The sequence below is a fragment of the Lithobates pipiens genome, unplaced genomic scaffold (genome assembly GCF_037356315.1).
Source record: "Lithobates pipiens isolate NorthernLeopardFrog02 unplaced genomic scaffold, aLitPip1_a1.2 Scaffold_3, whole genome shotgun sequence".
NCBI classification, from domain to species: Eukaryota; Metazoa; Chordata; class Amphibia; order Anura; family Ranidae; genus Lithobates; species Lithobates pipiens.
In genome coordinates this window covers 487,848-551,915 of record NW_027507790.1, presented here as the reverse complement: position 1 = coordinate 551,915, position 64,068 = coordinate 487,848, and the positions used below count along the sequence as shown (strand labels likewise).

The following is a 64,068-nucleotide window of genomic DNA, read 5'->3' as shown; positions in this document are numbered from 1 at the left end:
TAAATAGAAGCTGTCTGAAAATGTGAAGCACTCTAAAAAATCTCAAACAGCAATACATTGTGCTGCAATCTAAAGAAATGTAATAACAGACGAGAAACAAATTAATTGCCATGTATCAGTCTGGGAAGGGTTACAATGCCATTTCTAAGGCTTTGGCACTTCAGCAATCCAAGGTGAGAGCCTTTATCCACAAATGGACAAAACTTGGAACAGTTATGAATGTTCCCAGGAGTGGCCAGCCTACCAAAACTACTCCAAGAGTAAAATGACAACTCATCCAGGAGGTCATAAAATAACCCAGAATAACATCTAAAGAACTGCAGGCCTCATATGCCTCAGTTGAGGTCAGTTTTCATAATTAAGCATTACGAAAGAGACTAGGCAAAAATGGCCTCCATGGTAGAGTTCAAAGGGGAAAGCCACTGCTGACCAAAAAGAACACAAAGACTCATCTCACAATTGCCAAAAAACATCTTGATTATCCCCAAGTCTCTTGGGAAAATTTTCTGTGAACTGATGAGACAAAAGTTTTTGGACGGTGTGTGTCCCATTACATCTGGCATACAACTAACACAGCATTTCATAAAAAGAACATCATACCAACATTAAATGGTGGTGGTAGTGTGATGGTCTGGGGCTGCTTCAGGACCTGGACAACTTGCCATAATTGATGGCACCATGAATTCTGTGCTCTACCAGAAAATCCTGAAGGAGAATGTCCGGCTATCAGTTTGTGATCCCAAGCTCAAGCACACTTAGGTTATGCAGTAGCACAATGATCTGAAACACACCAACAAGTCCACCTCTGAATTGCTCAAAAAAATTAACTAATTAATGTTTCGAAGTGGTGTAGTCAAAGTCCGGACTTAAATTTGATTGAGATACTGTGGCATGACCTTAAACATGTCACTCATGCTTGAAAATCCTCCAATGGGGCTGAATTAAAAATAATTCTGCAAAGAATAGTGGCCCAAAATTCCTCCACAGTGATGTGAAAGACTCATTGCCAGTTATCACAAACGCTTGATTGCTGTTGTTGCTGCCAAGGGTGGTACAACCAGGTATTAGGTTTAGGAGCAATTACTTTTTTCACATAGGGCCAGGCAGGCCTGGACAGTTTTTTCCCTTAATAAATGAAATTGTCATTTAAAAACTGCATTTTCTTATTTACTCTGGTTTTCTTTGTGTAATATTAAAATTTATTTTATGATCTGAATCAAATAAGTGTGACAAATATGCAAAAAGGAAATATCAGGAAGGGGACAAATACTTTTTCACAGTACTGTGTATTGGATAGAGTTGGGAATTGTTAAATCTCAATTGAACCCTTTTTATTATAGTAAAGCAGTTAAAGTAGAACTAAGGGCAAAACATTTTCTATTCAAGATAGATTGGGGAGGGTTGTAACCCTTCTCAATTTTTTTTTGTCATCTGTGTCCCATTGGGGAGATTTACCTTCACTGTCTGTCCCATAATTGGAACAGGAAGTGAGAAGAAATCTTTCCAAAGTGAGGGAATCCCTGTTTGTCACCAGAACTAGTGTCTCGATTGGAAGATTTCTACTCTCTTTGTGTTATGGTGACGACCCTAAATTTGGGAGTTTCTTTCACTTTCACTTTTGGTGATAATGCTAACCAGGGCAAATAAAGAGAGTGAATCTCCCTAAAAGAGACACAGACAGCAATCAAAACCTGAAAGATGTGCTAATCCCTCCCCATTCCATCCAAAGCAACAAAAAAAAAGATCTGCTTTTAGTTGCACTTTAAAGCTTAAAGCGGGAGTCCGCCGGGAGTTCCGCCGTTTTTTTTTTTTAAAGCCAGCAGCTACAAATACAGCAGCTGCTGACTTATAAAATAAGGACACTTACCGACCCAGCGCGCCCGCGATGTCGGCACCCGAAGCCGATCTCTCGATCGTCTCTCGGGTGCTGCCGCCGCCATCTTGGGTATGAGAATCAGGCAGTGGAGCCTTTCGGCTTTATTTCCCGGTTCCCTACTGCGCATGCATAAGGATGGACCCGCTGCCTCTGGGATCTGTGTGTTTCCCAGCAGGCAGCGGGGGACTTTCGGAAAGGGGCGTAGATCTACGCCCCTTTCCGCAGAGAGCTATCCCGGAAGTGGGTGCAGATACCTGTACTGTACAGGTACCTGCACCCCCCTCCCCCCTGAAAGGTGCCAATTGTGGCGCCGGAGGGGGGGAGGATTCCAATGAGTGGAAGGTCCACTTTAGGGTGGACCTCCGCTTTAATTACTTGCTTACTGGGCACTTAAACCCCCCTCCTGCCCAGACCAATTTTCAGCTTTTCAGCGCTGATGCACTTTGAATGACAATTGCGCAGCCATACAACACTGTACCCAAATGAAATTTTTATCATTTTTTTCCCACAAATAGAGCTTTCTTTTGGTGGTATTTAATTACAGCTGGGAGTTTTATTTTTTTCTAAACAAACAAAAAAAAATGCAAAATAAAGAAAAATAAAAAATCGTGTTTAATAGTTTGTTATAAAATTTTGCAAATAGGTCATTTTTCTCCATCATTGAAATGCACTGATGAGGCAGCACTGGTGGCCACTGATAGGCTGCACTGGTGGGCACTGATAGGCACAGTTAAGGTGGCACTAATAGGCACAGATAAGGTGGCACCGATAGGCACAGATAAGGCAGTACTGATGGGCACAGATAAGGCAGCACTGATGGGCAAAGATGGGCACAGATAAGATGGCACGGATGGGTGGCATGGATGGGTGGCATGGATGGGCACTGATAGGTACCACTGATAAATGGGACTGATGGCACTGATAGGTGGCACTGATAGGTGGCACTGCTGGGCACTGATGGGCGGCACTGCTGGGCACTGATGGGCACTGGTAGATGACACTGATGGGCACGGATATGTGGCACTGAGGTGCAGCACTGTTTTTGCGGCAGATTGTGGGCACTGATAGGTGGCACTGTGGGCACTGATAGGTGGCACTGTGGGCACTGATGGGTGGCACTATGGGCACTAATGGGTGGCACTGATGAGTTTCACTTCCTGAATGCATTTTTTTGCTTTCCAAAAAATGCTTCTTAACTCCACTGACTAGAAAAGACTATAAACGACCCTGGGTACATGTATTGATAAGATAACATAGAGGAGAGTTTAGGGGAAGCTGAATAAAAACGTCCAACTGCTCACAAACGTCCATTTACCAGGAGCCATGTACATGAAGACTTAGCTGTATGATAAGCAGATGTTGGCCTTATTTATAATTTTTAAATGTATTATTGTGCTGCAGTTAGGGTTATAATGTCACATGCCTGTAGCCCTCTGGAGATCCAAAACGCTGCTTAACACAGAGCACAGAGGACCCTAGCTCCCTGAGCTGTGCTGTTGCCAAACCACTGGAGATCTGGACTTTTGCAATCTGTATTAAGCAGTGGTCTAGATCTCAAGCATTCTGGGCACTTTAACACATACTGAAGCACAATAGTCCATTAACTAAGAATACAATTTCCACATTTATTTTTTTCATGCAGCCTGACTGCAATACGTTAAAAAATTGAGGCTTCAAATAGGCTTTAAACATTTGTCTGCTTTATTCTGAAGTCTTTGTATCATTGGAGAATATTAACTTCACTTCTTGCTCCATAGACAAAAGATAAGGTAAAATGAAATTTCCATAGACTAGACAGGTTAACCACTTGCTTACTGGGCACTTAAACACCCTTCCTGCCCAGACCAATTTTCAGCTTTCGGTGCTCTCACACTTTGAATGACAATTACTCAGTCATGCAACACTGTACCCAAATGAATTTTTTGTCCTTTTTTTCCCACAAATAGAGCTTTCTTTTGGTGGTATTTGATCACCTCTGGGGTTTTTATTTTTTGCGTTATAAATGAAAAAAGACCGAAAATTTTGAAAAAAAATGCATATTTCTTTGTTTCTGTGACAAAATTATGCAAATGATAAATTTTTCGTCATAAATTTTGGCCATTATTTATACTGCTACATCTCTTTGGTAAAAATAACCCAAATTAGTGGATATTATTTGGTCTTTGAGAAAGTTAGAGAGTCTACAAGCTGTGGTGCGAATCGCACAAAATTGATTACATCTGATGTACTGGTGGACTATTTCACTTCTTGCAACCGAACAAGTCAGGAAAGTACAAATACCCCCCAAATGACCCCTTTTAGGAAAGTAGACATTCCAAGGTATTTAGTAAGAGGCATGGTGAGCTTTTTGATGTTGTAATTTTTTTCCCACAATTCTTTGCAAAATTAAGATTTTTAATTTTTTGTATTTTTTTCCACAAAATTGTCATTGTAATAGGTTATTTCTCTCACGTAGCATGTGTATACCACAAATTACACCCCCAAAAAAATTCTGCTACTCCTCCTGAGTATTACAATACCACATGTGTGGGACTTTTTCACAGCCTGGCCACATAGAGAGGCCCAACATGCAGGGAGCACGTCACATGTTCTAGGAGCATAAATTACACATCTAACTTGTTGACTACCTATTACACTTTTGAAGGCCCTGGAGCACCAGGATAATGACACATGGCACTGATGACAGATGGCACTGATACGTGGCACTGATGACACTTATACGTGGCACTGATGACACGTGGCACTGAGGACAGATGGCACTAATATGTGGCACTGATGACAGATGGCACTTATACGTGGCACTGATGACAGATGGCACATATACATGGCACTGATGACACATGGCACTAATACATGGCACTGATGACAGATGGCACTAATATGTGGCACTGATGACAGATGGCACTAATACGTGGCACTAATACGTGGCACTGATGACAGATGGCACTAATACGTTGCACAGATGACGCGTGACACTGATGACAGATGGCACTGATAAGTGGCATTGATGACACGTGACACTGACAACAGATGGCACGTGACACTGACAGGTGGCACTGATGACAAATGGCACTGATACGTGGCACTGATGACAGATGGCACTAATATGTGGCACTGATGACAGATGGCACTATGTGGCACTGATGACACGTGGCACTGATGACAGATGGCACTTATACGTGGCACTGATGACAGATGGCACTGGGGACAAATGGCACTGACAACAGGTGGCACTGGGGACAGATAGCACTAACAGGTGGCACTGGGAACAGATAGCACTAACAGGTGGCACTGGGGGCAGGTGGCTCTGGGGAGGATGGCACTGGGGAGGATGGCACTGGACGAGGATGTCACTGGGGCGAGGATGGCACTGGGGAGGATGACACTGGGGAGTATGGCACTGGGGCGGATGGCACTGAGGGAGGATGGCACTGGGGCGGATGGCACTGGGGGAGGATGGCACTGGGGCGGATGGCACTGGAGGAGGATGGCACTGGGGCGGATGGCACTTTTTTCCTTTTTTTTTTTTAACTTACTGCTGCTGCAGCCGTTAATCTCTCCCTTCTCACACGCTGTCTGTGTGAGGAGGGAGAGCGGCGCTGAGAGATGATCTTATATGTTTACATATGAGATAATCTCACATTCGACACACCGATCGCGCTGTAAACGGCCGCTGTAATTGGCCGTTTACAGCGATCTGTGACTGGCTGTATCCGAGGGACACGGCCAGCACAGAACTTCCCTGATGCACGCTCGAAGGGAGCGCGCATTGAGGAAGTAAACAGGACGCCGTTCCGGAACGGCCTCCCGGTAGTTAGCGTCCGCTCTGCAGCCGTATTTCGGCTATAGGGCGGGCGTGAAGCGGTTGAACTGCAGACACTGCAATTGACAAAATCACCAAGAAACATTGCAGAATGTTTACTCCCTAGCTAAGTAACAGCAACTGCATGATGCCTCAGTAGGCTGGCCAGTGATTTAGCAACTCAACAGGGAAAGATAAGTGGTCCCTTGGCAATGGTGGCATCTGGGTGGACAGCCTTGGGAAAGACCTAAGTTAGCTAGGCTCTGAAAATGGCATAGAATTTTCTGCATCCTTCCTTCATCATGGATGGGCTGCAAATCTGACCCATTTTGCATGTGCACTAGGGGTCTAGGAGAGTGGCAACCTAGTAGTCTTTAATATTTGTTGTAAAGACATCCATCCACATGGAGAGTAAAAGAAAAATTGGGAGGAAGGCCTCAAAGGAGAGCCCTCAATTGATGGACAGTATATTTAGGGTAACAACAAGGTCTGGGGAATGCCCAGGGAAAAACCAAAGCCTACTTACCACCAGCTCGCAGACAACCAAATTAACCTGTCTAACAGTATGCGTTAAAAACAGGGGTTTAGTCCGCACGCATTAGCAAATGCATGCGTGAGCCACAGAGCCACGTCAAGGCACCCTGGTATCTGTGGTCCTAACACTAACATGGTGTCCCCGCAGTGGAGGCACATGCATTCTGATGGTTAGATGAGGGCAGGTGGACTGAAGGGGAGCCACCCCTCCTTAAAGGTACAGGAACACACCAAACACCCAGCAAGAGCACAATGGCAGCAAAGGTGTTGGTGCACTGCTGGACCAATGCAAACACTACCGTGTTATCAAGAACTTGCCCACCGCCCTCATCTATAGCTGGCTATCGCAGTAAGTGGCTTTGGAAGGCTAAACAACAGGTAACAACAAGGTCTGGGGAATGCCCAGGGAAAAACCAAAGCCTACTTACCACCAGCTCGCAGACAACCAAATTAACCTGTCTAACAGTATGCGTTAAAAACAGGGGTTTAGTCCGCACGCATTTGCAAACGCATGCGTGAGCCACAGAGCCACGTCAAGGCACCCTGGTATCTGTGGTCCTAACACTAACATGGTGTCCCCGCAGTGGAGGCACATGCATTCTGATGGTTAGATGAGGGCAGGTGGACTGAAGGGGAGCCACCCCTCCTTAAAGGTACAGGAACAATGGTCCCTTGGCAATGGTGGCATCTGGGTGGACAGCCTTGGGAAAGACCTAAGTTAGCTAGGCTCTGAAAATGGCATAGAATTTTCTGCATCCTTCCTTCATCATGGATGGGCTGCAAATCTGACCCATTTTGCATGTGCACTAGGGGTCTAGGAGAGTGGCAACCTAGTAGTCTTTAATATTTGTTGTAAAGACATCCATCCACATGGAGAGTAAAAGAAAAATTGGGAGGAAGGCCTCAAAGGAGAGCCCTCAATTGATGGACAGTATATTTAGGGTACCTCATTCTGGAAAATAGACTACAAAATAACCCTAACATGCTAGATTGGAAGGATTTTAACGGTACCAAATGGTAAAAAAAAATAAAAAAATGTTTATTTATACAAGTTTAAAATATAGGACATAGAAATGTGCACATGTACCACAAACATGAAAAGAAACACAATGTAATGCTCCTCTTAGTGTTGATTCTCATCAACCCCACTGCCATAGGGTATAAGAAACTCGCTGTAGCTTCGATGTAGTTACACTTCACGGGTCATACCCCGCTTCTTCAGGAAAATATATTGTAGCCGAACATTAAAATAAGAAATGTTGTAAACATAAATTTTAGTCTCATTTACTAAAATGTACACACGATCACACATTCCGACAACAAAATCCATGGATTTTTAAGACAGATGTTGGCTCAAACTTGTCATACACACGGTCACACAATGTTGTCGGAAATTCCGAACGTCAATATGCGTACGACAGCACTATAAAAGGGAGCTTTCAAACCAAGTGCACCACCCTTTGGGCTCCTTCTTCTAATCTCGTGTTTATCTCTTGTTAGTAGAAGTTTGGCGAGAGGCGATTTGTGCTTTTCAGCCTCGTGCTTTTCAGATTGTTACTGCTCTTTAGTTTGTGCTTGTGGACTTGTATATGGTTTTCAGTGCATGTAGTCAGTTCGCATTTGTTTTTCAGTGCGTATTTTCTAGTACGTATTTGATTTTCAGTGCATTCTTGTCTGCTCGTTTCTGATTTTCAGCTCGCTCTTCTCAGGCCTTTCTGTTTTTCAGTACGTTCTGTTAGTTCGTTCTGACCTGCCGACCCTTTTGAAGCCATGTTGTGGTTACGTACTCATCGTAGAGTTCTGCTGTGCAGGGGCTTGGTGTTGGGGTTCTTACATTGACCTAAGCCCGGTCCATGAACAGGAAGGGGAGGAGTTCATGGATGAAGAATTGATTGCTCCAGCGTGACCAATTCTTGCACATGCCTTTGTAGCAGGAGATCCAGGAGAATAATCCTGATGATTTCAGGAATTATCTCTGGATGACAGATCCTGTTTTTCACTGTTTGTTGGCTTTGCTGTCCCCTTATATTAGCAGGCAGGACACCTGCATGTGGCAAGCCATCACTCCCGAACAGAGGCTAGTCGCCACGTTGTGGTACTTGGCAACAGGGAGAAGTCGGCAGGACATCAAGTACTTGACAGGCATCTCCCCCCAGGCTCTGGGGATCATTATTCCAGAGACCTGTTCTGTAATCATTCAGGTCCTGCAGAAGGACTATATTAAGGTAAGATTTCTCCTTTAACATCACATTATATGTATTTAATGTTTGCTAATGTATTGTATTTATTTCATTATTCCCTAATTATAATGATTGTGATATGCTGTGAATGTCCTCTTTATCCTCATGCATGCTGGAAGTTTTTAAACTTCCTTGTTTTTCCTTCATGCCTATTTGCCTTCACTAACCTCCCCAGCATACTATCCTGGGCCCATACACACCTAGCCTAGTCACATAACAATGTATTTTGTCAGCTCCATAGTAGTGCTTTACCCTAAACACCCCTAAGATGTGTTTAAATGTTATTTATGTCCTTGAATTCATGCAGGGTGCCAGAGGCTTATTTTTTGGGCTCCCAAACTCCCATTTGGAGGGCTGAGGTGAGGTTGGGAGAAGTGAATGAATTAGAACATGTCATGGGAGCATGAGCCAACAGCAGAGGAGGAGATCACATCCTTAAATCTCAGCCAAGGTTCATGCTGGGACTTGTAGGACTTTACTTTTTGGGATGTGACACCTCAAAAGTGAAGGACTAAAGGTCCCAGCATAAACCCCTCAGAGCTCAGTGAAGGACTACAGGGCACAGCATGAACCCATGGGATCTAAGGGGACACATCCTTAGATCTCAGGGGTTAATGCTGGGACTTGTAGTTTGTCTAGTTGCGGGGGGGGTCAGGTCTTCAGCTCTGAGGAATTCATACAGGTACTTGCTTGCGGTTTAGTTCCTGGAGGCCATGGTAGTACAAGTCCCCCAAAGGCCCTGGAGGGCCACATTGTCCTCCCTGCACCCCCCACCTTTGTGATCATGAAAAACCTTAGAGACTGTTTTTCCTATCCACCACTTTGCCACCACCAGTTCTATGGGCCACTTGACTGGACTCGCCCCCCAGGCCTAAGGCTGCCAGCTCCCCCCCCCCCCCCCCCCCCGAGCAGAAGTAACTGGTAAGCCCAAAAGTCAAGGCTGCCCTACCAAGGGTTATGGCCGCTACACACATATGTCTGTGATCGCACAAACCAATAATTATAAACTTAATAGGATTTTTTTTAACAAAGACATGTAGCATAATACATTTTGGCTTAAATTTATGACAAAATTCGATTTTATTGGGTTTCTTTTAAAACAGAAATTAGAAAATATTGTTTTTTTTGTTTTTTTAATTTCAGCTCTTTTTTCATTTATATTGCAAAAAATAAAAAAACTGATTTGTGAATAAATACCACCAAAAGAAAACTCTATTTGTGTGAACAAAATGCTAAAAATTTCATTTAGGTACAGTGTTGCATGATTGCGCAAGTCTTACTGAAAATGCAAGAGTGCTGAAAGCTGAAAATTGGTCTGTGAAGAAAAGGGGCGAAATTTCTCAGTATTGAAGTGGATATGGTGCTTAAAGGGATTGTAAAGTTAAAGTTTTTTTTTTAAATAACAAACATGTTATACTTACCTCCACTGTGCAGCTCGTTTTGCACAGAGTGGCCCCAAACCTGCTCTTCTGGGGTCCCTCGGCGGCTGTCTCTGCTTCCTCCCGCAGGTGCTTCTCATGTTCATGAGAGCTCCCTCGCATGGTGAGAAGCACCTGCGGGCGCGCACCCATGATACAGCCGGCGGCTATAGCCGCTCGCTGTATCACACAGCCCGCCGCCCGGTGCTCCGCGTCAGTGGATGTGATTGACAGCAGCGCAAGCCAATGGCTGCGTTGCTTTTCATCCATCCACTCCAGCCAATCAGCGGCCAGGCTAAGTGGTGAAGAGTAAGTCGGGGACGAGCGCGGGACTTTCGAGGGGTGAGGTAAGTAAAACGGGGGGGCTGGGGAAGCAGGCACTGTCAGATGTTTTTCACCTTAATGCATAAAATGCATTAAGGTGAAAAAACATTTACCTTTACAACCCCTTTAAGCCCACTTACTGCGACAAAGTACCCCTTTATTAGTGAGTCCTATGCTATTCATAGAATGGAAGATCCTGCTTCTCTGAACCATGGGAGAAATACACTAATATAGGACTCACTAATCATAGTGTACTTTGTTGCGGTAAGTGATCTTAAGCACCATATAACAATATGGTGTGACCAAATCCCCATATTTTTTGAAAATGTTCACGTGTTTTAAATAGCCTTGCAGGAGTTAAATGTCCTTTTTTGCATGTGTGCGCTGTAATAAATTATTCAAATTTATTTATTTTCACACAAGAATATGAATCAAAGGAATTGATAAAATATAAACAATACAACATTCACATATTAGCCTTAACAAAAGCAAGAAAGAAATATAACTAAAAATTAAAGCAAATACATATTTTTTACTTTACAGGTTTGCTGCCGCCCAGGTTTAGATTATATCAGAGAACAAATCTGTGATCTGCACTAAAAGGGCTGCATATTTGTAACAAAGTTAGGCCTCATTCACACTGGCATACTATAGAAGAACACCTGTGCATCCTTGTGCATGCAGTCCCATTCATGGCAATTTTGATGCAGCGGCTGCATAGATACAGCCAGTTCTCCCAATTTGACTGCTGTGCGGGCAAACACAGCTCTCCAAAGAGCATTCGCTAAAATACTAGCGTGTGAATAAGGCCTAACTCTAATGATCACTGCACAAGGCTTATGCAGGGACCACGGAGGCACCATCTGCTCTGACTGGATCCTTAAGGACTTGTTCACATGTGCGGTGACTTGTGTTTTTCCACACTGAATAAATGCAGGTCACCCCTAGAAAACATAGAAAACAATTGTCTTTTTTATGTGCCCCATTCAAGCCATGATGCTGATGTGATGTGCAGTGAGGTGCACTGTGTAGAAATGCAACATGTCACTGCATTGCAGCACAACACATATGACACTATGGGGGTTATTTACTAAAGGAAAATCCACTTTGCACTGCAAGTGCACGTTAAAGTAAATTCACTGTAGATCCGAGGGGGACATGCAAGGAAAATAAAAAAAACAGCATTTTAGCTTGCACATGATTAGATGATAAAATCAGCAGAGCTTCGCCTCATTTCAGATCTACCCCTCAGATTTACAGCGATTGCACATCCAAGTGTACTTGCAGTGCAAAGCAGATTTACCTTTCGTAAATAACCCTCTATGTGACGCTTCAAATAGTGAAGAGTAGACATGTGCAGAGTAAAATATTTCGTTTCGGAATTTCGTTTTCGTCCGAAAACTTAATTTATTTAGTTACTCCCGAAATTCGTTTTTATTTATTTCGTTTTTCGTTCAAAAATTGCATTCGTCCGAAAATCCACATGAATTACGGTCGAATCTGTCTTTGAAGGCTTATGGTGTCTGTCGAATGTATAAAGAAGATTCGACGGAGCTAGTATATAGCATACTTTAGAACCCTATTAAAGTCTATGGGACTCCAATGTTCAAAATCTAAAGTGCTAATTTTAAAGGCTAATTTGCAAGTTACTGTCCTAAAAAGTGTTTGGGGACCCGGGTCCTGCCCCAGGGGACATGTATCAATGCAAAAAAAAGTTTTAAAATTGGCCGTTTTTTCAAGAGCAGTGATTTTAATAATGATTAAAGTGAAACAATAAAAGTGTAATATTCCTTTAAATTTCGTAGGGGGGGGGGGGTTGTCTATAGTATGCCTGTGAAGGGGCTCATGTTTCTGGTGCTTAGAACTGTCCCTGCACAAAGTGTCATTTATGCAGGAAAAAAAGTCCTTTAAAATCACTCGCAGCTATTATGAATTGTCGGCTCCCGTAATACAGAGAACACTCATTGAAAGTCATTGATAAAAAAATAAATAAATAAATAAAAAAAAAGCATGGGGGTCCCCCAAATTCAATTACCAGGCCCTTCAGGTCTGGTATGGATATTAAGGGGAACCTTGCCTCAAATTTAAGAAAAAATTTGACGTGGGGTTCCCCCTAAATATCCATAACCAGACCCTTCAGGTCTGGTATGGATATTAAGGGGAACCCTGCGTCAAATTTAAAAAAAAATTGATGTGGGGTTCCCCTAAAAGTCCATACCAGACCTTTTATCCAAGCACGCAACCTGGCAGGCCGCAGGAAAAGAGGGGGGGCGAGAGAGCGGCCCCCCCTCCCTCCTGAACCGTACTAGGCCACATGCCCTCAACATTGGGAGGATGCTTTGGGGGTCTGTGACCCCTCAAAGCACCTTGTCCCCATGTTGATGAGGACAAGGGCCTCATCCCCACAACCGTGGCCGGTGGTTGTGGAGGTCTGCGGGCAGGGGGCTTATCAGAATCTGGAAGCCCCCTTTAACAAGGGGACCCCCAGATCCCGGCCCCCCCTGTTTGAAATGGTAAGAGGGTACAAAAGTACCCCTACCATTTCACAAAGAAAGTGTAAAAAATGGTTAAATAAAACAAACACACTTTTGAAAAATTCCTTTATTAAAAATAAAAAAATAAAAAAAAGATTCCAGCGGCGGTAATCCACTCTTGCTATCCAGCGACGGACGGTCATCTCTCCAGCGATGGCTCATCTTATCCAGCGCAGCGAATCCATCCTTCTTCTGTCTCCGTGGAGGAGACACTGCAAGGATTCCGGCGGCCTGACGTTTCTTATATACGGTGGGCGGGGCCACCCGTCACCTGACCCCGCCCTCTCTGACGCAAGGGGAAACCCGGGGTTCCCCGTGAAGTATGGGTGACCCCGCCCCCCTCTGATGTAACGGAAACCTGCCTGTGTTACATCAGAGGGGTGCGGGGTCACCCATACATCACAGGGAACCCCGGGTTTCCCCTTGCGTCAGAGGGGGGAGGGGTCAGGTGACGGGTGGCCCCGCCCTCCGTATATAAGAAACGTCAGGCCGCCGGAATGCCTGCAGTGTCTCCTCCACGGAGACAGAAGAAGGAGAGATGACCGTCCGTCGCTGGATAGCAAGAGTGGTTTACCGCCGCTGGAATCTTTTTTTTATTTTTTTATTTTTAATAAAGGAATTTTTCAAAAGTGTATTTGTTTTATTTAACCATTTTTTACACTTTCTTTGTGAAATGGTAGGGGTACTTTTGTACCCCCTTACCATTTCAAACAGGGGGGGCGGGATCTGGGGGTCCCCTTGTTAAAGAGGGCTTCCAGATTCTGATAAGCCCCCCGCCCGCAGACCTCCACAACCACCGGCCACGGTTGTGGGGATGAGGCCCTTGTCCTCATCAACATGGGGACAAGGTGCTTCGTCCCCCCTCTTTTCCTGCGGCCTGCCAGGTTGCGTGCTCGGATAAAGGGTCTGGTAGGGATTTTTAGGGGGAACCCCACGTCAATTTTTTTTTAAATTTGACGCGGGGTTCCCCTTAATATCCATACCAGACCTGAAGGGTCTGGTTATGGATATTTAGGGGCAACCCCACGTCAAAATTTTTCTTAAATTTGAGGCAGGGTTCCCCTTAATATCCATACCAGACCTGAAGGGCCTGGTAATTGAATTTGGGGGACCCCCACGCTTTTTTTTTTTTTTTTATTTATTTTTTTATCAATGACTTTCAATGAGTGTTCTCTGTATTACGGAGCCGACAATTCATAATAGCTGCGAGTGATTTTAAAGGACTTTTTTTCCTGCATAAATGACACTTTGTGCAGGGACAGTTCTAAGCACCAGAAACATGAGCCCCTTCACAGGCATACTATAGACAACCCCCCCCCCCTACGAAATTTAAAGGGATATTACACTTTTATTGTTTCACTTTAATCATTATTAAAATCACTGCTCCCGAAAAAACGGCCGTTTTTAAAACTTTTTTTTGCATTGATCCATGTCCCCTGGGGCAGGACCCGGGTCCCCAAACACTTTTTAGGACAGTAACTTGCAGAATCTTTTCTCTCTGTCAAATCTTTTTTCTCTGTCGAATATTTTCTCTATATAATCTTGGACTAATAAAGGTAAGGTTAGGCACATTCGACCACAGGTTCTATAGACAGATTGTTATTGTCAGAGTCATGTCGAATCTCCTATTCTATATCGAACTGTTGTAACAATGAAAACGAAAATAAAGCATTTATTTATGTCGGATCTTTCGTTTTTCGGATTTTGTGCTTTCGTTATCGTTTGTCAAAACGAAAACGAAAATAGCTGAAATTCGGACGAAAATGCATTCGGACGAAAACGAATGCACATGTCTAGTGAAGAGAAAGAAGTAAGTGATGTGTGGAAACGCCTACTGGAGTTCATATTGACAGCTGTCAGCATGGTAAAACATTGCATTTTCCTATGAGGGGTGTTGTGAACCAAGTGTTACAGATTAGGAATCCAGTTGTCATTTACAGATGTTCTGGAGTTTTAAGTGAAATTATCCAGGATCATTATATAACATGCAAGGTTTTTATGTGGTTACAATGTAATAAATGTACGGAATAAAATGCTTCAATATAAACCTGGGGAAAAAAAGTGTGCTATGTCCATATTTCAAAAGAAAGGCTCCCTTATTTACTGTATTAAATTAGGATATTGGACATTGACTTCTACCTGTCTTTCAAGTCTCGTAGACATAACGGGGGAGATTTACTAAAAGAGAACTCAGATTCTGGTGCAGCTGTGCATTGCAGCCAATCGGCTTCTAACGTCAGCTTGTTAAATTCAGCTTTGACAATAAAACCTGGAAGGTGATTGGTTTCTATGTAGAGCTGTACCAGATTTTGGACTCTCCAGCTTTAGTAAATCCCCCCCCCCCATGTATATTTTGAACGAGTATACTGTACATGCTAATTGATTGTTCACCATCAAAATAATCACAATAATACTTATATAAAAACATAAATATAAACAAGAACTATGTAAAACATTGCTATGAAACACAAATGTAAAATTATTTTTGCTTGAACAGCTTATACAGCTTATTTTATTTGCATGACTTGTCTATACAGTTTCCTTACCTGTCATGAATATTACTTGAAATGTTTTTAAGCAAAATAACAATGCATTTGAGAGTTTGCTTGTGTGAACAGTTAATAAGAAGGTAATTATCTAGTATTCTTCCTACTACACTGAAGTAATAAAAATGATATACCGTATGTAGAAATGATGAGATATAACTGTTTATTTAAAAACAGAATCAACTCATTTCTGGCTTATGTTATATAGCAGCTATAGACTCCCATTGTGGAGAACGTGTCATCTAGTTTATCTCCAACAATCCAGCCATGCAAGGTCTTATGGGGTACTTTTATAATCACACAAACCATCTCTTTCTGAAGTTATTGTGCTGACTTTTCCCAGTTGACCAAGTCTCAGCTGAATAACTTAGCCTTTTTAAACATTATTCTCATAATATATTAAAAATAAATATAAAACTTTAGTGTTCACAAATATGGCCATGTATTGACACAGGTATACTTTTTAGGACATTCTTAGAAAGTTTAACTTCACTACTTTAAGATTTGCATGCATCCAAAAACAGAATGGTGGCTTCAAATGAAAGCTTCTCAAACAGGTATTTTCTTCTTTAAGACAAGCTCCTTTATGGTGATTTTACCATTTTTTTTCCTTAGTATGATGTTCACTGTAGTTTAAGATATTATCTATAGCAATGCCTTTCCTATAAGGCTTTCTATATTTGTTGGTATTCCATTGCCTCAGCAATTTTAGGAAATTAGTAACATGCTGTACAATTCCTACTTAAGCCACTAAGTTCTGTAAATTTCCTCTAAATAGTGAATAAAATCTTTTTGCTGGAAAACTTTCTCCTAAAAGAAATGTGGTATTTCGATGTCACAAAAATATTATCATTTAAAAATCTATAGTCCAACAAGAATCTCAAACCAGCCTATCATTTAATGAACAGCCCCAGGTGCATGCCATTCCTAAATCATGAAAAATAAATAAGCTGGAGAACCCAATGCTCTTAATTTTGGGAAGACTAAAGTGTATGCATACCATGTAGCATTATGTCTAATACACCATGACACAGGCTGAAATCCACCATTAAATACCTAGAACAGGGTGATATACAATCCTTGTCAACGGACTTCCCTAAGAGCAGGTTCACACAGGGGCGACACGACTTCCAGGACAACTTTGTGAGGCAACTTACAGACGACTTGAACATGACTTAGACATGACCTGGGGCGACTTACATCACGACTTTAAGTCGCCCCAGGCCAGGCGACTTTTGCCGTGGCCAATCAGATAATGAGCTCTGAAGGGGGAACTCCACGCCAAATTTAAAAAAAAATGGCATGGGTTCCCCCTCCGAGAACATACCAGGCCCTTAGGTCTGGTATGGATTCTAAGGGGAACCCCTCACGCCGTTTTTTTCAGAAAATGTTCCTGTACTACTTCAATCCGACTTGTAGGCGACTGGTACCCATTGATTTCAATGGAGGTCGCTTCCAAGTCAGATCTCCGTCAGAATTATCAGCTCTCAAGAGGTAACTCCACGCCAAATTTATGAAAAAAAATTTGGCGTGGGTTCCCCCTCCGAGAGCATACCAGGCCCTTAGGTGGTGTGGGGGTCCCCCCAGATCCATACCAGACCCTTATCCGAGCACGCTAAACGGCCGGCCAGGAAAGGGGGTGGGGACGAGTGAGCGCCCCCCCCCTGAGCCGCACCAGGCCGCATGCCCATAACATGGGGGTGCCTTGGGAAAGGGGGGGCGCGTGGCCCCCCCCACCCCAAAGCACCTTGTCCCCATGTTGATGAGGACAGGGGCCTCTTCCCGACAACCCTGGCCGTTGGTTGTCGGGGTCTGCGGGTGGGGGGCCCCCCCACCCTATGTGAATGAGTATGGGGTACAATGTACCCCTACCCATTCACCTGTGAAAAAAAATTAAGTCGGAAGAAGAGGGCGGCGGCGAATAAGAAAGCCGGGCTCCTCCGCTAGTAAAAGAGCTAGCAGAAGATAGCAGAGGAGTCCGGCGAGGAGACCCCTGAAGATGGAAGACCCCCGGAGCTGTGCAATAAACTATTTTAACCCTTGTGTGTTGTGTTTTTTTGTACATTTTTTTTTCACAGGTGAATGGGTAGGGGTACATTGTAACCCATACTCATTCACATAGGGTGGGGGGCTGGGATCTGGGGCGCAGCCCCCCTTCCCCAAGGCACCCCCCATGTTGAGGGCTCGCAGCCTGGTACGGCTCAGGAGGGGGGGGGGGCGCTCGCTCGTCCCCACCCCCTTTCCTGGCCGGCCGGGTAGCATGCTCGGATAAGGGTCTGGTATGGATCTGGGGGGACCCCCACTCCATTTTTTTGGCATAGGGGGTTCCCCTTAGAATCCATACCAGACCTAAGGGCCTGGTATGCTCTCGGAGGGGGAACCCACGCCAATTTTTTTTCATAAATTTGGCGTGGAGTTACCTCTTGAGAGCTGATAATTCTGTCAGAGTCGCCTCCGTATAGACGGAGATCTGACTTGGAGGTGACCTCCATTGAAATCAATGGGTACCAGTCGCCTACAAGTCGGATTGAAGTAGTACAGGAACCTTTTCTGAAGTCGGAGCGACTTCAGTAGTGTGCATTAAGACGGCTCTCATTCACTTACATTGATTTCTACATGTTGTCCGACCTGAGGCGACTAGGGGCGACCTGAAGTCGGATCTGAGTCACCCCTGTGTGAACCGGCTCTAAGTTGAGATCTCTGAGGATGAGCTTCTCCGGGTGTCTTTTCCAATTCTGTCATGGAGGAATATGAGCAGGGCCGGCGCTACCACTAGGCGAAGTAGGCAGTCGCCTAGGGCGCACTACCACCTAGGGCGCAACTACGGCCTCTGCCCAGTGTGAGCTCCTCTTCTGCTCTCTCGCCCCCCCTGTGGTGTTCCACCAGCGCCACCAATCCCCCATGTTTCCCGCTGAGCGCCCCCACCGTAGTCATCTCACAGCGCCGCCCCGGGACTCCTTTGCTCCAGCCTGTCCCTCTGGAGCGGCGCTGTGTGTCTGTGTGAGTGCAGCGGAGGGGCGGGGCTCAGCTTCGAGAGGTCGGTCAGCTGACCTCCTGCATGGAGCTGGGTTGATGGCGCTGCCTGGCCTGGTCCCGGCGGGAATATGATGGAGGCGGAGCGGATGGATGGCGCTGGTGTGGCCCCGGCGGAGCGGGTGGACGGCGCTGGTGTGGCCCCGGCGGAGCGGATGGATGGCGGCGCTGGCGTGGCCCCGGCGGAGCGGATGGATGGCGGCGCTGGCGTGGCCCCGGCGGAGCGGATGGAGGCGCTGGCGTGGCCCCGGCGGAGCGGATGGATGGCGGCGCTGGTGTGGCCCCGGCGGAGCGGATGGATGGCGGCGCTGGTGTGGCCCCGGCGGAGCGGGTGGACGGCCCTGGCAGTGCGGAGGAGTCGGAGAGGCCCGGATGATGGTCGCTGAAGGAAGCATCAAAGAGCAGAGGTAAGGAGGAGAATGGATCCATTGAGCTGTATGGAGGGGGTTTGTGTGTGAGTAATGCAGGAAGTAGGAGTCAGGTAGGTCAGTGTGATGTGTGTCAGTGTCATGTCAGTGTGGTGTGTCTGTGTATGTGTCATGTCAGTGTGATGTGTCTGTGTATGTGTTATGTCAGTGTGATGTGTCTGTGTATGTGTCATGTCAGTGTGATGTGTCTGTGTATGTGTCATGTCAGTGTGATGTGTCTGTGTATGTGTCATGCCAGTGTAATGTGTCAGTGTATGTGTCATGCCAGTGTAATGTGTCAGTGTATGTGTCATGTCAGTGTGATGTGTCAGTGTATGCGTCATGTCAGTGTGATGTGTCTGTGTATGTGTCATGTCAGTGTGATGTGTCTGTGTATGTGTCATGTCAGTGTGATGTGTCTGTGTATGTGTCATGCCAGTGTAATGTGTCTGTGTATGTGTCATGTCAGTGTGATGTGTCTGTGTATGTGTCATGTCAGTGTCAGTATATGTGTCATGTCAGTGTGATGTGTCTGTGTCATGTCAGTGTGATGTGTCTGTGTATGTGTCATGTCAGTGTGATGTGTCTGTGTATGTGTCATGTCAGTGTGATGTGTCTGTGTATGTGTCATGCCAGTGTCAGTGTATGTGTCATGCCAGTGTATGTGTCATGTCAGTGTGATGTGTCTGTGTATGTGTCATGTCAGTGTGATGTCTGTGTATGTGTCATGTCAGTGTGATGTCTGTGTATGTGTCATGTCAGTGTGATGTGTCTGTGTATGTGTCATGCCAGTGTGATGTGTCTGTGTATGTGTCATGCCAGTGTGATGTGTCTGTGTATGTGGCATGCCAGTGTGATGTGTCTGTGTATGTGTCATGCCAGTGTGATGTGTCTGTGTATGTGTCATGCCAGTGTCAGTGTATGTGATGTGTCTGTGTCATGTCAGTGTGATGTCTGTGTATGTGTCATGCCAGTGTGATGTGTCTGTGTATGTGTCATGCCAGTGTCAGTGTATGTGTCGTGTCAGTGTATGTGTCATGCCAGTGTGATGTGTCAGTGTATGTGTCATGCCAGTGTGATGTGTCAGTGTGATGTGTCATGTCAGTGTAATGTGTCGTGTCAGTGTAATGTGTCGTGTCAGTGTAATGTGTCGTGTCAGTGTAATGTGTCGTGTCAGTGTATGTGTCATGTCAGTGTATGCCTCAGTGTATGCGTCAGTGCCATTGTATGTGTCAGGGTATGTGTAGGTGTCAGCGTGATGGTCAGTGTAGGTGTCAGCGTAGGTGCCAGGTGGGTCGGTGTAGGGGTCAGTGTGATGTGAGTAGTGCAGGAAGTAGGAGTCAGGTGGATTAGTTTATGTGTCAGGGGGTCAGTGTAGGGGTCAGATAGGTCATGTGTAGCAAGGGCAGGGTAAGGTGGAGTCATGGGCGCAGCCGGGGGGGGGCGGCAAAATTAGGTTTTCACCTAGGGTGTCAACGATCCTTGCACCAGCCCTGAATATGAGATATGACCAGAAGCCTTCACGGCACACATAACGGTACTGTCTAAACTGGACAATGATTTCACATACTGTGGAAGTCATAGACCAATCTCCTTGCTCAACCTAGATATAAAACTGTACGTCGGGTTACAGAATGCTAAATGCCTTACCTTCCTCCCATGATGGATCTCTCCTGATCAGGTGGGTTTCATCCCTGGTAGGACACCTACTTCCTAGTAAAACATTCCTTTTTGACACTCTCCCCTAGCTTATGTACACAAACAACCTTAGCCTACGTTATTCTTGTCACCAGAGGCCACTTTGAGCTGAAGCCAGTACCAGAGCAATCTTCTCGTCAGCCGGGGATGGTGAAGAAGTGGGAAAATCTTCAGTGAATGCCAAGACAGGGACGCAGCGGGACAGCCGAGGGGACGCTTGCGGAGCATCAGTGGGTGCCAAGACAGGGACCTAGCAGGTCAGCAAGGGTAATACTTGAAGAGTATCTGTGAATGCCAAGCCAGGGACTCAGCAGGGAAGCGGGAGTGATGCTTGAGGAAGATACTGAGCACTAAAGTGGAAGAGCACAGGGGATCCTGTGGCTCTTGGATCTGAAGTCTAGTGAAAGTGAAGTAAAGTGAGTAAAGACCCACAGTGAGTGACTGTGGAGTAAGTGGAGAACTGTTTGTATTGCCAATAGTTGAATACAACTACCTTTAGTAACTGCTACAAGATTGTTGCCAAGGGAGACAGCGATTCTACCTATACAGAAGTGTTGTCCGGCTGGAGGCCTTCACCTGTATAGCTGTCTTCCTATAGAAGTCTCGCAGTTTGACAATTATCATTGCATCTACTTAAGGGTGTCCTGGCCCTAACCCTCTCTCCCACAGTTCTGTTCAAGAAACAATAAATCTCTTTGCATTCAAAAAGTGTCTGGTGCCCACCTTTTCATCTTGCAGTACACCCATCATGCCTTGTAACCCACTCTACACAGAAGGATGTCAGCTGTCTCTGACTCTGGAGGTCACCATTAGGCCTCTAGAGGTCCCAGACTTTGCTACATTTATATAAAGTGGTTAGTGCTATTTTTTTAATGGTTTATTTTTCAGGCTCATATCATAAATTTTATTATAAAATGGTGGTCTCACACTACACTTACACATATGCACAAAAAAAAGAGAAAATTTAAATTTTTAGTTTAATTTTTTTTTTACACTTTGTTATTTGTTTTTCGGCTGCCAATGCACATAAATGAAACACAATATGGATACGCAGAATTTTTTACAATGCAGTGCACCACAATACATAGTGCATTACTGTGCTGTGTGCACTGCATTTGTATTGTCAATGTCTTGGTGATTGTGATCACAAAAGTGTGTTTCGACCTATAAGGCAATGCACCATGTGCATGTAAGGGGGCTTGTGATTGTTGTGTGTTCCAAACTGCTCAAAACCCCACCCTATATTTCCTTGGATATGACAACAACACACCTGCTGAGCCTTTGCTTTCTCATGTCAAACTCCTGGCCGTAGGCTTGCTCATGACATTCCTGGCCTTAGGCCTTCATATTAGAGAATAAGGCAATATCCACACAAGTATTGCATTTTCTACACTTTACTGGAACTTTTTTGGAACAATAAGATGTTAGTACAGCGATCTCCCCTGCTGCTATTGTGTTCTGACAGGGAGACTGCCCCCCCACCAGAACACTTTTGTCAGCCGGTCGGCAGATCTTTTTTGGCTTCCATACACCCTGGCTGAATGTCGGCCAATTCTATTGAACTGGGTGGCATTCAAACTGTGTTTACTAGGCTTAAGTGTCAGGTGTATGATTAACCAATTATAGCATGCAGGTGCTAATGGCCATCAATTTCATATGTAGATTGTAACACAGTCATTAACTGAAACATAAACATCTGTGCAGGAGGCTTAAAACTAGGTGAGGAACAGCTAAACTCTGCTATTAGGCTAGGTTCACACCATAGCGATGCGGGAACGCCGCGAATCCGCAGCGTTTTCCCGCATCGCATGCCTCCCGCCGGCAGTTCACACTGCCCTATGCGGACTGCTGGGAGTGTCAATGAAATGTTAATGACACCCCCAGACCAGTCCGCATATCGCAGTGCAATCTGCAAACTCGGACAGGAATCGGATCGCATGGTGTGAACACCCATGCGATCCGATTCTGCTGCGGACCAAAAAAAGGGTCCTGTGCGAGTTTGCGGCGGGTGCGATGCGAATTCAGCCATACTATCTGTATGGCTGAACTCGCATCGCACAGACAGATCGGATGTGATTTGCACTGCAGTGCGGTGCGAATCACATCCGGATCTCTCACCCGCAGCGATGTGAACCCAGCCTTAAGGTGAGGTTGTGGAAGACAGTTTCATGTCACAGGTCATACACAATGGAAAGACTGAGCACTGCAGCAAGACACAGCTTTATAAGGTAGTTAACTCAATCAACAAGGTTTCTCCCAGGCAAAGATTTCCAAGCAGACTGGGGTTTCAGGATGGTTTCAGGATTCAAGCTCTTTTGAAGAACCGTAAATGTAGTGGTCAACCAAGGAAACCTAATGCAGAAGATGAAAGACAGATCATCCTTACTTTCTTTCAACATTGGAAGATGTCCAGCGGTGCCATCAGCGAAGAACTGGAGGAAACCAGTGGGACCCAGGTGCACTCATTTACTGTCTAGAGAAGCCAGAAATTAGATGTTTTGAGTCATATGCTGATCTCTTTTAGAATAATTTGATCCTTTTGTGTTAAGTTCCCCTGACGAAGGGACGTACTCAGTCCCGAAATGCGTTGGCCCCTTGGACCACTACACGGAACCAACTACAGTCTTTTACATACGCTGTTTTTATTGGTTTGGTGATGTTATACACCATTGTTTTCTTGTCTACGTATGTTTAAAATAAAAGCTATATATTTTAAATATTGTGTCGAATGTTGCCATTAAAGTCCCAATAGTGCTGGGGGGTACTCTTTGCTCTATACTAGAGAAGCCAGAAGTGGTCTTCATGGATGAATTGTAGCCAAAATGCCATACCTCCAAGGTAGAAACAAGGATAAGTGACTCAACTATGCATGAAAACATAACAACTGGGGTGCAGAAAAATGGCAGCAAGTGCTCTGGACTGATTAGTCAAAATTTTAAACATTTGGCTGTAGCAGGTTTCATTTTGCTCACCCAATGTCAAGATTTTTAGAACAACCTACCTTCCAAGTTTCTTCAAAAACTGTGTGCAAGTATACCAAGAAGAATTGATGCTGAAGGCAAAAGGTGGTCTCTCCAAATGTTGATTTGGTTTGGATTTCTCTTTTATTCATTTATTTTCATTTTGTTGATTCATAAAAAAAAATGATTAGCACTTCTATTTCTGAAAGCATTCTTAATTTACAGCATTTCTTCACACCTGCCTAAAACCTTTGCACAGTTGTGTTAGTGTGTTAAAGTGTAACTAAAGGCAAACATTTTTAAAGATTTGGTTAGAGTGGAGAGGGATTAAAACACCTGTCAGGTTTCAATTGTTGTCTGTGCCCCCGTTAGGCTCGGTTCACACAGGGGGCGACACGAGGCGACACGACTTGCCGTGCCGCGACCTGACAAGTCGCCCCCGTTCTGTACTACGGAACCGTTCTAAGAGGAGCAACTCAAGCCGCTCCGACTTAGAAAAAAGTTTCCTGTACTACTTTTGGGCGACCTCGGGCGACTTGCATTGACTTCTATACAGAAGTCATTTGCAAGTCGCCGCTGAGGTCGCGGCAGGTCGCGGCGCGGCAAGTCGTGTCGCCTCGCATCGCCCCCTGTGTGAACCGAGCCTTAGGGAGATTCCCCTCTCTATTGATCTTGTTTACCATTATCATTGAAAGTAAAAAAAAATACCATATTTTGGTACACCAGAACAGTAATAGAGTCCATAAACAGTCCATAAACGTAATAGTCCATGAAACATCCGTGGGTAGGGAAGAAGGTTTATGCACATATATATGTTTCTAACAAGGATATGGTAAGCGGCAGCTATCCTCAGTGTATAGCCAACTCTGTTGAAGACAAGAAGGAGGATAAAAGGGAAGTGCCACTTCAGTGTAGAGGTTAACCACTTAAGGACCGCCTCACGCCGATATACGTCGGCAGAATGGCACGGCTGGGCAAAAGCACGTACCTGTACGTTGCTTTTTAAGTGCCCAGCCTTGGGTCGGGAGCGTGCCGCCGCCGGCACGCTCCCAACCCTGTCCTGAGCTCCGTGACCGTGGCCGCGGGACCAGCAGACCCGATCACCGCTGGTGTCCTGCGATCGGGTCACAGAGCTGAAGAACGAGGAGAGGTCTGTGTAAACAAACCTCTCCCTGTGCTTCCTAGTGTGGCTGTCACCGATATTCTGTTCCCTTTTATAGGGAAGGACGATCAGTGACGCCACTGCCCCCTAGAGGTTAACTCCTTCACTGCCGGTGTCATTTACACAGGAATCAGTGCATTTAAATAGCAAAAATGTGTCAAAAATGTCCAATGTGCCCTCCATAATGTCGCAGTCACAATAAAAATCGCTGATCGCCGCCATTACTAATAAAAAAAAAATATTAATAAAATGCTATAAAACTATCCCCTATTTTCTAAACGCTATAACTTTTGCGCAAACCAATCAATAATCGCTAATTGCAATTCTTTTTTACAAAAATATGTAGAAGAATACATATCGGCCTAAACTGAGGAGCCTTGCGCATGCACAGTAGATTTCCTGGCTTGAAGCCATAAGGCTTCACTGCTGGGTTCCCTTACTTGCAAAGGAGGTGGCATGCACCTGACAGCTGATGGAAACATCAGCTGCGGTGCCGACATCGCTGGACTCCAGGACAGGTGAGTTTCCGATTATTAAAAGTCAGCAGTTGCAGTATGTGCAGCTGCTGGCTTCTAATTTTTTGCAGTGGTGGGCGGACCTCCGCTTTAAGGTTTGCAAGTTTCTAATGTTAAATTTAAAGTCAAGTGCTGCACAAAGGGGTTCATTTACTAAAGCCAAATAGGCCGTGCACTTTGCAAATGCAGATGCTCCAGAGCTTAGTAAATGAGGTAAGGCTTCGCTTTGCAACGAGTACCCAATCACGTGCAATGAAAATAAAGCAGCATTTTTTCTGGAACATGATTGGATGATGGAAGTCAGCAGAGGTTCTGCTCATTTACTAAGTTCTGGAGCAGCTGCACTTGCAGAGTCAATTACTACACACAGTTGGCTTTTCATATCAGCTCCTGTAGACAAGTTTCTCAATGGCTGCTTTCACCTCCCTGTTCCTTAAGCAGTAAATAATTGGGTTGAGAAAGGGTGTCACCACTGTGTAGACAACAGAGACCAGTTTGTTAGAATTAATAGATTGAGCCTTACTTGGTCTAGCATACATAAAAAGAGTGGTTGAATAAAGCATGATGACAACGACCAGATGGGAGCCACAAGTCGAAAATGCTTTTTCGCGTCCAGTTGAATTTCGAATTTGACAGATAGCAGACAATATACACAAATAAGAGAGGCAAGTGAGTAAAAGTGGCACCAAAAGAATAACCAGAGCAAGAATAAAGTCTACAAGTTCTGTTAATGTCATATCTGTGCATGCAAGATTAAGTATAGGTGACACATCACAATAAAAATGGTTGATGATTACTGAATGGCAAAACGTTAGCTTAGAGATAAAGTAAATCTTTAGAAGAGATATAGCCAAGCCAGTAAGCCAGGTAGAAAGAGCTAGAATAAAGCAGAAGTGCCAGTTCATTATAGTCTGGTAATGTAAAGGATTGCAGATTGCCACATATCGATCAAATGCCATAACAGTTAATAAAACACATTCAGTGCAGCCCAGGTAAAGGAAGAAAAAAAGCTGGGACATGCAACCAACATAAGTTATTGTATTATTTCCATTTAGAAATATAGACAGTAATTTTGGGACAGTGACTGTCACATACCATGTCTCAAGGAAGGACAGATTCCCCAGAAAGAAATACATTGGTTTATGTAATTTGGGACTGTAGCAGATTATTATGATGATAAAAAGGTTTTCTACAATGGTCAAAATATACATGAAAAGAAATATGAAGAAAAATAGCATCTGAACAGGAGGGGAACTGGGGAACCCCAAAATAATGAAGGTACTGATGACATTTGTAAAATTTCCCTTCACTTCCAACTCCAAAGATATCATCTGGAAGAGTGTAGATTCAAGTAATGTATCAGGATTCAGTATAGCTAATATTGAGGTAAATTGCAGTCTTTTTAAAGAACCAAAGCTATTCTTGTACAGGTCTTCCTCAATTGTTTATTTGTTTGCTTATCTGTCACATTTAAGTGATTCAGATCATCTAAGAAAATTGTTATATTATACAAAGATAACCCGAGTATATTCAAAATGCATTTTTAAATGATGATTTCATTATTAAGGGAAAAAAAGCTGTCCCCACTTGCCAGGCCCTATGTGAAAAAGTAACCCCCCACCCTTGCAAAATCATGAATGGATTGTGATTAACCACTTCCCACCCGGCCAATGCACATATACGGCTGGGTGGGAGCCGTCTACTTCTGATAGGACGTTCAGGAACGTCCTTCAGAAGGAGCGGGATCGCGTGCGCGCGTGCCCGCGCAGCGGCGCGATCCCGATGTGCTCGTGTCACCCGGACACGGCGCATCTCAGATCGTCAGGAGGGCTCTGTGATTGGCCCTGCTGATCACATGACGGCCATGTCCAATCACGGCCATCATGTGATGTAAACAAACAGCCGGTTGCTAGGCAATTGGCTCCTCCTCTCCTCACACAGGAGTCATCGCTGAGGAGAGGAGAGCAGATCGCTGCAGCCGGCTGATGATCAGTGAGTATGAGCTGTTTTTTACAGCTTTTTACTCACTGATCACCAGTCTAGTGTAAACACACAACACACCACACAGTATAAACACAGTCCCCACATATGTCCCCAAAACACACATGTCCCCAAAACATACATGTCCCCAAATAATAAAAACACATGTCCCTAATAATAAAAACATGTCCCCCACATATGTCCCACTAAAATCACATGTCCCAATGATTATCTGCACACATATGTACGTGATCACCTGCACACATATGTACATGATCATTTGCATACATATGTCCGTGATCACACAAACCAATTATTATACACTTAACGGAATTTTTTTTACCAAAAACATGTAGCAGAATACATTTTGGCTTAAATTTATGACAAAATTTGATTTTATTGGATTTCTTTTCAAATAGAAAAAAGAAAATATTGTTTTTTTTTTCCAAATTTCCGCTTTTTTGCGCTTATATTGCAAAAAATAAAAAACGGAGTCGTGAATAAATAACACCAAAATAAAGCTCTATTTGTGCGAACAAAATGATAAAAATTTCATTTGGGTACAGTGTAGCATGACCGCGCAATTGTCACTGAAAGCTCTAGAGCGATGAAAGCTGAAAATTGGGCTGGGAAGGAAGGGGACGAAAGTGCCCTGTATTGAAGTGGTTAACCATATTATTTGGAAAGCTGTCGAATTAAGAAATCACTTAAATAGAAGCTGTCTGAAAATGTGTAGCACGCTAAAAGATTTCAAAAGGCAATACACCATTCTGGAATCTAAAGAAATTCAAGAACAGATAAGAAACAAAGTAATTGCCATGTATCAGTCTGAAAAGGGTTACAATGCCATTTCTAAGGCTTTGGCACTCCAGCATTCCACTGTGAGAGCCTTTATCCACAAATGGAGAAAACTTGGAACAGTGATAAATGTTCTCAGCCTACCAAAACTACTCCAAGAGTAGAATGACAACTCACCCAGGAGGTCATAAAATAACCCAGGATAACATTTAAAGAACTGCAGGCCTCATATGGCTCAGTTAAGTTTAGACTAGGCAAAAATGGCCTCCAAGGTAAAGTTCCAAGTGGAAAGCCACTGCTGACCAAAAAGAACACGAAGGCTCATCTCACAATTGCCAAAAACATCTTGACTATCCCTAAGTCTTTTGGGCAATTTGTCTGTGAACTGATGAGACAAAAGTTGAACTTTTTGAAATGTGTGTGTCCCATTACATCTGGCATACAACGAACACAGCATTTCATAAACAGAACATCATACTAACAGCAAAACATGGTGGTGGTAGTGTGATCATCTGGGGCTGCTTTGCAGCTTCAGGACCTGGAAAACTTGATGGAACCATGAATTCTGTGCTCTAACAGAAAATCCTGAAGGCAAATGTCCGCCTATCAGTTTGTGACCTCAAGCTCAAGCACTTGATTGCTGTTGTTGCTGCCAAGGATGGAACAACCAGATATTAGGTTTAGGAGCAATTACTTTTTTCACATAGGGCAAGGTTTAGTTAAATTGTCATTTAAAAACTGCATTTTTTTATTTACTCGTGTTATCTTTGTGTATCATTAAAACTTGTTTGATGATCTGAATCAAATTAGTGTGACAAAAAAAAAAAAATCAGGAAGGGTACAAATACTTTTTCACGGCACTGTATATTGGATAGAGTTGGGAATGGTTAAATCTCAATTGAACCCTTTTTATTATACTAAAGCATTTAAAGTAAGAACTAAGGGCAAAACATTTTCTATTCAAGATAGATTGGGAGGGTTGTAACCCCTCTCAATTTTTTTTTGTCATGTCTGTCCCATTGATGAGATCTCAGGAAATCTCAGAGGAAATCTCTCCAAAGTGAGGGAATCCCTGTTTATCACCAGAACTTGTGTCCCAATTGGAAGATTTCCCCTCTATTTGTGTTATGGTGACAACCCTAAATTTGGGAGTTTCTTTCACTTTCACTTTTGGTGATAATGCTCATCAGGACAAATAAAGAGCGTGAATCTCCCTAAAAGAGACAAAGACAGCAATGAAAACCTGACAGATGTGCTAATCCCCCCCCCCCCCCCCCCATTCCATTCAAAACAAAAAAAAAAGATTTGCCTTTTTTTTAGAAAAAAAAACGTCCAACTGCTCATAAACGTCAATTTAGCAGGAGCAATGTACATGAAGACTTAGCTGCATGATAAGTAGATATCGGCCTTATTTATCATTTTTATATGTACTATTGTGCTGCAGTTATAATGTCACATGCTTGTAGCCTGCTGGAGATCCAGAATGCTGCTTAACAAAAAGCACAGAGCACAGAGGTCCGTAGCTCCCTGAGCTGTGCTGTTAATCTGAGCACTTTTCAGGGGAGCATGCCAAACCAATAGAGATCTGGACTTTTGTAATCTGTATTAAGCAGTGGTCTAGATCTCAAGCATTCTGGGCATTTTAACACATACTGCAGCACAATAGTCCATTAACTAAGAATAAAATGTCCACATTTATTTCTTTTCATGCAGTCTGACTGCATTACGTTAAAAAAATGATGCTTCAAATAGGCTTTAAACATTTGTCTGCTTTATTCTGAAGTCTTTGCATCATTGGAGAATATAAACATTACTTCTTGCTCCATAGACACGAGAAATGTAAGATGAAATTTCTGTGAAATAAGGCAAATCCCCTCTAAGGCAGTTGACACTAAAACAAGTATTCCCATAGGAAGTTGTCCCCAACTAAAAGTTTTATCCCTCACTTTTGGTACTAGTGTTAATGGTCACCGGGACAAATACAAAAGGCAAATGTCTCCATTGGACATGCCCACAACAAGAATAATCTGACAGTGATTTTAACCCTTCTATAATCTATTCAAAAAAGTTTGAGTTTTAGGTACACTTAAAGTAATTGAAATACTAGACAGGTTAAACTGCAGACACTGCAATTGACAAAATCCCCAAGAAACATTGCAGAATGTTTACTCCCTAGCTAAGAAACAGCAACTGCATGATGAATCAGTAGGCTGGCCAGTGATTTAGCAACTCAATAGGGAAAGTTAAGTGGTCCGTTGGCAATGGTGGCATCTGGGTGCACAGCCTTGGGAAAAACCTAAGTTAGCTGGGCTCTGAAAATGGCATAGAATTGCTGCATCCTTTCTTTTTCGTGGATGGGCTACAAAAACTGACCCATTTTACCTGTGCACTAGGGGTCTACGAGGGTGGCAACCCAGTAGTCTTTAATCTTTGTTGGAGAGTAAAAGAAAAATTGGGAGGAAGGCCTCAAAGAGATCCCTCAGTTTATGGACAGTATATGTTCGGTACCTCATCCTGGAAAATAGATTACACAAATAACCCTAAAATGCTAGATTGGGATAACTTTAACTGTACCAAATGGGTAAAAAAAAAAAATATCAAAAAAGTTTATTTATACAAGTTTAAAATACAGGACATAGAAATGTGTACATGTACCACAAACCCCACTGCCATAGGGGATAAGAAACTCACTGTAGCTTCGATGTAGTTACACTTCACGGGTCATAGCCCGCTTCTTCAGGAAAATATATTGTAGCCGAGCATTAAAATAAGAAATGGACTTCTCCCCTGCCCAAATGCTATTGCACCATTCTTGTCTTCCCAGGAAGCTTTACCATCGCTCTTTGGCACAGCATCTGCTCAATGCAGCGAAAATGTGCATTCCTGCAGTCTGGAAATCTAACTCCCCCCCTTCCGTCGCTGACTGGATCGCTAGAGTGTCTAAAATTGCCGAAATGGAAGAACTAATCCATCAATCTAATGATACCCCAACTAAATTTTGGGAGACCTGGTCTTGCTGGCATCACTTTCGAGGTTCGGATGAGTGTCTGAATCTGTTAACAGGCTCTCTTCCGCCCTGAGGTGGAGAGCCTGGTGAATACCAATTCTTCTTATGTTTTTTTTTTTTTTTTTTTTTTTTTTTTTTTGTGTTTTCTTTTTGCCTCTTTTTGCATATTGGTTAATGGTATATTGACTGTCTCTTATGAAGACCTGAATCTTCTGAAGCTTTTTTTTGAAGGTTTAGGACACTTTTCTTTTTCCCTTGCCTACTGACTGGGAGTAATTCTTTCATCTTTTACTTGAATATGACTTTATGGTCTTTTCCACTATGATTTAGACTATTATACATTTGGCGATTTCAAGCTACTGTTCCTTTTTGTTTTATAATATAAGGTCAATGTGTGCTTTCTTGTTTTCATTATATTTTGCTCTTCTATGTAATGTGATTGTATGTTATTGAATACTTTCTTCAATAAAAGCTTTTTGGAAAAAAAAAAATAAGAAATGTTGTAAACATTAATTTTAGTCTCATTTCATCAATAAATGTAATGGCTCAATCATTTATCGCCACATACCTCAGAGTTCATACAGAGACATAACTAGAGTCACAATATATGGTCCTCCTACAGCCAGCCACTGCCAACCCTCCGCCCTCCGGTCATATGGGGTAGTCCACAGATAATTCTTTAGTGATACCATGCTCCCATTTACAATTGCAAAAGAACATCTAGAAAAATATCATATAAAAGTTCCCTAATACCAAGTGTAACTGATAGGATGTAATACATCCAAACAACACTATGTATACAGTTACTAGGGCAAAAAGATAACCTAGTGTGGGATCCATTAAAATAAAAAACGACACCCTTACTCCCCAGTTTAAGAAACACATCTATTAACCCCCCTGGCTGTATTCCCGAGTCTGGCTCGGGGTGAAAATTCAGTACCATTAGCGGTAACCCCGCATCGCTGGATCCAGGATGAGCTTACTTACAGTGACAGTCCGCACTGCGAGCGGCTTGTCCTCTGCTCGATGTATCACATCGCTGGGCTCCATTCCCTGAGAGCGTTGCGACACACGGCGACGGAGAACGGCGCCAAATTTAAAAAGTAAAACACACACTATATATACAGTATAATGTAATCTTACAGATTACATTGCTGTATGTAATTATTTCACATCCCCTTTGTCCCTAGTGGTCTGCCTAGTGCCCTGCATGCAGTTTTATAATATAAAAACTGTTCTTTCTGCCTGGAAACTGGAGATTGTCCATAGCCACCAAAACTGTCTCTTTACATCAAAAGAAGTTTTAGACCAGCTAGAAAACAGTGATAATAAATTAGAATCACTCGCAGAATTGAGCGATATCGATTTTTGAGGAGATCCGTCATCAAATACTGAAAAGTAATGACAGTGACAATTCTGCAACTGAGCAAATTTCTGTGTTTTTGATTTGATTACATTATTGAATCATTTTTATTATTATTATATTATTATTTGGTATCATTATTTATAGTTATTTATTATATTATAATTTATGATTAAATTTTTCAAACTTTATCATACCCGGGATATCTGCTAGACTCTGGTTTGGACAGATTTAAGTGAGTAATTCGTAAGAATTACAGCACTACAATATAAAACTCCAAATTTTCAGGCAAAATAATGGTACTGCTTTCAGCACCTAAAATCTGAAATAATCATACCGCCAGGGCAGTTAAGGTTTATCTTACTGCATATGGTTGTTAGCAGTAGCAGGGAAATTACCTTCAAGCCTTCTGAAGCCCTCATATAAAGGGACAAATGTATCCCAGAATTGAATGTACATACAAGTACATCCAATGTCAAACACTTACCCACAATTTTTGTGGTGTTGGATCCGCTAGCCTTGTGTTGGATGTATACAAATGTGAGAGCAGGTATAGTGCAAGATGGCAGAACAGGGGTCCCGCCGGTTGTTCCCTTGGGCCAGGCTCAGATGACTCCTCTACCCCACATGCAGTGAAGAGTCCTAAGTAGGGTGGGGACTGTGCCCACCTACGAGCACTCGGAGCATCATGGTCACAGCATCCCAGGGCTCTCAGCCAACTGGTACACTGCGGGAACAAAATAAAATGGTTCACCATCTCAACAAATTGTCAGAAGCTGCCAGTGTCGAAAGACCACCATGGATCCTGCCCCTCCATGAGGAAAAGCTCCACTCACTCGCCAAAAGGTAGAGCCAAATAACCTGGGCCACAAGCAGAGAGGAGGGCCCAGCCATGGAAACACATATGTGTCCACTGAAGCTGGCCCGCTATTCAGTCCAAACAGGGGACCCCACTATCATCCAACCCGGGATGGATCCCCACACATCACCCACATGACAGACCCATAAATTGAGGAGGGAAAGGATCAGGCTGTGCAAAAGTACTCACATGTAATTATATATATAAATATATTTGCAGAAAATTGAAGACCCGCTCATCTCCACAAGAGGACAGTGGCTGGCTGTTTACACATTGGAAACCATATACAAATAGCAATATCATATAAACTTAGCCATAAACATATACAAAAAAAAAAACTAAAATGCATGGCATACAACCCTTCCCTCCCCCCTCCACATCTATCTCTCAGACTCCCCTTCTTCCCTATAGTTTAAAGCATATACAGTCCTTGTATCCTCCATTATTAAGAATACACTATACCAACTAAACTAAATATATGCATACATGTATCAGAGAAGGAAATCAAGTAAGCAGGAAGCAGGAGAAGTCTAATGAAGCTTTAAAAAAAAGCTTTGAAACTTGTTGCATCATTAACCCTGGTGACTGTGTTGCCCCCAAATGGTGAATCCATCTGGCCTCCCTTTGTAGGATCAGGCCACCCCAGTGCCTCATCACTCATAATTTGGCGTTCCCAACCCCCCAGGTACAGGTTAGCGTATGATGGGGCACAGGAGGTCCCCATCGACACTCCCTGTACCTGGAATCGCCAAAAAGAAGAAAATTGTTATGCAAGATGAACTCAAGGAGCGCAACAACAAACTCACTGTATAATTTTTGATCGGTATTTCTTTCTTGTAGGAAAGACTTAACCATCGAGATTCCCCTGTTGTGCAGTATGCTACTGTACAATGCTTCAACATCGACAGGTACCAACCACACTCCAGGAGGAACATGGGTATCATCAATGAAATGTAAAAGGTGGATTGCGTCCTTTATATAAGAAGGCAGGGATATAACATGGAGGCATAAATGTGTGTCAACTAAGATGCTGCCATTTTCTGTTATACTACCTCGCTCGTAAATTATTGGTCTACCTGTTTTATAAGATTTATATGAACTTTGGGTAATGGATAAAAGGTTGGAGTTTGTGGCCAATCTTTTTCCAAGAAACCCCAAGTGATTTTGGGGTAGTGCCTTGTTTGTATGGAGAGTACCACATCAGCAGCTGTTCAGCCAGTGGCAAGAACACTTGTGTAGTATGGGCCTAATTAAAGTGGCCAGGTGTGTAGGCAAACTCTGCAAGACACGAGTCCAATCAATGTCATCTTATGTTTTTGGGTATCTTCACTTATGTAACCAAAATCTTACCTACACAACACATAGGGGTCGGTGTATGAAAAGCTTGCTGAATGAATGGAAAAAACAACAGCACAGTTCCAATGAAACCTGTCAAATTCTGTGTTGTATAATATAATTATTTTCTATGATCTTATTCGCCATCTATTGGCCATAATGCATTTTTTTTTTAAATACCTCAAGCATGAAAAAACTGATTATGGCCACTTCATGGCTCTAACTATTATATGACATAATCATTTTACGCAGAAAACAATATGTTTTGTTGGAGTAATGTGGATATTTGTCACATTCGTTCAGCAAACTTTTTATACATAGAGCCCTTTGTGTTTTAATTTTTTTTGTTTAAATATACTTTACTTTCTACATTTTACATATATTGGGCATATTTTTTTTTTTAATGGTTGAATGGAAACAGGAAACAATAAACATTGTGTGAAAACCAAACATTATTCAATTAAATTCCTTTGAAAAATGTAAAGTCTATCAAACCTTTAACAAAGTCTATCAAAATGTCTGGATACATTATTAAGTGCTTTAGGACTAGTAGCTGTGCATCCCTTATGATCCAGATTATTTTTACAAAAAAACTATTGGCCTATTGGTCAGCCAACAATTTTGTCATTATTTTTATCAAAGTGTTTTTTTTTATATTTCAGGGGTGTGAAAAGCTTTGCATTTCAGGGCTAGTATCATTTTGCATTCATGTTACAGACAATCTAAAGTAAGTAACATAAAATGTATTGATTTTTGAATCCTGACAAGTTATAAAACAATTAGTTGTTAAAACAATTACCGGTAGTGTTACTACAATTACAAAGCACACAAAGGACCCACTAATCATGGGGTACTTTGTCAAAGTAAGTGGGCTTAAGCACCATATAACAATATGGTGTGACCAAATCCCCATATTTTTTTTAAAATGTTCAGGTGTTTTAAATAGCCTTGCAGGAGTTAAATGCCATTTTTTATTTATTTTCACAATATGAATCAAAGGAATTGATAACATATAAACAATACAACATTTACATATTAACCTTATCAAAAGCAATAAAGAAGTATAACTATGGTTAGCAGGGGAAGGAATTAGATCCAAAGAGCATTCGCTAAAATACTAGCATGTGAATAAGGCCTAACTCTAATGATCACTGCACAAGGCTTATGCAGGGACCACGGAGGCACCATCTGCTCTGACTGGATCCTTAAGGACTTGTTCACATGTGCGGTGACCTGTGTTTTTCCACACTGAATAAATGCAGGTCACTCCTAGAAAACATAGAAAACAATTGTTTTTTTATGTGCCCCATTCAAGCCATGATGCTGATGTGATGTGCAGTGAGGTGCACTGTGGAGAAATGCAACATGTCACTGCATTGCAGCACAACACATATGACACTATGGGGGTTATTTACTAAAGGAAAATCCACTTTGCACTGCAAATGCACTTTGAAGTAAATTCACTGTAGATCCAAGGGGGACATGCAAGGAAAATAAAAAACAGCATTTTCGACAGCACATGATTAGATGATAAAATTAGCAGAGCTTCCCCTCATTTCAAATCTATGCCTCAGATTTACAGCGACTGCACATCCAAGTGTACTTGCAGTGCAAAGCAGATTTACCTTTCGTAAATAACCCCCTACGTGACGCTTCAAATAAAGTTAAAAAGAGAAAGAAGTAAGTGTGATGTGTGGAAATGCCTACTGGAGCTCATATTGACAGCTGTCAGCATGGTAAAACATTGCGTTTTCCTGTTGTGAACCAAGTGTTACAGATTAGGAATCCAGTTGTCATTTACAGATGTTCTGGAGTTTTACGTGAAATTATCCAGGATCATTATATAACATGCAAGGTTTTTATGTGGTTACAATGTAATAAATGTACGGAATAAAATGCTTCAATATAAACCTAGGGAAAAAAAGTGTGCTATGTCCATATTTCAAAAGAAATTCTCCCTTATTTACTATATTAAATTAGGATATTGGACATTGACTCCTACCTGCCTTTCAAGTCTCATAGACATAACGGGGGGGGGATTTACTAAAACTGGAGAACTCAGATTCTGGTGCAGCTGTGCATTGTAGCCAATCGGCTTCTAATGTCAGCTTGTTAAATTCAGCTTTGATAATAAAACCTGAAAGGTGAATGGTTTCTATGGAGAGCTGCACCAGATTTTGTACACTCCAGCTTTAGTAAATCCCCCCCATGTATATTTTGAAACAGTATACATGCTAATTGATTGTTCACCATCAAAATAATCACAATAATACATACCGTATATAAAAACATAAATATAAACAAAAATGTAAAACATTGCTATGAAACATAAATGTAAAATTATTTTTGCTTGAACAGCTTATACGGCTTATTTTATTTGCATGACACATCTATACAGTTTTCTTACCTGTCATGAATATAACTTGAAATGTTTTAAGCAAAATACCAATGTATTTGAGAGTTTGCTTGTGTGGACAGTTAATAAAATGTAATTATCTAGTATTCTTCCTACTACACTGAAGTAATACAAATGATATACGGTATGTAGAAATGATGAGATATAACTGTTTATTTAAAAACAGAATCAACTCATTTCTGGCTTATGTTATATAGCAGCTATAGACTCCCATTGTGGAGAACATGTCATCTAGTTTATCTCCAACAATCCAGCCATGCAAGGTCTTATGGGGTACTTTTATAATCACACAAACCATCTCTTTCTGAAGTTATGTGCTGACTTTTCCCAGTTGACCAAGTCTCAGCTGAATAACTTAGCCTTTTTAAACGTTATTCTCATAATATATTAAAAATAAATATAAAACTTTAGTGTTCACAAATATGGCCATGTATTGACACAGGTATACTTTTTAGGACATTCTTAGAAAGTTTAACTTCACTACTTTAAGATTTGCATGCATCCAAAAAACAGAATGGTGGCTTCAAATGAAAGCTTCTCAAACAGGTATTTTTTGTCTTTGAGAAAAGCTCCTTTATTGTGGTTATACCATTTTTTTCTTAGTATGATGTTCACTGTAGTTTAAGATTTTATCTATAGCAATGCCTTTCCTATAAGGCTTTCTATATTTGTTGGTATTCCACTGCCTCAGGACTTTTAGGAAATTAGTAACATGCTGTACAATTCCTACACCAGCCACTAAGTTCTGTAAATTTCTTCTAAATAGTTAATAAAATCTTTTTGCTGGAAAACTTTCCCCTAAAAGAAATTTGGTATTCTGATGTCACAAAAATATTATAATTTAAGAACTAAAAATCTATAGTCCAACAAGGATCTCAAACCAACCCATCATTTAATGAACAGCCCCAGGTGCATTCCATTCCTAAATCATGAAAAAATAAATAAGCTGGGAAATCCAGCACTCTTAATTTTGTAAAGTCTAAAGTGTATGCATACCATGAAATCCACCATTAAATACCTAGAACAGGATGATATACAATCCTTGTCATCTGACTTCCTTAAGTTGATATCTCTGAGGATGAGCTTCTCCAGGTGTATTTTCCAATTCTGCCATGGAGGGATATGAGATATTACCAGAAGCCTTCACGGCACACATAACGGTACTGTCTAAACTGGACAAGGACTTCACATGCTGTGGAAGTCATAGACCAATATCCTTGCTCAATCTAGATATAAAACTTTACGTCAGGGTACAGAATGCTAAATGCCTTACCTTCCTCCCATGATGGATCTCTCCTGATCAGGTGGGTTTCATCCCTGGTAGGACACCTACTACCTAGTAAAACATTCCTTTCGACACTCTCCCCTAGCTTATGTACACAAACAACCTTAGCCTACGTTACTCTTTTCCACTGCTGCAGAGAAGGCACTTGATTGGGTAGACTGGGTCTACCTCAGGTCACTCTTGAACATCTTGGCCTCAGTTCTAAAATGCACCACTTAGCCTTAAATGAATCATTCAGTCAACTTGTTACACAATGCAATAGCACTCGTTAGGATTTCCTCCCACCACCTTTGTTGATTGCCATTTCTCTAAAACCACTCCACTCTATCAGACAAAACCCTAATATTCACAAGATTCAGATACGTGAACAAACACATAAATATGCTGCGTTTGCAAACAACATTCTATTTTATATATACCAGCCACTAGTATTTCTCTCTAATCTGATGAAGGTATTATCTTTATTTGGGAACATTTCAACCCATTTGTAAAACATACACTCCCTAGAGAAAGTCCAAAGGCACATTCCCACCTTAAAAAAATAAAAAATAAATCAAAAACTTGAAGTATTTAAGGATTTGCCCTGTATTAAAAAGAGTGATTTTGCGCTGTTCAAAAGGATGAATGGAAGATTTGCAAAAGTAACAGGATCAATTGGACAGGATTTTCAGCCCGAGGTAGTATAAAAGATAATAAAGTATAGTGAAAGAATGGGTTGCTAATATTTAAAGAAAATATAATGAAAATTGTAGCAATATTCATATGGTGCAAGAAATGGCTAGTGGTGCCTTCACCTTCTAAACAGTATCAAAGTGCACAGTACAAAACATAACCTCTGTGCAAAAAAGAAAATATGAAACTTAAAATATGTATTATATACACAAAAACTTGCAAAATCTGCAATAAAGTGTGAAGTGTCACTATCTAGTATATTAAATTCTAACAATCTGTATACCAAACTGGTGTGCAAATGGTGCTCACGTGCAACACGTGTGCAAAATAATTCACATACGTAAAGGAAAAGTATGTAAATATCAACACAGCGCCGAGCTCGTTTGCTTACATCAATATGGACCGCCTATCCTGTCCCTACGTGTGACGTCACGATCACATGACTTTATCAGGGATGTCACGTGATCGTGACGTCACGCGTAGGGATGATATAGGCGCTCCATATTGATGTAGGCAAACGAGCTCGTCATTAGTAGAAGATAAGTGTTGTTCCTTATTTTTAATGTGGGTGCCTTGTATATTATTTAATAAACACGCTGTTGGCTTTTAAATACTACACTATATGATTTACTCCCACTGCTGCTGAGAGACAAAGACGTTTTAAAGAATCCTTGGGGTCCAGATATAAATATCACCCACTCAGATCCTGGGACATGGGGAGAAGGAGGTGAAACAGCCAGTGCTTTAACATATGCGGTTTTGCACTTTTGGAATAATTTATGCCGTTTGCACATGGGAAATATTTAATGCATGGTGGAATATCAGCAGTTGTATATACCATTTTACATGAAGAGGATTTTAAAGAAATAGACTGCTGTTTTAGTGATACTACACTTGTCTGTGCAGACTGGAGGACTCGCATGGACTAAACGTTGTTTTACCGTTAGCACTATTTATTGTGTTGATATTTACATACTTTTTCTTCACGTATGTGAATTATTTTGCACAGGTGTTGCACGTGAGCATCATTTGCACAACCGTTTGGTATACAGATTGTTAGAATTTAGTATACTATATAGTGACACTTCACGCTTTATTGCAGATTTTGCACATTTTTGTGTATATAATACATATTTTAAGTTTCATATTTGCTTTTTTGCACAGTGGTTATGTTTTGTACTGTGCACTTTGATACTGTTTGGAATCTGAAGGCACCACTGGCCATTTCTTGCACCATATGAATATTGCTACAATTTTCATTATATTTTCTTTGAGTAGTGGCAACCCATTCTTTCACTATACTTTATTATCTTTTATACTACTTCGGGCTGAAAATCCTGTCCAATCTATCCTGTTACTTTTGCAAATCTTCCAGTCATCCTTTTGAACAGCGCAACACCACTCTTTTTAATACAGTGCAAATTCTAGTGGAGACGGCTTGATCCACAATTGGTGTTTGCAGCAGTTCCCTCCCCCTCCTCCCTCTTTTACTCTTGTGTTCTGTACATGGCAGCACGAGAATAATTTCCTATTACACTATTTAAGGATTTACTTCACCCTTCTCTTTCCCACGTAATGGATCTATGCCAAGCTAACTACCTACCTTTACTGAATCAAATCCAAGGAGCTCTTCAAGAATGCTCCTCCCCAACACATCCTCCAGAAGGTCCTATTCCTGTTCTAAATTATCCCAATGGGTGTATCTCCAGTATGCACAGCTCAGTGTACATTATCAGCATACTTTGGCCAAACCAGAATAAATGACTCTGATGAGGTCATCCTCCACTTGCCAATCAAGAGGCCAAAAACCCAGTATCTGGAGAGAAGATGACAGAGGTCATTGAAGGATGTGACTTTCGCATTACTGGAAGGTGCAGATAAGTATACTGGGAAGTTTGGTTCCACTTTAAGTAATGCAGTCCTTCAAAATATGGCTACTCTTCACCCATACCTCGCAACTGTCTCATCGTTGGTAATGGGACCAGCATAAATAGCATTAAACTCACCCTTATTGCCACTGCTAGATCATACCTACTTTCTTCTGGGTCTCATGGACCTTCAGTTTCATACTTGGTCTCTAGACCATCCTCTTCTCCTACACTGTGTGGTTTAAAATTCAGCAATTAAAAACTCTGCAGGAACTTGGGGGCCTGAGTCTAATATCAACCATGAACACAGAGATGTTATAGGTAGGTTCTCCTCCTATCTATCACAGAGTTTATTTAAGAATGCCTACAACTCTCTCCACTTCCTTTTTTCTTAGGGATCGCCAAAGGCTCTGTCATCGGATCCCTTCGATTTTCTATCTACACCCCTCCCTTGGTCGCTTGATAAACCTCCATGGCTTCCAATACCATCTCTATGCTGATGATACCCAAATCGATCTCTACACCCCACTTTACCCTGTCCTCTTGCATTACTAACCTATTAAGTGACATATCAGTATGAATGTTACACCACTTCCTCAAACTTAATCTTTCTAAAAATCTTATAATATTCCCTCTGGCCCATGCCCCCTCCCCTGACCTCACCATCAAAATAAATAATACAACTATCAGTCCCTACCCTCATGGACTCTGACCTGTCCTTTCAGCCCCATATCCAATCACTGTTCAAATATTGTGAATGTAACCTCTTTAATATATCCAAAATGCAACCCCTTTAAACCAATGAAACCACCAAACAACTTATTCACTTACTGTTCTTCCAAAGACCTCATGCTCATCTCTTCAACTTCTACAGATTCTCTCCCATTCTCTGGAATGTTCTACCCTAATATGCCTAGATATCTCCTACTCTGTCCACTTTTAGGTGATCTCTGAAAGCTCATCTCTTCAGGGAAACCTATCCTACCTTCAGCTAACAATTGAATTTCTCCCATCAGAATTACCTTTTGTTCCACTTGACCCTCCCTATTAGATTGTAAGCTCTCAGGCTTTAAATTGTATCATAACTGTACTGTCTCCTTTTATAATATAACGCACTGCACTGTTGGTGCTATATAATTCATGTATAATAATAATATTAATAATAAGCTCAATTATCTTAACTCACACAAACATTACCAAAGCCAGTACATACCCTAAAGGAGCTGAACCATATTTAACTCATTCAGTCATCCTTCATGCATTCTGCTAGGGGTGTATCTCAATTCTATAAAGCTCTCTTATATATAGTATGATCAATCTACCCTGGAGTACTCTAAAAAAGGGCAACAGATTCACATGAGCAGATATCTTAGACCAAAAAGATACAATTCTACTAAGCTTGCATGCCTTCTCTTCCACAGTGGAAGTACCGTATTTTTCACTCCATAAGATGCACCCCCCCCCCCCAAAAATTGGGGGAAAATGTCTGTGTTTCTTATGGAGAAAATACTGACCAGGCCTCCCCCCGTCGCCACCATGTCGCAATAACAGGTGGCCGTCTCCCGTGGGGACCGGGCGATCTCCTGACTGAGCCTGTCACAGACAGAAGACAGAGCTGCCCCAGCGGTCCAATGGAGTACAGCCGCGGTGGCCGCTCGGGCTGCTCTGTTTCTATCTGAGTGAAAGGCGGATGTGATGACGTCCTCGTCAGTCACCAGGAACAGGTCAGGCTGCATTTCATGGGCACAGGTATGGCTGCATTTCATGGGCACAGGTATAGCTGCATTCCATGGGCACAGGTATAGCTGCATTCCATGGGCACAGGTATGGCTGCATTCCGTGGGCACAGGTATGGCTGCATTTCATAGGCACAGGTCAGGATGTATGTTCATGAGAACAGGTCAGGCTGAATTTCACGGGCACTGGTAAGGCTGCATTTCATGGGCACTGGTAAGGCTGCATTTAATTGGCACTGGTCAGGTTGCATTTAAATAACACTATTCAGGCTGCATTTCATGGGCACTGGTAAATATTTTAGTACAGCAAATTCTCCTGCGCTCTGGTTTCTTGGTCTTTAAATGTGATATAAACAGTTTGAAATGGTGTAGTCACTACGTCTTGCAGCCCTCCTTTAGAACATTGGGTGTTCAAATAGACCATAGCCCTCTTTGGCTCTGAAGAAAGGGGGTCACTCCCGAAACGCGTTAGCCATTTCCGTAGAGGTACTCATCAAATTCCTCGGACATCTGGTCTGGAGTCGCCAAACGTTTGGTGCGATGGATTTATTTGTATTGATTTTGCCTGTGATCAATACTCGTTTGTGAGTAGCCATTTTGCTATTTGATTCAATTTTAAATAAAGCTGTTTTATGGTAATGCACTAGGTCAGTGCGCCTTCCCCTTCTTTGTAGTCTTTCTAAATATTTTAGTACACCATTTGGTTCAGAATTTTTTTTCTTGTTTTCATCCACTAAAACCTAGGCACGTCTTACGGTCAGTTGCGACCATATGGAGCGAAAAATACAGTAAACTAAAAAATACTATCTCAATGGTATACTGCAGCCAAATTACACATAATGTTCCCTGAAAATTCACTACTCTGCTGGAGAGCATGTGGTAAGATAGTGATGCATGCTTCTATATAGTGGGACTGCTCAATTATCCAATTCTTTTAGATGCAAGGGTCCAAATTGACCAAAACAATTCACCCCCCACCCTTTGATTACTATTAAGTCCCTCATTCCATAGTTTAGGAAAAAGACAAATACCCCATATATATAGTTATGGTTCCAAACATTAGACTTTTATTCATTCATTATTCATTACTTTTCTTATGGAAGAACTCACCCACTTGACTTGCGACTCTCATGAGTGCTTTTGTAAGGCATAGGCCTACAGGATTGCCTTTAAAACTATCCCTTCTTACCTGGAAATTATGTAAAATATATAGTAAACAACTAAGAACTTCCGATTTTTAACTAGAAATGTATGAGTTGGTCTTCTTCTGCAGTGAGGAGCAAGTCTCACAACATCCCCCCATTCTCTTCTGTTTTTACCCTTCTATTCTCATTCATTTCTTTCTAGGGACCAACCTTCAGAAAAGTTTGGTAAAGGCTTTACTGAATTCCTACCAGTCTCTTCAGTGAAATCAATAAAAGGTAGTCTCATCCAAAAATGCATTACAATGTATCTTATTGTATCTTCATTTATTTTATGTTTTTTTTATTTGTGTTTATTCATCTTCAGAAGCAATCCAGTATAAAATCACTCCAATAAGCAGTGTTATACTCAAAACCAGTGCTCACATATACAACCGTGGCCAAAAGTTTGGGGAATTACACAATATAAATTTTCACAGTCTGCTGCTTTTGTCAGCTGTTACTATGGTATACTGAAGTTTAATTACAAGCATTTCATAAGTGTTAAAGGCTTTTATTTAAAAATACATTGAGTTTATGCAAAGAGTCAATATTTGCAGTGTTACGACCCTTCTTTTTCAAGACCTCTGCAATTTGCCCTGGCATGCTTTCAATCAACTTCTGGGCCACATCCTGACTGATGGCAGCCCATTCTTGCATAATCAATGCTTAGAGTATGTCAGAATTTGTAGGCTTTTTTTGTATACCTGCCTCTTAAGGATTGACTACAATTTCTCAATGGGATTAGAGTCTGGGGGAGTTTCCTGGCCATGGATCCAAAATTATGATGTTTTGTTTCCCAAGCAACTTAGTTATCACTTTTGCCCAAACTACATAGTTAGTCAGGTCAGAAACTGTTCTTAGATGGTTGGGAGAAGTTGGTCTAGCACAGTGTTTCTCAAATCCAGTCTTCAGGCCCCCCCAACAGGTCATGTTTTCAGGATTTCCCTCAGATGAAACGGCTGTGGTAATTGCTAAGGCAGTGAAACTGATCAAATCACCTGTGAAAAATAATGAAAACCTGAAAACATGACCTGTTGGGGGGGCCTGAGGACTGGATTTGAGAAACACTGGTCTAGCAGGATGTGTTTTTACCATTTGTTATCCATAGCTGTGTTCATAGGAAAAATTGTGTATTAGAAGCAACCCTACACATTAATGGTCTCAGGATGCTTTACTGTTGGCATGACACAGGATTGATGGTAGTGCTCACCTTCTTCAGACAAGGTTTTTTTCTGAATGCCCCAAACAATTAGAAAGGGGATTCATCAGAGAAAATTACTTTATCCTAGTCCTCACAGTCCAATCCCTGTACCTTGTGCAGAATATTATTCTGTCCCTGAGGTTTTTCCTGGCTTCTTTGTTGCCCTTCTTGACACATACGCCATCCTCCAAATATCTTTGCCTCACTGTGCATGTAGATGCACTCACACCTGTCTGTTGCCATTCCTGAGCAAGCTCTGCACTGGTGGTGCCCCGATTCCGTAGCTGAATCAACTGTAGGAGTTGGTCCTGGAGCTTGCTGGACTTTCTTGGGCATCCTGAGGCCTTCTTCACAAATGCAGTGAAATTTATTTTTATGGAATTATGTTCATTTTCATGGCAAAGAGGGACTTTGCAATTAATTGCAATTCATTCGATCACTCTTCATAACACTCTGGAGTATATGCAAATTGCCATCATAAAAACTGATGCAGCAGACATTGTGAAAATTAATATTTGGGTCATTCTCAAAACTCTTGGCCGTGGCTGTACACTCGCCAAAGTTATATCACTCAAGTTTTCAGGTCGAAAGTGCTTATGTTGAATAAAGCATTACACTGAAGATTTATCAAGCTAAGCACTTTTGACCTGACAACCTAATAGGGTAATTTACCACCATAAGCAACTAAGTTCTGCTGGCCATAAAATAATTTTTGGGCAAGTTCTTCAGTGTTCTCCGGAGATAAAAGTGGTACCTGAGTGCCTACAGTGCACCAAGAGGTACAGAGTCATAGAATGCCAACATTAATGTGTCTGTAGAGAAACCAGAAGCTCCTTATCTATCCACCATCTGCTGTCAACACTCAATTTTTAGGCAAGCTGGAAATGCCTGATTTATCATGTGTTTTTTAACCTCCTTAGCGGTAATCCCGAGTCTGGCTCGGGTTGGAATTTTAATTACAATAGCGGTAACCCCGAGCCAGACTCGGGCTTGCATCGCTCGATGCAGGGGAGGACACAGGTAACGTTACCTTGTCCCCTGGATCCAGCGATGTCCCCCGCGCTGTGTGATCGAGCCGTCCTGCGCTCGATTCACAGTGCCGAATGCCGCCGAGCTCCGTTCCCTGCGACGTTACGACGCACGGGAGCGGAGAACGGCGGCAAATTCAAAAATGTAAAAAGACACAAAACACACACAGCACTGTAATCTTACAGATTACAGTGCTGTAGTAAAAAATACACACCCCCTTTGTCCCTAGTGGTTTGTGCAATGCCCTGCATGCACTTTTATATTATAAATACTGTTTTTTACTGCTTGGAATTTGGAGATTGTCCATAGCAACCAAAACATGTCCCTTTTTCATTTTTTTTTGGATTTGATTACATTATTGAATAATTTTTATTATTCTTTATTATATTATAAACTTTATCATACCCGGGATGTCCGCTAGACTCTGGTTTGAAGAGATTTCAGAGCGTTATTCCTAAGAATTACAGGACTACAAAATAAAAGCCAGATTTCCATGCAAAATAATTGTACCGCTTTCAGCACCTTATTCCAGACTGAATCATACCGCCAGGGAGGTTAAACTGATGCCAATTGTCATTTAGTAATATAAGATGTTTTATTCCTCTCTGATAACTTTGTGCTCATGACCTTCTTTATTGCTTCTTTGACATCTTTGTTTCGCAGGCAATAAATAATAGGATTTAGTAGTGGGGTTACCACTGTATTAAAAACACCCAAGACCTTATTTACATCCATTGGATAGGACACACTAGGTCGGACATAAATAAATATGACTGTTCCATAAAGAATAATTACAACAGTGAAGTGTGAGGCACACGTTGAAAAAGCTTTTTTTCTACCTTTGGTGGATGGAATTTTTATTATTGAAGATACGATCAGCACATAGGATACAACAGTAAGCAGCAGTGAAGTGAGAATTATAGCGCAGGCAAAAAAGAAAACCACAATTTCTGCTAGAAAAGGGTTTTGGCATGATAGCTTCAGAACAGGGGGGATGTCACAAAAGAAATGGTTAATAACTGTAGGTGCGCAAAATGTCAAGTGAGATATTAAAAGAACAAGGAAGAACACAGAGATGAAAGCTACTGACCAACATGTTATAGTAGCTTGAAGACATACTTGACCATTCATAATGGATGGATAACGCAGTGGGTTACAGATAGCTAGGTAGCGATCAAAGGCCATTACTCCCAGAATAAAAAACTCTGTAGAACCCAAAGAGAAGTAAAAATACATTTGTGTGAAACAGGCAGGAAATGAAATGTATTTCCAGCCAACCAGATTCATCAAGAGCTCAGGGGCAATGGATGATGTATACCATATCTCTAAAAAAGAGAGCTGGCTAAGCAGGAAATACATAGGAGTGTGAAGTCTTGTGTCCATGCGAACCAAACAAATGATGGCAACATTGGCAGTTAAAGTCAATAGGTAAATGGCTAAGAAAACCACAAAGAGAAATAGCTGCAACTCTACAGAGATAGTGAACCCAACTAATAAGAAGTGTCCTGCATTGCTTTGATTTTCCATTATAATCTTCTCCCTGTGAGCATAACAGAGTAAACATGGATCATATTTTAAGAGGAATATATTATTTCTACAGCAAAAATAGTACTTGAAACCTGAAAACTTCAGAGGCAGATAACATCAGGACACACCCAATCTTATATGATAAGGCAGGTAGTTAAATACAGTTTAGAGCCACCAATCAGGGTGAAATTTTACTACAGTTTACCTCAATAGGGTTGTTTGCTGATTGGCTGAAAGGACAGGCAATTCTATTGGACACCTAGGAGGAGGAGGGAGGAGATGCATGGCGGAAGCGCTGTGATGCAGAGGAGGAGACACGATGGAAGCCACCGCCTGTAGGAGCACTGCCCACCCGCAACCTAGATGGGGTAAGTGCATGGCTGGTTGTCCGACTGGCCGTGAGAACCCCCGGTGGGGTGCATAGGGGACCCGACTGACCGACAGCGGGGGGGTGCCTCCAGCCAACTGGGGGGGTGGTTGTTTGCCCACCTCCCCCCCAGAAAAATAACACCAGCCGCCACTGTGCTTCACTGACTTCAGTGAAGCCAAAAACTAAATTTATCCTAGCTAAATCAGGGCACCACATTTGCAGTGCTAACAACCCCATTCAACAACTACTTCTCATATAAGTTCATACAAGCCACCAGATAATCTCAGATCTGGAGTCTGCTTCAGGTACTGCATAACCCTTAGCATTGCAGTCCCTATGCCAGAGTCTATTTAAGCATCTGCAGAGTAGTGACATGATGGTAAATAAGTAAATAACTAAGTAGTAACAAGCAATTCTGTAATTTCCCAAGCTTCTGCTGATTTTTACCTTATGTCTGGATACATAATTCTGTAACCCATTTGGGACATACAGTGACTCTCTGTGGCCTCCAAATATACCATTGTGTACACTTTTTATGAACATGTACATATGCTTTATTTCCAAAGATTCTCTGTTTCGATTCCAGGTAAGTGGTTTTGGAACAGTCTGACATAATTGCTTCCCCCCAATATCTATCACATCCATATCAAAAAGCATGCTTATGCCACTGTCACAAAAAATGCAGCTGATCTCTCCACAAAACCATGTTGTTCTGGATTGCATGGTACAGTACTGAAGCATAATACCATATTTCCTCAGAAAAGCTTTTTTGTTTATCTTGTGCCATTATCTGTTCGGAGTATTTTGGGCATTTTGCTGATTTGATTACTTGGGCAAGATATTATTCAGGTTTATCTGAAACATCATCCTTACCATGTGACAAGTAGAGCTCAGTACAATATACAGTACTGTGAGTAGTCAACAATAAATGTGAGAAAAATTCATTTTTTTTCCTAGAGTCTGAGATTTCATTGGATGACATAGATCTGAGTAAATGAATAGCCAAAGTTGTCGGCTCTGTTGGTGCTACATTTGGGAAAATATTTCCTGGTCATTTTTCCCTTTATATAAATGGTACAGATCACTATGTGATTGAATGACTAAATTTTCATGCTGAACTTTAGTAAGTTTCTTTATAGTTTCAGGATTGCTGTGTCCAAGGGGACAGTACCAGGTTGGAATACAGTTCAATTGTTCAAATGATTTTCCCCTTTGCCAGTGTTAGCCACATCACTGCACTTCAGCTGATACAGTTCAGTTGATGTGGCATTTAGTCATTACATTAGAGGTCAATACATTTCCCTGTTTGGTGAGCTTATTCACTGACAATAGGTTACTATCAAGAGTAGGAATATGAAATACATCTATCATGGGTGTCTTCATGCAGACTGTTGAGGAAAGTGTAAATAAGCTTTCCCTATTCCTTATGAGACCATATACTGTCCATTAGTTGTTGTAATTATCTCCATACAAAATATACTGATCGATTTTAATCTAACAGATTACTCCATCAATGTTTTACAGTGCAGCTGGATGAATCTGCTTTGCTGGCTATTATATTCTGACACTGACAGCCAGTGTCAGTGACTGTCAGAATATATGAACAGTGGCTTCCGCAAATTTTGACCAGTTCCTTAGGAACTGGGCAGAATTGATTCAATGTATGACCAGCTTTATATTTGATCCAGCTGAAGGAAGACATTTTAATCATTGTATTTTCATAGTGAAAAATGACAAGGCCCTGACTTTGGAGGGAAAGGAATTTTCAGTATCTTAAGCATCGTCCCTTTACTTATTTTGAGCATTTTTGTTGTTTAAAGCTGGAGTCTAGATATTTATTGCAATGGAACAGCTTGGATGATTGTAAGTATGCCTAAAGCCAGTCGTAGATGGTGCAATTTTCTTTTCTGGAATGACAGCTTGCAGAAAAGAAAATCACTTGGTTCCCCCATCAACTCAGTAAGTCTTGATGGGGAAACTCTCCCAAGGAGCTATAGCCACTGGCGATAATAGCATGAAAAATCAGACAGACCGGTTGTACCCAAGTTTATAGATCAATTAATTTGGGTACAATCAGCCTGCCCATACATGATTTGAATCTCAGCAGGTCCCTGCTGAACTGGGCAAGACAGTGGCGTAACTAGAACCTTCAGGTGCAGGAAACCATGGCGGCCTCCCCCCCCGACCTCCGAACAGGGCTCTTTTCTCCGAGCCCGATGGTGGAACACCAGGGCCCAGTCCCAAGTGGGTGGCCGCATATAAAGGAATCGATTTAAAAAACATCAATTACAGCCACTGTGCCCATCAAACGCCACCACTGTACCCTCAAATGTCACTACTGTGCCCATCAAACTCTGCCGCTGTGCCATCAAGCTCTGCTGCTGTGCCCATCAAATGCCACCGCTGTGCCCATCAAATGCTGCCAGTGTACCCATCAAATGCTGCCACTGTGCCCATCAAATGCTGCTACTGTGCACACCAAATGCTGTTGGTGTGCACATCAAATGCTGCCACTGTGAATTCCCACTCGCTGTCTGCCCGCCACTTACCCTGTCTTGGTGGGACAGTGGGTAACGGCCATGAGCGGGGTCCTCCATGCATCTCCTGCCATCCTCATCTCCCGTCCTCTCCTCCTGATGGGCGTCCAATAGCTGTGTCTATCGTTTCAGCCAATCGGCTGATGGGTAACAGACCTGCACACCTGATTGGTGGAGAGGCGGTTCAGTGTTAGGAAAGTGAATATTAATTCACTTTTCTAACACACCTGGGTAGACTGTGATTGTCAAGCATGGCGCTCGCATTTCACCTATTTTGAAGCCTATTAGAGCCCATGGCTCTAATCGGGTGCTGCAAAACACCCCCCGCCACTGTAATTCAGCCACCCAGCACCCCAAAAGGGACCAGACATCTAAATATGGGGGTGGCAGCGGTGGCCAGTGATAGATTCATGCTATGCTATGCATGAATCTATCCATTGGTCATAGAGGAGGTGGAACCTGTGCACCCTTTTGGATGCACCGCCACTGATAAACACATGCACATTCACATACATACATACATGCACACTCACATACATGCACACACACATGCATACATATACATACATATATGAACACACACACACATACATGCATGCTCTCACACACACACATACAAGCATGCTCACACACACACATACAAGCATGCTCACACACACACACGCACATACAAGCATGCTCACACACACACACACACATACAAGCATGCTCACACACACTCACACACATACAAGCATGCTCACACGCACACATACAAGCATGCTCACACACACACACAAGCATGCTCACACACACATACATGCATGCTCACACACATACATACATGCATGCTCACACACATACAAGCATGCTCACACACACACATACATGCATACTCACACACACGCACATACAAGCATGCTCACACACACGCACATACAAGCATGCTCACACACACACATACATGCATGCTCACACACACACACACATACAAGCATGCTCACACACACGCACATACAAGCATGCTCACACACAAGCACACACATACATGCATGCTCTCACACACACACACATACAAGCATGCTCACACACACACACACACACACACAAGCATGCTCACACACACACGCACACACAAGCATGCTCATACATACGCACATACAAGCATGCTCACACACACATATAAGCATGCTCACACACACATACAAGCATACTCACACACACATACAAGCATGCTCTTTCACACACACAAGCATGCTCACACACACACATACATGCATGCTCACACACACACACACATACAAACACAAATACAGTAGCTAGTCTTATAAAAAAAAAAAACGGCAGACATTTACCTTGGCTCTTCCTGCCGGGTACTGCACTGTAGGGGGAGACAAAGAGCACACACTGTGCTTTCACTAAAGGCTAATGTAAGGAGCTCCCTGCATAATGCCGATTTCAGTTCGGCTGATGATCAGGGAGCTCCTCTCAGCCTCCCCTCCTATGGAAGAGTACAGGGGGCCCTCAAGGGCCCCCTGCAGCAAGGGGCCCGGTCGCCATGGCGATCTTGGTGACCCCTATAATTCCGCCACTGGGCCAAGATTCAAACCGTCTATGGCCAGCTTTACTCATACCTAAGGGACTGCTGTGCAAAGTGACTGTAATAGTCACAGCTAGACCAAGCTGGACCAATGTAACTTTGCAATAAAGATCATACCTAGACATTGGCCTTAACTTATCTAATTTTGTAAATCAACATAGGTTCTCAAATTCTACAGTTTGCATTTAAAGGCTAAAGTTAATCTTTTCCAAATATACAGTCAAAGGACATCCATAGGTATTAAAAAAGTGCAGCTTTGTAGACATGTATCTTACCGGTTTTAAGATGCTGCTTGACACATGACTACCCTTCTAGTTTTTATTGGAAAACAACAAGAACATGAAGATTGGAGAGTATATCATAATCCTATACTTCCAAAAGAGAAAACATTACAACAACAAGCACTAGACTCTGTGCCACTATCACCTAATAATAATCATAGTATGATATACATTGTATGAGGATACTGCTGTTGTAACTATGTCTGTGTAAAACAGCATGATAAAAGGGAGCATTAATACATTCCTGACATGTCACAAAATACAGCAAAAATATAACTAAAAGAGAACCATGAGATCATACCTACCTAGGCAGATGCATCATCAGTCCAATGTTGCATCTGTGCCCTGCCGGCTCTAAGATTGAGAAACAAGAGATCAAACAAAGCAGATTGCTTGGTTCTCAGTGCTCCGTCAATGCTCTGCCCCTCCAGTGCTCACTAGAGAGCTGTGCGGTGGAGGGGGCAAGAGCGGCCGGCTCAGGCACTCAGCGGAGTTGTGTTGTGGGCAGATCCGAACCATATGGTCGCAATCTTTTCTGAGCCTGGACTGGCTGAAACATCAATCGACAGCGGGCTTCATTCCACTATCTGCTGAAAACGGGTCACAGGAGTGCAGAACAAACTGCACTTCTGTGATCCACAGGAGAAGTACAGCCAAATAAGCTTTGATAGTACTTCTGCTTTAAGAAAAAAATCCTCAGTCTCCTTCCCCAGTGATCAGACTGCACATTGTAGTTTTGTAAAAAGTCATAATGTGAGAGAGCTGATCTGTGTCAGACATTTGTAAACACAGACAAAAACTGCAAAGGCATCAGATTTTACAGGATTTTGTCATCTCAGATGAAGAAGTAGCTGCTAACCCTGGATGATGCCCGAACAAAGATGGCACCATCCTTCTCAAGAGAAAAGCAGAGGAAGGCCTTATCACATAAAATAGGCCTTAGGACTATGTACCATGGTGTGAAAGGCATTATGTATTGTATTATGTGCTGCAAATCATGATAAAACCTCTAACTTATTTAAGCTGGGAGTGTGCTTTATGAAACTGCAAATTGCAGTGCTGTAAAAAGTAGATGCTAGCAGGAGCCCCTGGTGCCAGCAGATTTTTCAATATGAAACTCAAAATAAATATTCGTTTTTGTTCCCTAATAGCTGAGAGGTCTTTATATTCAAAATATAATATTTTTGTTCTAATTTCTGAAACTGGACGGCCTGCCAATAACTTTGTATACACATGTTCCACACCAATCAATATTTTTTTGCCTGCGCATTATAAATGTACTTGCCTGCCGCACTGCTTACTGCCAAAATAGGAAGGAAGGGGGATAAATGATTACCGTACTACTTATAAAAATATTTAATTCAAAATCACATACCATAATGCATTTAAAAACTCTACAAAAATAGTATTTGTTACAAAGCAAATAGCAAAATAAAGTTAAATTGTCCTTTACATAAAGGCGCAACATCCTTGGGCCTGTAATATTATTTTTCAATAAATAAAAGCATAAAAAACAGTGCTCTAGGTTATTTCAGCAACAAGATACCCCTAATTAAATGGACATCAAAATAGAGCACAGCATAGTAATGTATAATTACATACTATGAAGCATTTGAAATTCTGCCAAAAAAATCATCTTTTTTTTAAATCCATAAAGCAAAGCAAAAAAAATGCTTAATTGAAATTCTCCCTAAAGACCTAAAGAAGTCATGGTTCTAAAGGGATTAAATGTACATTTGCCTAAAGGATTAGTTTGCACTACATGATAAAAGTGAAAGTAATTAAGCCCAACATAAAAAAAAATGTGGATAGTGTGAGAGGTTTAGAGCCTCTGATTTTGTTGCCCTCTGTGTCCTCATTGAGATGATTTCCCCCACTTCCTGTCAGCACAATGTGAAAGAGCCTAAAGGGGGAAATTCTTTCTAATGGTGGAGGATGACAGAAATACAAACCTGACAATATTTGTAACTTTTCCCTACTATGCATACAAATTTTTAAAAATGACTGTAGTTAGGCTTTAATCGTTGTGCTTTAATGATCATCTGGTACAATATTTGAAAGGTGAACACTTTTCTCATTCACTTTTTTCTCCAACCTGTATTTTAGCAGTCTCTGCTATGGTAAGGTGTTACAGGATTCCACATTATGAGTTAGTGATGCTTTAGGTCTGTGTTGGCTAAGAAGCGCTGACTGTGAGAAGGATACAGTTATATAAGGATTAAATAATGACTTCTGAGACCATAAATACATCTGAGAGCAGATAAACAAACACAAAGTTATGTATTAATCTGCTGTGAAATCATATGTATATTCATGTTTATTTTTGATATTTTAAAGGAGTTAATAGTAAGTAACCCATATGTATTGTTATTGTGGATCTTCAAAAAATTAACTCTTTGCTACAGCAGCTGCAGTGAACTTGTTTTAAGTGAATCAGCGGTTTCTCTCAGAATTTATCTGGACTGTCCAATCACTTCAGCAAAGTACAAGTACAGGCACACCTCTTTCACTTCATTCAACAGGCTCACACCTCGCCAATGAGATCAAAGTGACAATAAACTCTGGTTAAAAAAAATAAAAAGTATTGTGTAATCTTAACTGAAGAATGTACTTTTGCTCCCAGCCTCCTCTAAATCTCCAAATGTCATATTGTATTTGCTATTCTTGGTAGCAAGGGCAGTTAGTTAGTCTGCTTTTAGATGGCTCTTTCTCAAAATGGTGTGGTAAAGGGAATTATGTAATCGGGTGTTAGGCCCCTTTAAGAGTATTGAACACTAGAAGGCACTCCAAGATTACCCCATAAATCACCTAGAGAGATTAAATAATAAGGATAAGCGTGGCTGCTTTAAACGGTGGGAGTATATCGGTAAATATACATGAAAAAAAACACATCCGCTTTTTGTCCAGACCACATATTGGAGCCCGCAAGGGCACTGGATCACATAAAAAAACCTCCTCTGTGGAACATGTAATGAATGGTTAAATTTCGTGTTCTCTTAGGGTACTGGTTGAAGAAAACCTATGAGTACGTCTCTGGGTGCAACCATTAAGGGAGCACACACGACACCTCCTGTATTGAAAAAATCCAGTCAGATTTTCAAAAAAGGGCCTTGCTGGTAGGGTGGCATTTTTATGGGAATAGATAAGTATCGCCCATTATGGAGAGGTAGTTCTCTGGTCAGGAGTATTTCAAGACTTGAAATGTCTTGGATTCATAAAATCAAACGTTACACCCCATTCGGGTTGAGTGTGGATGTGGACTTGAATGGCTTTATAGACAATTCTTAAGCTTGATTTTATCCTATGCCTTATTTGTTTTTTTTACTTTACTGGTGTAAACTCGCTGTGAGAAATTTTCAATCTTTTTTTATTTGTTTAGCAAAAAATAAAAAACCCAGTGGAGATCAAATACCACCAAAATAAAGCTCTATTTGTGGGAAAAATAATTCTAAGTTTCATATGGGTACAGTGTTGCATGACCATGCAATTGTGATTCAAAATGTAACAGTGCTGAAAGTTGAAAATTGGGCTGGGCGGGAAAGGGTAAAAGTTCCCTGTATTGAAGTGGTTAAAAGGAGGGATCAGTCATACCAGAACACAGCGAACAGGCAAAAAAATTGTTTGAACATGTGAACATCATTAAAGTCTATGGGACATAAATGTGAAAAATCAAAAGTGTTAATTTTAAAGCTTTTTATGCAAGTTATTGCCATGAAAATTGTTTTGGGACCTGGGTACCACCCCAGGGGACATGTATCAATGCAAAAAAAACGTTTTAAAAACTGACGTTTTTTAAGGAGCAGTGATTTTAACAATGCTTAAAAGGAAACAATAAAAATGAACTATTCCTTGAAATATCATGCCGAGGAGGTCCCCTTAGTCTGCCTGTAAAGTGGCGCATCTTTCTGATTTATTTTACTGTGACACAGCAAAATTGCATTTCTAAAGGAAAAATGTAATTTAAAATGCTTGCAGCGGTAATGTATTGCCATAGCCCGGCAATATAGATAAAAATGTATGAAAAAATTGGCATGGGTTTCCCCCCAGTCCATTACCAGGCCCTTATCCGAGCAAGTAGCCTGACAGGACAGGAAAGGGGGGGAGAGCGAGAGCCCCCCTCCTGAACCAGGCCAGGCAGCTTTCCCTCAGCATGGGGAGGGTGCTTTTGGATCCCCCCAAAGCACCTTGTCCCCATGTAGATGGGGACAAGATCTTTGTCTCCACAGCCCTGGTCATTTGTTGTGGGGGTCTGCGGACGAGGGCTAATCAGAATTTGGAAGCCCCCTTTAACAAGGTGGACCCCAGATCCCCCCCCCCCCCGATGTGAATGGGTATGGGTTGCATTGTACCCTTACCCATTTACCAAAAAAGGTGTCAAAAAGTAAAAACCACAAGACAGTTTTTTGACAAATCCTTTACTAAAAAGAAAAAAAAAAGTGTCCCGCTATTTACATCCATCGTCAATCATGGCAGCCGACGGACCCGAAAAACTGGAAAAAAAAGAAAATACTCTGTCTCAATTGAAGGCATCCTGCCAACTGCTGTCTTTTTGCTGTGACAGCTGTTATATATAGGCAAGGGCAGGGCCACCCGCTAATCTAACTGGATGAACCCATCCCCCTCTGACTGAACATGATGTCAGAAGGGGTGGGGTCACTCGTTATGTCACTGGGTGGCCCCGCCCTTGCCTATATATAACAGCTGACACAGCCAAGAGTGGGAAGTCAGTGGGACACTTCCCATCGAGGCAAAGTTTTTTTGTGGGGGGGTTTTGGGTATGTTGGGTTAAGCCACCTGCTCGCAGACCCCCTCCCAGGGTTTTGGGGAAGAGGCCCAGGGTTGTGGGGACATGCACTCTCCCCATATTGAGGGCAAGTGGCAAGGGGGGTGCTCGCTCATCCCACCACCCTATCTTGGCCTGCCAGGTTGCTTGTTTGGATAAGGGTCTGGAATGGATTTTGGGGGGACCCCATGCCATTTTTTTTATTTTGGAGTGGAGTTTCCCTTAAAATCTATGTTAGACCCAAAGGGCCTGGTATGGACTGGAGGGAGAAACCATTACTTTTTTTTTTCTTAATTCCGTCATAGGGTTCCCCTTATTCACTTCAATACACTATATCATATACTGTACACTGAAAAAATTTTAATTACATGCCCCAGTCAAACAGGTGCAGAAAAATTGGGCATTGGGTGCTGGTGGTGCCACAACACTGTAACTGCTCACAGTTACTCTTGTTGGGTGAAAAAAAATACTCTGTTGTTAAATATTATTTAAAAAATGTTAATTACATGCCCCAGTTAAACAGGTGTAGAAAAATTGGGGCTTGGGTGTTGGTGGTGCCAGAAAACTGTAAACCCTCACAATAACTCTTGTTGGGTACAGGAATGAGCCCTGCTGGTAAATATTATTTTAAAAATTGTAATTACATGCCCCTGTTAAACAGGGGCAGAAAAATTGGGCCTTGGGTGTTGGTGCTGCCCTAAATCAAAAATATTGTTGGAAGCAAGCATCGTCAAGATTCAGGCATAGGATAGGCAGCATAGGCAGTCTTTAATGGATCCCCGATCCATAGCAAATTCAATCAGTTACATCAGCATTAGGGGCTTGATAGCTGCTAATCCAGGACTGATTCCTTTTTTATAAATGTGAGCCTATCAAGGGAGTCATTGGACAGGCGCATTCCTTGATCTGTTACAAACCCTCCAATAGCACTGAATGTGCATTCAGAAAGCATGCGGTTGCCCCTAGATATTCCTGCACCATATAATGCAGACACTGGCGATGGTTGCTTGAACCTATTAGACCTTAGCACTGAGGACTGAAAAATTGTTTAAAGACATCGGTCAGTCGGCCCCCTTTTCCACTGCTCTTCCTCTGACTGAAATCAGCCTCAGAAACACGTTCTGTTACCACTAAATGGTAACCTCCCAGGGTCTGAAAAAGTGTTACACAAACTTTTCTTCAAGACCTCTTGAAGATTAGTGATGGACGAGCTTCCGTCGGGACGTTTTGCAAATGCGGGCGATAGTTCGCGAACTGTAACGCTCGCGGCGGGCCCCATTGACTTCAATGGGAGGCGAACTTTGCATACCTACAGGTCAAATTTGCAGCCACAAAATAATTACTAGCTGTGCAAACATAGTCCCACCACATGGCCAATGACATAACACATGTATGAGGTGAATCTGGGATCGACAACTACAAGCATTCTTTTTTTATATGTGAAATTGTGACAATTCAGGACTGTGGAGGCATGAAGGCAATGGAGGAGAGGGAAGGTCAGGGTAGGCAAACAAGAGGGTGCAGGAGATGATCACCAGCAGCGTGACATACAGCAATGACACCTGCACCGTGATAGAGTGATCTGACACCAGCCCCGTGATAGAGAGCACTGACATCAGCAGCGTGACATACAGAAATGACACCTGCACCGTAATAGAGTGATCTGACACCAGCACCGTGATAGAGAGCACTGACATCAGCAGCGTGACATAAAGCACTCACACCAGCACCGTGATATACAGCACTGACACCAGCACCGTGATAGAGAGCACTGACATCAGCAGCGTGACATAAAGCAATGACACCTGCACCGTGATAGAGTCATCTGACACCAGCGCCGTGATAGAGAACACTGACATCAGCAGCGTGACATACAGCAATGACACCTGCACCGTGATAGAGTGATCTGACACCAGCACCGTGATAGAGAGCACTGACATCAGCAGCGTGACATAAAGCACGGACACCAGCACCGTGATATACAGCACTGACACCAGCACCGTGATATACAGCACTGACATCAGCAGCATGACATACAGCAATGACACCTGCACCGTGATAGAGTGATCTGACACTAGCACCGTGATAGAGAGCACTGACATCAGCAGCGTGACATAAAGCACTCACACCAGCACCGTGATATACAGCACTGACACCAGCACCGTGATAGAGAGCACTGACATCAGCAGCGTGACATACAGCAATGACACCTGCACCATGATAGAGTGATCTGACACCAGCACCGTGATAGAGAGTACTGACATCAGCAGCGTGACATAAAGCACTGACACCAGCACCGTGATATACAGCACTGACACCAGCACCGTGATATACAGCACTGACACCTGCACCGTAATCAGCCCCAGGAGGAAGTCAGCATATCACAGGGATGGTGGGAGCTACTCATAAAGAGCATAGCACAGGGATGGTGGGAGCCCCTCATAATATGCACAGCAGAGGTACAGCCCCAGGAGGAAGTCAGCACAGCACAGGGATGGTGGGAGCCCCTCATAATAAGCAGCCCCAGGAGGATGTCAGCATAGCACAGGGATGGTGGGAGCCCCTCATAATAAGCAGCCCCAGGAGGAAGTCAGCACAGCACAGGGATGGTGGGAGCCCCTCATAATGAGCATAGCACAGGGATGGTGGGAGCCCCTCATAATGAGCATAGCACAGGGATGGTGGAAGCCCCTCATAATATGCACAGCAGAGGTACAGCCCCAGGAGGAAGTCAGCACAGCACAGGGATGGTGGGAGCCCCTCATAATAAGCAGCCCCAGGAGGATGTCAGCATAGCACAGGGATGGTGGGAGCCCCTCATAATAAGCAGCCCCAGGAGGAAGTCAGCACAGCACAGGGATGGAGGGAGCCCCTCATAATAAGCAGCCCCAGTAGAAATATGACACCGCTCAACCTCTTCAAACAGGAGGGTACGGGCATATAGTACGGTGTGCTTTTTTTGGACAAGGAAGTGAGCCAAATGAAGAAAGAAGGTCTGTGTGCTCGATTAAAAAAATTGTTTATAGACATATACATGGTCTACTGGTCACATGTGTTAAATTCCTCCGAGATCCATGCCTCATTCATTTTTAGAAATGTAAGGTAGTTAACACTGTGCTGAACGTCCTTTCGGACAGGACACTGGACGAGGGGCAAGCCAACAGTTTGATTGCAAATTGGGCAAGCTCTGGCCAGAGGTCAAGCCTGCCCACCCAGCAGTCCAGGGGTTCATCACTCCTCAGAGCGTCCACATCAGCCGTTAACCCGATGTAGTCCGGATGACACCTGTTGATGGGTCGGCTGAAAGAATGACCTCATATCAGAAGTCACCAACACATCTTCAAACCGGCCTCTTCTTGCAGGCGCTGTTGGATTGGTACCCGCAACTCCTTCTCTGGGAGTGGGAATTGCTCCTCTGCCAGCGCACGCAAAAGCAGAACCCTATGTGCTGTAGTACACTATACCTTACCAGTCCTTATAAGGACCTTTGTGGAACTAGTAGGTTGTGATTAGCAGACTGTACCTCAGTCCCTATACTGATAAAGTACTGCTGCAGAATAGGGCAGCAGTCAGCAGTAGTGCACCTCAACCCTATATATTGTGGACCTATACCAGTCCTTAAGGAATAGCAGACTGTACCTCACTCAACCCTATGTACTGTAGTACTGTCAGGAAATGTTCCATCCGCTGATAATATCTGTCTTTTGGCGTGCAGTACTGTGGTCCACCAGCAGGTGTCTCCTGTCAGTTTTGAGCTGTCAGGAGAGCTTTTCCCTGCTGATGTTATATCATCTTTGGGCTGCAGTACTGGCGTCCACCAGCGGATGGATCCTGGCAGTATGAAGCAGGCAGCACCTCCTGCAATCAGGTGTCACTGGAGGCCAATCACAGGCCTATAAATAGCTGGCAAGCACTCATATGTTTGCCTTGGTATTGTTCCTTGTGCCCTGACCTGCTGCTTGTAATCCTGAGCCTGATTCTGAACCTGTTCCTGCGCCCTGAACCTGTGACCCGTGGTTCTGATCCTGTTTCCCTGTCCTGGTCCCTACCCTGTCCCACCTGTTACCATTATCCCTGTCCTGCAGTCTGATCCTCTCCCTGTCCTGTGTTCCTTACCCCATCTGCTGATCTCCCCTTGTATGACCTTAGCCTGGCTTGTATCTCGGATTCTGGACTGCCCTTGTTTATTTACTGATCCTCTGTGCATGACCCTGGCCTGCCTATCGTTTACGATCCTGGTATTTCCCATTTATTGTACATATCTGTCTGTTGTTGTTTGGGGGTCTCTGTTGGTTGATTTATTGCACTGTGTGGTTGTATTTATATTATTCACTTTCCTTAATAAATCATTACATTTCACTTATACACGTTCGGGTTTCCTCTGTTGCAGTCCACACAGTTCTGGTCTTATCTGATATGTGACAGTCAGAATACCGAGGCCAGCCCTGACCAGAAGTGGCTACACAGAGGAACCATCTTGGTTCAGGTTCCTTACTGAAATGAATTTAGAGGTGATTCGTTATTATGATTTGCTGGCGTCTGAGAGTGGTGACTATCTCCGCCAGACACTGAAAGAGGGGACCAGTGATCAGCTGTTGGAAACCATTCATTTAGCTCACTCCTGGGTTGATCAGGGCTGTATGCTGTTTGGGGATGTTCAGCCGTTAATTCAAATCTGCACAGAGCTGGCCCTGCCCTGCATCCCAGGGGGCCATGATGATTTTTCTCCCCCTTTAAATATTAATCAAGTCACATCTCTGGTATGGCTTCTGGAAGATGATTCCCCTTACTTTTTTGAGCATTACACAGCCTGTTCCCAACAGATGATAATAGAATGTGTTGATTCCGTACAATCCCTTGTTAGACAGGCAGTATGTAATCCGCAGTCCGATGCCTTCCAGTCTGATGTCCCGGCCTTCCAGTCTGATGCCTTCCAGTCTGATGTCCCGGCCTTCCAGTCCGATGCCTTCCAGTCTGATGTCCCGGCCTTCCAGTCCGATGCCTTCCAGTCTGATGTCCCGGCCTTCCAGTCCGTTGCCTTCCAGTCTGATGTCCCGGCCTTCCAGTCCGATGCCTTCCAGTCTGATGTCCCGGCCTTCCAGTACGATGCCTTCCAGTCTGATGTCCCGGCCTTCCAGTCCGATGCCTTCCAGTCTGATGTCCCGGCCTTCCAGTCCGATGCCTTCCAGTCTGATGTCCCGGCCTTCCAGTCTGATGCCTTCCAGTCTGATGTCCCGGCCTTCCAGTCTGATGCCTTCCAGTCTGATGTCCCGGCCTTCCAGTCCGATGCCTTCCAGTCTGATGTCCCGGCCTTCCAGTCTGATGCCTTCCAGTCTGATGTCCCGGCCTTCCAGTCTGATGTCCCGGCCTTCCAGTCTGATGCCTTCCAGTCTGATGTCCCGGCCTTCCAGTCTGATGCCTTCCAGTCTGATGTCCCGGCCTTCCAGTCTGATGCCTTCCAGTCTGATGTCCCGGCCTTCTAGTCTGATGCCTTCCAGTCTGATGTCCCGGCCTTCTAGTCTGATGCCTTCCAGTCTGATGTCCCGGCCTTCCAGTCTGATGCCTTCCAGTCTGATGTCCCGGCCTTCCAGTCCGATGCCTTCCAGTCTGATGTCCCGGCCTTCCAGTCCGATGCCTTCCAGTCTGATGTCCCGGCCTTCCAGTCTGATGCCTTCCAGTCTGATGTCCCGGCCTTCCAGTCTGATGCCTTCCAGTCTGATGTCCCGGCCTTCCAGTCTGATGCCTTCCAGTCTGATGTCCCGGCCTTCCAGTCTGATGCCTTCCAGTCTGATGTCCCGGCCTTCTAGTCTGATGCCTTCCAGTCTGATGTCCCGGCCTTCTAGTCTGATGCCTTCCAGTCTGATGTCCCGGCCTTCCAGTCTGATGCCTTCCAGTCTGATGTCCCGGCCTTCCAGTCCGATGCCTTCCAGTCTGATGTCCCGGCCTTCCAGTCCGATGCCTTCCAGTCTGATGTCCCGGCCTTCCAGTCTGATGCCTTCCAGTCTGATGTCCCGGCCTTCCAGTCTGATGCCTTCCAGTCTGATGTCCCGGCCTTCCAGTCTGATGCCTTCCAGTCTGATGTCCCGGCCTTCCAGTCCGATGCCTTCCAGTCTGATGTCCCGGCCTTCCAGTCCGATGCCTTCCAGTCTGATGTCCCGGCCTTCCAGTCTGATGCCTTCCAGTCTGATGTCCCGGCCTTCCAGTCTGATGCCTTCCAGTCTGATGTCCCGGCCTTCCAGTCTGATGCCTTCCAGTCTGATGTCCCGGCCTTCCAGTCCGATGCCTTCCAGTCTGATGTCCCGGCCTTCCAGTCTGATGCCTTCCAGTCTGATGTCCCGGCCTTCCAGTCTGATGTCCCGGTCTTCCAGTCTGATGCCTTCCAGTCTGATGTCCCGGCCTTCCAGTCTGATGCCTTCCAGTCTGATGTCCCGGCCTTCCAGTCTGATGCCTTCCAGTCTGATGTCCCGGCCTTCCAGTCCGATGCCTTCCAGTCTGATGTCCCGGCCTTCTAGTCTGATGCCTTCCAGTCTGATGTCCCGGCCTTCCAGTCTGATGTCCCGGTCTTCCAGTCTGATGCCTTCCAGTCTGATGTCCCGGCCTTCCAGTCTGATGCCTTCCAGTCTGATGTCCCGGCCTTCCAGTCTGATGCCTTCCAGTCTGATGTCCCGGCCTTCTAGTCTGATGCCTTCCAGTCTGATGTCCCGGCCTTCTAGTCTGATGCCTTCCAGTCTGATGTCCCGGCCTTCTAGTCTGATGCCTTCCAGTCTGATGTCCCGGCCTTCCAGTCTGATGCCTTCCAGTCTGATGTCCCGGCCTTCCAGTCCGATGCCTTCCAGTCTGATGTCCCGGCCTTCCAGCCCGATGCCTTTCAGTCTGAGGCCCCGGCCTTCCAGCCCGATGCCTTTCAGTCTGAGGCCTTCCAGTCTGATGTGCCTGCCTTGCAGCCTCCCAGTCTGATGTGCCAGCCTCCCGGTCTGATGTGCCAGCCTCCCGGCCTGAGGTGTTCCTGTCCGCTGTCCAGCCTGAAGTGCTGGTGCCCACTGTCCAGCCTGAAGTGCCGGTGCCCGCTGTCCAGCCTGCGGTGCCCGCTGCACCAGCTTGATTTGCCTGTGCCGGCTGCCCTGCCTGATGTGCCAGTTGCACAGTTCAAGGTGACTGCTGCCCAGTCCGACAATCTGGACCCTGCCGATGACCTGGAGCCTGCCGCCC

General features: G+C 43.1%; 2 protein-coding genes across 2 annotated transcripts; both read right to left on the bottom strand.

Moving 5' to 3' along the window:
• Positions 1–25,195: 25,195 nt before the first annotated feature.
• On the bottom strand, positions 25,196–28,117 carry LOC143939926 (olfactory receptor 6B1-like). The gene has a single exon (XM_077461017.1). It carries the CDS (start codon positions 26,378–26,380, stop codon positions 25,433–25,435), a length of 948 nt encoding a protein of 315 aa, XP_077317143.1. The 5' UTR covers positions 26,381–28,117; the 3' UTR covers positions 25,196–25,432.
• Positions 28,118–46,345: 18,228 nt separating this feature from the next.
• LOC143939925 (olfactory receptor 11L1-like) lies at positions 46,346–54,273 on the bottom strand. The gene is made up of 2 exons (XM_077461016.1): positions 54,172–54,273; positions 46,346–47,322 (listed from the first exon to the last, which is right to left on the bottom strand). The coding sequence occupies exon 2, from the start codon at positions 47,307–47,309 to the stop codon at positions 46,356–46,358; it is 954 nt and encodes a 317-aa protein (XP_077317142.1). The 5' UTR covers positions 47,310–47,322; positions 54,172–54,273; the 3' UTR covers positions 46,346–46,355.
• Positions 54,274–64,068: the final 9,795 nt, after the last annotated feature.

Bases quoted from the DNA above. Each gene is read 5' to 3' on its own strand.
- LOC143939925 (XM_077461016.1), bottom strand. From the start codon at position 47,309: ATGGAAAATCAAAGCAATGCAGGACACTTCTTATTAGTTGGGTTCACT.
- LOC143939926 (XM_077461017.1), bottom strand. From the start codon at position 26,380: ATGATATCTTTGGAGTTGGAAGTGAAGGGAAATTTTACAAATGTCATC.